General features: G+C 37.1%; 1 pseudogene; it reads left to right on the top strand.

The window, feature by feature from the left end:
• The first annotated feature begins 37172 nt into the window (after positions 1 to 37172).
• LOC127694470 (nuclear distribution protein nudE homolog 1-like) lies at positions 37173 to 42433 on the top strand (annotated as a pseudogene).
• The last annotated feature ends 29656 nt before the right edge of the window (positions 42434 to 72089 follow it).

Here is a 72089-nt window from a genome sequence, read left to right as displayed (position 1 = left end):
TTTATATACTTATGCTTTTATTAATTGCACATTTGTAGGAACTTAATGAATTTCAAATAATCATTATCTTATAGGCATAATTTTCACTTTGAAGAATACACAACAGTTTTAAGAAATTTGGGAATGTATAATAAAAAACAGCTTGCACATGAATTTACCTAAATTCTTACCTATCACCATGTATTCTAGCTTTAAAGCTCTCAAACTCAGTTTTCTTACGAGAGAAAATAAGAGACAATATGACTTTTTAAGACAGCCCTATAACTTGACCATATTTGGAATAATCATTGCGAATTGTAAAAGGTTGCAGTTGAAGGCTTCCTGAGAGGGAAGTACATGTACATAAAGAATGACCAGAATCAGGACACAGTTACTCGGGTTTTTCTTTATTTGCTCTTTGTCTGATAAACTACCTGCCACTTAATATTCTTCAATCCATGCTATTAAGGGCCAGTCATGCCGCCTCTACTATCAAGATGCACATCATCAGCACATGACAGTTCCACAATTTGTATGCAGGTTAGGTCTCTGGTATGCTCTCTTATGCAACTATGTCATGGCTTGATTTCAATGGTTTTGAGCAACCTCAAGCAAGCTTCTTTTCAAGAATTTTCATGAGCACTTTACATATAGAAAGTTAATGTTTTTGTGCTAGTTTGCTTTCTGTTGCTGTACCTCTAACTAAAAAAACAACCCAGGAAAGAAAGGATTCATTTTGGCCCACAGTTTACAGTCATTTCCAAGGGGAGCCAGGACAGGAATTTGACAGCAAAAACAGAAGCAAACTGTGAAGAAAAATGGTTTATTGGCTTAGGCAGCTAGCTTTCTTACATTGTTTATCTACCTGTCTAGGGATGGTAGTATCTGCAGTGGGTTGTACCCCCTACATCAATTAGAAATTAAAGAAAATGTTTCACAGACACACAGACATAGACACAGACCACTATAATATAGGCAATTCTGCAGTTGAAGTCCTCTTTTCTTATATGCATCTAGGTTTATGTCAAAGTGCTGATTGCAGCTGACTATAACAGTTCTCGTAAACGATACTCTGATTTCTCATTTTTTTTAAGGAACACTGTCTTGGTACTTTTTATTTTAATGTTACAAAAATATAGATTACTCAGTTGTCCCATGTCACATGATGGCAGGTGTAAATTAATGCTGTATTTTAAGGAACAAATGGTGGACACCAGAAGCTACTGGGACTGAACTCCTTTAGTAAGAGTTAAAGTGAAAACGGGGAGGAAAAGATTGAGAACATGAGGCGATTATAACATAATATGCTGTTTCCCTTTTCAGCTCAGTTCCTATTAAACCTCGATTCAGAATTATTTTTTTTTGTTTTTTTTTTTTTTCTGGTTTCTATATTAGCCACTGCATTTGTTTCATAAAACTTCATAAACTTTCCCCTACTTAACCAGTTTTGAAGTTTGAAATCTTCTTTGATTTCCGATCCTCACAACTCCTCTCAGAATAGCTAGATGGGATATAAAAAATAGTATTTATTAGAGAGGAAAGAAGCTCATTTAGAAGCCAATGATAAGAATTCTAATTACTTTTCCTGAAGATGTAATTATACAGAGATAACTTCCAATTACAGAAATGGTGGAGAGATGAGAGGGGGGAAAAACATAATTCAATACACCCAACAATTATTTCCTCAATGATTACAGATCCACAGGTCCTTCGAGAATGCAAGAATCTGAACTTGCTTGAATTCCTATTTAACACTCTAAGGAGTTCAAACTTCTCATTCTCTATACGACTTCCTTCTATGACAGGGCAACATTTAACTCGTCAACATACCTCTCCTAGCCATACAAATTATGTGTTCCAGTCACCATATACTTTACTACAAAGAAAAAAATATACAAAATTTAATTTGTTCCTTGGCCATGTAAGTGACTTCTTACCATCTTACTGTGTTATCCAATACAATGCTAGGTAGACTACTCTCCACACCTTCAGAATCATGCTTGAAATGAACAGAGACAAGTGTGTTATAAAGCTTTTCGGGTTTTTTTTTTTTTTTTAATATTCTATGACTTATAGAACTCACTCATCATTTTGTGTTTTATTGAGTAGACTAAAATTTGCACATTGAAGTGTGTCTTGATAGGCAATTTCAAATTAAATGACTAAAACATATTTCTAACATTTTGTTACATAAAGTACAGTCTAGTTATTGGCAGATGTTTAATTTTCAAATCAATAAGGTGCTTTCTCAGGCTTTTAAGTAAAATGACTAGCTATTAAGCTTGTGAAATTCATATTATTTTTTTTAAATAGTATGCTTACCAAGAGGCTTATTTATTGTTTTCCTCACCAACCATTTCAAATGATTTCTTAATTGAAGGCATTTAGTTAAATAACCTGGATCTAAGTATGCAGGTTGAGGTCAACAAAAGAATGTAGGTTGAGTACTGACCTCAGCCTACAGCAGGTGAGAAACCATTTCATTCATAAGAAACAACACAGATTGATTGCCACTGTCATCAGTCAAAGCCATTAATCTACCACCAAATTAAATTACAGACACCAAAATGATGTCTGTAATTTTTAGAAATCAGTTTCGGCCCAAAAAATGACAGCATCCATCTTTACATGAATTTCTTCTCTTCTGAAAGCGATAAGTTTGCCATTCTTAGGCTTTAGAGACAGAGAGAATCACTAGTAGAATCAGGAGTCAGAGATATTTGTAAATATGACAATGGATAAAACAAGGAGAAAATTCCTTTGTGAAGTTGTGACATTTGAAATGACAACACCTGTAGCAAAAATTGTTTTCATTAAAGGACAGTGGGATATTGAGGCATTGAATGCCAGTTAAACGTCCCCAATTCAGCTTTTAACATGGCTCCCTGTAGCATACAGTTAGGGTACAAATGAGAATGTGCCTTGCGTATTAAGGAGCTTGCCTTTATGAAGTGACTTAGGGATGGCTTTTGCAATCATTTCCTTATGGACACGTATAGGCAGAACAGGTTGAAAAATTCCTATGTATATATCACCTATGTATATATAACTTCAAAAATCTATAAATTTTCTAGACTACTGCTTATGACATCTGTCACCTCAATCCAGCTCTTCCCCACCATGCATTTCTGCAGACATATCACATATGCATGTATGAGCAATTTCTCTCTCCCTTCTTCAAGCAAATACCACTTATAATTCTACTCCTTGTGTCACATCTGAGATTTAAATATCAAATCAAAATGCATTGTAATATTCTCAAAATATTAGAATTAGACAGTACCAAGTCAGTTTTGAACTGTCTGTCAATTGTTCTCATATACCATTTCCCATGAGTCTGTCTAGATATGTTTTGTTATTGTTCTAATAAAATAGCAGTACTGATTTTATGGTATACTATCTAAGATGTCCAAAATAACTTCATTGCAACCATTCTCAAACCATATAAATACAGTAATATTCTAATGAATATTATAGTCATAAAGCCTTGGCCCTATGATTGTAGTAGTAATTCTTCCAGTGGAAAATCAATAAGATAGAAACAAGCACAAATCACTGTGTGTCCTAAAACATGTGATGTGGAAAGATATTTCTTGAGATCTGAATATAGGAAATTTTTTGAAGTTATAAAGAAGACACATTGACTTGAGATTTTTGAACTTCCTAGTAACTTAGGCCAAGTTTGCATTTGACCTTTTGGGAAATGACACTTAGATCTTCTGCACACAAATTGTTAGGATCAAGTGAAAATATGCTAGGGCTCACTCAGCATACAATGTAAGCAGTCCATAATGTTGACTCAATATGTTCTGTCTAAACTTTCCCTTAGCCTGTAGTGCCTCAGCTTCAAATTCCTTTCAGTCCCCAGACAGGCAAATGCATGTGGCTTCTCAGAACATGTGGTATTCTCTCTTTGGGGACAATTATTTATTATTTACTTTTCCACTGAAACCCTTAACAAGTTTTTCTTGATCATCACTCTGAAATTATGATCTTGCTTAGTCCAAACAGATGACTGCGAAGGGGATTCTATAGAACTACAACATCTGTCTATCTAATTGCTTGCTCACATTTAGGTTTATCTTGCTAACCCTTGTCTTAGATAAATTAACTATCCTTTTTACTCTATCATCTGACACAGGCTAAGGCCAAATCAACATCATCCTGTAAGTTTATCTATACCCAACAATGACTCTTTTTCTTCTGTTTGATAATTCCATTAGATACAAGCAATTATTTCTTTTTTCATAGGGAGTGAGAAATCACTAGGTTCTTTCTCTTCTGGGAACCAACTTCAAGTAGATGGGAACCATGGTTGTTCAAAAAAGCCTTTATCCCAATCCCTAGAAAATGCACATACACACACACACACACACACACACACACACACACACACACACACACGTTAGTTTGCAAGGCAAGGAGAAGGAGAAGCTGATTTATTAAAAGTGTTTCTACTGTGATCTGGCTGACTACAGTGTAACTGTATAGATCCCCAAAATACCAAAAAACAGCAGGAAGAAACAGCAGGAAGGGTACGAAGGAGGTGGTGAAGTCAATGAACATTGGTGGACATTTTCCACAAAGTAGAGAAAGCAAGGAAATGAGTCTACTCCTACAGTCTCCAGAAAGAAGTCATCCTATAGACACATTAACCTTAGCCCTCTGGTACTCACTTGAGAATTGCCATTTCCAAAACTGCAGTTCTAATGTCCTGTGGCTTTGTGCCTTTAAGTCACTGTAATGATAGTAATCTCTCACAGCAACAAAAATACACTAGCTCAGATCCTAGTTATATATACATGACCCTCTTTCTGCAGTTTTCCTTTTCACATAGTCTTACAAGGTTTAGGTCAGATGTCCAGATTTTTTCTAGTTTCATCCTTTTGTCTGCAAAACTCATGATGTCCTCATTCTTAATGCATATCTAGTATACCATTGTGTAAATAAACCACATTTTCTGTAACCATTCATTGTTTGTGGGATATTTGGGTTGTCTCCAGCTTCTAGCTATTACAAATAAGGCCTCTATGAACATAGAGGAGCATGTGCCCCTGTGGTAGGATGGGACATATTTTTGGTATATGCTACAAAGTGGTATAAGTGGAGCTTTCTACAAGGAATATACACAAGCTACTCTGACACATATACTACAGAGGACTGCCTGGTCAGGCTTCAGTGGGAGGAGAGGTGCCTAAGCCTTGAGAGCATTGATGCCTCAGGGAGTGGGGTGGTCTGGTGTGGGAGCCGGGGGGAGGCAGGGTCAAGGAAAAATTTGGTGAGGAACTGTGGGAGGGAGGACTAGGAACCGGGGCAACAGATGGACAGTAAACAAATTATATATATATATATATATATATATACTTTATATCTTGCTCACTGTTTCCTCCTGGTCCGCCCCCTTCTAGAATCCTTCCTCTGCCCCTCCTCCCTTTCTCCTCTGAGTGGGTTGGCTCCCCACTGTGTCTAACACTCTTTCCCTGACACTTCAAGTCTCTGCTAGGCTAGGTACTTCCTCTCCCACTGAAGCCAGACAAGACAGCCCAGCTAGTAGAACTTGTCCTGGCATAGAGGCAACAGCTTTTGTAATTTTGTAACAGCTCCCACCCTTGTTCTGTTTGTTCATGACCCACATGAATGTCAAGCTGCATATCTGCTACATGTGAGTTGGGAGGCCTAGGTCCAGCCTGTGTATGCTCCTTGCTTGGCCATCACCCAGTTTTATTGCCACCTCTTCCTCAGAAGATAAATACCATCCTTCCCGTCCCTGGCACCATCCTGTCCCTTTCTTTTACTTCCTACATTTGAGCCATGAGAAAGTTTCATTAATGTACAAGAGAACTCTTTACTTCTATGTGGACGTCTACGATGATTTCAAACATTATAATTCATACACTTTCTTCTCTTACCAACCATAACCGCAATCCCTACATATTGATACATGCATGCACTTACTATAGGAGACAGGTTATAGGAGTGAGGAAGAAAAGGGGAGGGAGAGGAGGAAGAAGAGGAGGAGGAGGAGGAAGAGAGAGAGAAAGAGAGAGAGAGAAAAGGAGGAGGAAGAAGAGGAGGCAGAGGAGAGGAAAAAGAAAGAAGGAAGAAGGAGGAGGAGGAAGAGGAAGAGGAGGGAGGGAAGGAAGATGACCCTGAGAGGTAGAGGGGAAAGACAGGAGTGGAGGGGAAGGAGAGGAGAGAGGAAGAGAAAAGGGAAGAGAGAGGGGAAGAGAGAGGGGAAGAGTAGAGACAGCAACATTAAACCAGAAGAATTTTCATTGATTATAAAATTATCATTTTATACTTTGATCCTTTCTAGTGATAAATTCTGCATTTCTTGAAGGATACAAATAACACTATCTGGGCAGATGGTGTCCCTTATTGTTCCAGGTGTGGCTGGTTAGTGCACTTATCAGAGGGGCTGCTGGGTCTGGGCCTTTTCTCTTACCATTCCACTCACTTGCACATTGTTGTTGTTTTCTGTCAATGCTTTCTCAGAGAGCCTTCCTCCCTGCTTGTTTGCTTGGCTTCCTGCCTCTCTCCTCCTGCTCTTTGGTCAGAAGGTACTTTTTCAGAAAGGTAGACCCTGCCTTGTTCTCTCTTATTCTCTTCCTCACCCTCCTACTGTTTCCCAGATCCCTCACAAATCCCCTACTTGGTTTCCATTGATTTTAACATAGTGCTTTCCACCCCATGAAGTGCTAGATGGTTTCAATTTATTGCATCTCTCTCTACACAATTCAAACTCAAATAAAAAAATAAAATAAAATAAAAAATCCAGCCAAATAAAACAAGCTTAGGTGTCATCTTATTTTTCCTCAACAAGTTCTAGTCCTAAGTTCCTACAACAGAAACTTATATACATTGATATTCCTACATCTTCATTTAGTGTCCACATGCTAAATTAGTATCCTGTGTGACTGAACTTTCTACATGATACCTAATAGTTGATGAAGCAATTATAAGACAGCAAGACTTGATAGTACATTTAATAATTGATAATGCATAGCTATTTAACAATAGTTGGTAATATATACCTATATATTACCTCAGATACTAAAAGAAGACACAAGTTAAAAATCAAAGAACTGCCAATAATTCAATAACATTTTTGCCTCATTTTTTTGTTCTGAGTTAGTAAAATATTTAAGTAAAATAAACAAAATTATAACTTTTAACTCCTTATTTTCTCTTGAGCCCCTGTAGAAGTCAAAGGGAATAGTCAGGTCCATACATTCTTTGGGCTTACTACTAAGCCACTGATCTTTAATTTAGCACCTGCATATTAAACTGTGTATCTTTCATGTTCAGCCTATTTTTTTTCCGTAAGTAATGGATGAGGTTGAATTGACACCATTTTGTGAGACATACTATTAGAACTCAATATGTACTTTAAATTAATTTCTCACTTAAGCTAAGTTTGATACAGTTTAGCAAGGAGGAATAAAAGAAGTGTATGGCCTCCTTCTCTCTGTATCACATGGGGTTGTAAAGGTAACTGTAATGTCTGTGGTGTTTGAGTTTAGTACCTGGAATTCAGAGTGCTTATTTGAGACTGTTGGGCACTGTCTTAGGTTTTCCTATCTAGACCCCTCCCCCATTTTTTTTTTTTAAAGAACATGGTTTATTGATGACAGATTCCAGTGCTAAAATGCATCAAAACAAAACAACCCCCCCAAAACCGCATCATCATCATCAACAACAATAACAAACCCCACAACTTGTTATCAAAATCTTCTAACACAACCTCAGATGTCATCTTCAATCCTTGCTTCTATATGTCAGTTCATTCCTAAGCAATGTTTATCAGTTGATATTCCTCAACTGGCAATTAGCTCTCCTGAGAGAAAGTTCCCAGCATCCCAAGGCCTTCCTGTACCCAACCCTCACCTCAAAAACAACTTGCTTTTCCCAGTATACTCACAGTCTTAGCTTATCAAATAGTTTTTGTTCCCCACACCAGTCCTCTTACTTCAGAGGGGAAAAAGGAACATTCTTCCAAATCAAAGGACTTGAGCAAACTTACCTCCTAGTGGCCCAGCCTTGCTCTACCTGTGACCAGATCCTTACCGGGAAGCCGAGAAAGCCAATTTTATTCCAAGTGCTTCAAATGCACTTTATTTATAACACCTGGATGTCCTAGTCAATTATCAATTAGCTCCACCGTGAAAGCTGTACCCACCACAACCTTTTCTAACTTTCCATGCCGTGTTGCGATGAATGAAAAGTATATATATATATTTTCCAGCTGAGGGGAGAGAAACGGAAGGCTAACAAAGAACGGAAGAAAGTAGAATTGTGCGGGATGATTCCACTTTCCTGGGGGGCCGTAGAGAAAGGCACCTCTGAAGCTGCTTTTCTATCTATCCCTACCCTGTGGTTGGCAAGAGGAACTCATGCAGCCCACAGCTTCATTTCCACCTGATGGTGCTGAGGATTTTTATGGGGAAAAAAAAAGACATAATACGCATTCTTATTTAAAGAATGTTTAAAGGCATGAAGTCTAATCTCTGAATTAACTTCAAAGAAACCAAATCCTGATGCAGATAAGAGCTGCTTAGCTTCGGCAGTATGATGGGCCTTTGAAGGCATGTGCTATGCCTACCTCTTCCTGTCTGGGAAACTGAAAATGGGGCAGATCTGGATGCTTTTTTTTTTTTAAACCTGAACCTCATGTAAGAACTAGAAGGGTGGTTGCGGCGGCATGCGTGGGGATAATAAACTATTGCTTGTGGCTGGTATAAAGGGTGTTAACTGAGAGAAAAGAGCAACCAGGACAGCACAGCCCCAGTCCTTCCTGTCCCCATTCCTCTCATCTCAACCCCTCTTCTCCTCTTTCGTTCTTCAAATAAAAATCCAGCCTTTCTGTCATTCGGATAAATAACCTTTGTTGGCTTATTTATTGATATTATTAGAGAACAAATCTACCTCCACTCTCCTTGTGATACTTAAAAACAAACAAACAAGCAAACAGACAAAACTTGATCCTTTTTTAAAAAATAAAAACATTTTATGCATTTTTCAGTCCCTATCACTGAGATTATAAAGGCTTCTGCAAACAAGATTTGAAAGCTTTATATTGTAGTCTGGAGGCCACACACAATCCGTTGATTAAGCTACTTTGTGTAATAAAGTTATTTCTGTCAAAATATTACCTTCAATGCAGCTGGGATTTAAGTATTTTTTTTTTCTTCCTTCCAAGTAAGTGAATCAAATGGGAGAAGAATGCTTGTGTTTTTGTCCTTTAATTAAAAACATAATCAGAAACACAACTGCAGACTATCACCTATGAATTAAAATGCTAATTTCTTTCAAAAGAAGAATTTATTTGATGTTCCCCTTTGAAATATAAGAAATATACAACAAAGAAAGGAGGAGAGCGTGCCATAGGAAGTCAAACACACATTTGCAAAGCTAATTGAGCAAATTCAACACCATTTGACATTTTGCTAAGAGGAAGGCAGTCTTGCAGCTGCATAAAAGAACAGTGCAAATAAAGATGGAGAAAATACACAGTCTAAATTGATCTGCTGAACTCCAAAGCTCTATGATAGCCTTGAAGAAAGTGTGAAATTGAACTATAAGCCACAGAACAACAGCTAGGTCTCGCTACCTCCCCGCCCCCTGCCCCCCAAGCACACAGCTGTAGGTGTTAATACCCCTCTTCCTCTTGATTTGCTTTTCTTTTGTTAGAAATTAGCCCATATTTGAACAATGAGAGTCCTAAATCACAAACCTTCCTCAGGGTTAACAAATGAAACCTAGGCATGATTCAAGTGGGCTTTTCCATGAGAAATGATATAAAGATAAGATAGGATGAACAAGAGTATGAAGACTCAAAATGGAAATTATGTTTCTAATTTATAAGAAGTCAGTCACTGTTCTAATCTGCTAGATATTCCTTGTGTACAAATCCAAAATGTTCACTGATGGTTCACTTGTTTAAAAAAAAAAAATCGTATTTTGAATCTTCTAATAATCACCTTGTTCCTCTGCAATTCTCTGCCACCATCTTTCCAAACAACACATTACCGAAATGAAAACGCTGTAATTAACATCTGAGTTCAGGTTGGCACAGACTTCTCAGTGCTTCAGGGTTGCCAGAACCACATGGAAAAACAAAATAAAGAACTTCTTACATTCTCTGCTTGGGATGCCAAACAGCTGCCAGGAGAGTGAGCCAATCACATCTTCCCTCTGCAGAGATCCCCACCGGACCTCATCAAATGCCAGCAAATATTGAATCCATAACTGATGGGAACCTGGCTTCAGGTGAATCTGTTAACCTCCAAAGGTACTTGTAAGGGCTTTTCAATTTAACCTGCATGTCCTGTAGCTCCTTTCCTGTACCACTGGAAAAATAATGGCTCTTTCCTTTAAAAATGTGGCCTTGGGCATGGGCAGATGCCTGGTGTGCTTATAAAGTTACCTGTCTGCTTTGATATTGGCCTCTCCTTTAATTGCAATGGTGTTGTGCAGAGGAAAGGCCACAGCAGGCGTCTTCCTTTCACTAGCCTGATGAGTACTTTGGGGTCTGTCTTAATAGAGTCCTGTAGGAATATTTTCACCACTGTTCAGAGGAATCAGAGATATCTTGTTAAATTAGTTTCACTCTACAGTGAGGATTTGTTGAGGAGGAGAGAGAGCTAGAGAGATCTGCTGGCAAAGGATGGTTTGTAGATTTGACTCCAGCCCGGGTGGCCTGTGTGCTTTCCTTTGTCATCAGCCCTTCTAAGAGAGTTTATCCACCACCTCATGACAGGGGTGGAATACATGAAGATGCCTTTTCATGTGTAGTGTGCTCCCTGTGTGTGACTGTAGCAGCTCTGCTCTGACATGCCGGTGTCACAGTATATGAAATGCAGAGATGTAGGTTGACTTAGCTTCAGACATACAAGGTGTAGGTACCTGAGGCCTGAGGCTGCAAAGCTTGTGACTCCATACAAAGCAATGTATAGGTCTGTTGCCAGGGCAACGGCTGCCATTTACCCAGAATTCCATAGCCCACCTTTACCTGTAATTAAGTCACCCCCGGTATATAACTGAGCAGCGCTCCTTTCCTCTCTCTCTTTCTTTCTCTTCCCCCTTTCCTTCCCGCTGGCTACCCCTTCCCCTTCTTAAATAAAGCCCACGTGGAGCTATCTGGTCTAGCGTGTCTCATTGTGGTTCACGGTTCCACCGCGGCCCGCAGCCTGGTGCCTGGGGTGCGCACATGTGGGCCACACAGGGAGCAGACAGGACATTCCGGCGAGCACAGAAATCAACGCGGAAACCAACACAAGGGAGGTTGCTTACAGAAAACAATATGAAACAAGTACACAGGTTAAGGTCCTCCAAAAAAAAAAAGTAAATTATCTCAGTAATGGCTGTGAGGCTCTGTAATTATTTGTCCTTTCCATAGGACCATCATGATTCTGTCACTGACTGTTGATTAGTATTAAAATAACAATTATAAATATGTAAGATTATAAAACAAGCCACCCTTCCTTTTCTGAAATCTCTTTGGTAGCTTTTGATTTTTTTTTCCTGGTTAGAATCAGGCTAAGGAGTTCTTTAGGGAACCCAGTTCCTTGTTGAATTTCCAGTTTCTTCCACTGCAAATCCCACTGGCCCAGAAGAAGTGATTTCATGATTTATTAGCATTCAAACAAACTCCGTATAGATCTTCTCATTCCCAGTTTCATCCTTAATATTCTATACCCACTCCAAGTTTGTACATGCCTGGGTTTTGAACTGAATACAGATCTGTATGTGAGATTCCAAAGCCCAACAGGTTTAATCTAAAACTCCTTTTTATTTTTACATGGTTCGCACTGCATTTTGCCCAGCCGAGTTGATAAATTATTAAGCAAATACAACATTAAGAGGGAAATGGTGGGGAATCAAGAGTATACAAAAATTAAAGTTAAAGTCCTTATGCATTATGAAATGGAATCATTCACTAAAATAATCTTGACTCCAGGAGACGGTTTAGGTAGCACATACTGTATATCACACTGAGTGCTGAGAATGAATTAACGTTCCTAAACGATACATTAAATGTTCACTCCCTATTCCCAGAACATGGAGCAATGATATTGGTGGACTTTTCAGTGTTACTCAAGAAATCAAGCAAGAGAGTCAAGATTGAAGCCATATTCTACACTGCATCACATTTTCTTTCTACTCTAGTTTAGTTATATCTTAGTACTTAAGTTAAAAAACAAACAATAACAACAACAAAACAAAACCAAGTTTTGGAAGTATACTCATTGAGGCTTTCAGTGTGGCAGATGACTTAATTGTATTTCCCAACTATACTGGAATTTCTCCTTTCCCCAAGTGCTTAGACAATTAGCTTTTCTGTCTTCTCAAAGGACACACAGATGTTTAGAGCAAACATTTATACTAAATTACTTGCATTATTTAAGTAAAATCACAGCTTCATTCCTGGTCAATGCAGTCTATCTTCCTAATAAATATACCTTGTGATTAATTCATTTATGCTTTCTAATACAGTATTTCTCTACAGAGTATTTTATATTTTCTCCTGGCCATTATGCTTTATCATCTCCAGATTTGGAGGTGGGCTTATTTTTAAATTTAAAGAAAGGTTGCATTAAAAATGTTTTAAAAAAGATTTTTCCATCAATTATCTTCTTTGTGATTTTTTTTTACTCCTGCATCTGTTTTTACTTGAAGGTGGAGCTTGTCTACTTAATGATATGTTTACAAAGAATAATTTCTTAAACCAATGGTTTTCTAAGGATTTCTTCTTTCTACAGTCAGGATCATCTGGCTGATCTATGAGATTATAACATTTTTGAAATGGTCCAGCAAATATGGAGGTAGACAGGTAAAAATTTATGTTATATAAAATGTATAGTCTGTCATTATTTAATTCAAAGAGGCAAGTCATATATTCTTTTAAATTTCAAGCATAATATTATACCCCTTGTATATAATATAAATAATTATATATCACATATAATATACATATATATGTATATATACAGGATGCATATATATATTCAAATTATAGATATATGCAATTCATCTCTTCTACAATTGCCAAATAATCTGAATAATCTTGTGTGTTCTTTATTGGATGTTTATTATTATCAATATCAAATCTGCTTTACAATCATAATTTAGACATGAGTTTAATATTTCAATTACTAATGGTAGCAAGAAAGCTTCCTAGGGATATTATAGAGTTTTGTTATAAAATATATATCACAACACTGATTATTCTGCAAATTATTGAAAAAATGGGCAGTGGTAATGGACTTTTGGTACCTTTTGATAATAGACTATGGTATTTACCTTTTAAACAATGGATTACGGTGCATTTTATGTATTGGAATATGGTGGAACTATTAAAATTATGTGATAGAAGACTGAAACTCTGTGTTTGAATACCAGTAATGCAGTGGTAGAAATCAGAATGAACATTTTCTGTTAGTTCACGTATAAATAAAAAGAAAAGATACAAATTGTCTTTAAAAGTCACATTTAGTTTTATAGATCTTGAAATGTTGCAATTTTAGTTTGTCGGAATCTTGTAAGCTGACCAACATTTTTTGAAAAATGTTATTATCAATTCTTTGAGAATTCCATACACAGTATGTTGATCATATTCATGATCTTCCCCAACTGCTCCTCTTACAACTACCCACCTTCTCCTAACAACCCAACTCTACTTTCAATCTGTCTCTTTCTGACTTTTAAAAATCATCCAGTTGTGTTAGCCAATTACTCAGGTACAGGGCACCTTGGAGACTGTTCAATAAATATGGCAGAAGTCTCACATCAAAGCAAACTGACTCTCTTTCTCCCTTAATGAGCTCTACATTATTTGTGTTTTAAGGGCTTATTCTTCAGTGTGGTGTTTCCTTTTCGTTGTCCTGGTTCCTTCTATGTTGGAACAGTTTTCAGATTCTTAGCTGATATCATTGTTTATGTCAGCAGAAATTACTCCTGGTATAACTACATATATTTTCCTTTTAATCACACCAAGCCATGACAGTGAGCACCTATAGAGAATATCTTGTGTGCTATATGGATATGTATCACCTGTCAATTTAAAAACCTATAACCTATAGGAAAGGGCAGACTAGAAGGTGGGACATCCGGTAGGCGGAAAGAATTCTGGGATAGAGCCAGGCAAAGGTGGAATGGCTGGGGACGATGTGAGAAGGAAAGTACCTGAGTAGAGGTAACCAGTCACGTGGCAGAATGTAGGTTAGTGTAAACGGATTATTTTAAATTATTAGCTTAATATATTTGTAAATATATTTTGAGTCTGAATAAATATTCTGAGATCTTGGCACTGGTAGGAAAAGTATGCACTTTTACAGCTCATTGTAAAGTTTCTCTGGTCAGTGCAGAGAACAAGAAGAACATACAGTATTAAGATAAGGGTTGCATACCAACGTGGGAGAAAGATGTATCAAGGAAAGAAAGCATCCCCAAGGAATTTCCCACTGGAGCCAAGTCTCACCCTTATGTATTTTGATGGTATCTAAATCTATCTGTTCTCAAATCATCTGTAGCTGTGCTAAATTATCCTACCCTATATTCCACTCTTGTACATATGATCTTGGGTTTAAGTATTTGACTTTTGAACATTCTAATCAATTTTGGTACAGGTTAACTGTGCTTGGCAATTACTTGTTAAGGCCAGGTATTCCAAACATTTTCCAACTTTGTAGATAAGCACAACTAAGAAAATAATTGATATGTTTTTACATTAATGCTTCTTTATATCTTCTAGGCAAGAAAAGCAGACAATGTAAACAATCTATTGATGTTCTTTTGATTTAGCATTCTGGAATACTGTGCTACAATATTTTGGTTTATTTATATTCATAGTCATTTTCTAATAAACACTTTCCACTAATGGTCATGGGTTTAAAAGGCTTTTTGTTAATATGGTAAGGCTGTGAGTGACTGAGTATCATATCTTTTGAAAATCTCAGCTTTTAATGTGACCATTACCCATAGAAGAAATCAATGATTTCATCAGCTTAATGGGGCTATTGCTCCTGTGTTCAATTTATTATATGGAGGCATGAGTGTGCCATTGCAGATGGCTTTGAAGATTTCAAACAGATTCAATTTTAGTTTCTGATTCAAAATTCAGAGGATGTTCTTGAAGGGCTACAGTAGTTGATAGAAATTATACATCAAAATAGGGTACCAAAAAAATAAAATAAAAAATAGAGGATAAGAGTGAAACCTAGCCTGGAAATGGAAATCAAGGGCATTAGAAAGCAAAGTCCTTATGCCTAGCCTTCTATTTAGTTTTGTGCACTATCGCTATTGTAAAATTTCAGATTTCAGTGCTGTCACCCTGTTCAACACAAGTACTGACAAACTTGAAATGATCTCCCTGATTGCTAAGGAGTCAGAATTGGCCATACCTGTCCCAGTTTCCTCTGAGTTCTCTCTGCAGAGATGGTGATGCTTAGAACATACATCTTGGTTTGTTTGTTTTCTCAGCTATTGGGGATCTAGGTAGGACAGACTCTCTGGCTTTATTAAGATGGGAACAGAGATCTTTTTTAACCCATGAAGGGCTGGGATAGGTGGTCTTTCTCAAAGTATTATCATGAAAGTCATGTGACTTTAAACAGCTGCCATATTCATCAGTTTAGTCTTTAAGTCTTACCAGTCATAATGTTCTAGACCTAGGAAAAAAGTGGATCGGATAATAGAGGGAGAGGTTTCTGTTTTTTTTTTTTTCACAGAATCAATGAAAGCCAACCCAAGTACCCCACAGGTAACAGGCCTCCTTCCTCCTTCCCCATCTCTCTTTGTTTATTTGAATGCTTAGATATATGTGGTGCAGATGTGGGTCTAGACACATTCAGAACTCAGAAGTCAAGCTCTGGGAAGTGTCACTATAAGATGCTATCCACCTGACTGTCCTTTGTTAGCATTTCTTTAGACTGAGTCTTTTCTTGGCTTGGATACAGCTGAGTAGATTGGGATCATTATGTAGCAAGACTTAGCTTGTTGTCTGTCTCTTCCTCCCCATCTCAGAGTTCACAGAAGCATATTACTTCATTTGACTTACCATATTTTTATGTTGTTTCTGGGAATCAAAATCAGCTTGTCATACTTGTGTCGCAAGCTTTTCGACTTAGCTATATCCAGACTGAGTTTGCTAATGTTCTAGTGTTTCTCTTAGGTCAGTTTGATGGCCTCACTTATATACAAAGAAATAGCTCATGATTACTTCTAAAAAGGCAACTTTTAACACACACACACACATGCACACACACATGCACACACACATACTCACACCCACACAATCATGTGAGTGTACACACACACAATTAATAGCCATACACATATTTTTAAGAAGGGTACTGGCTAGAACTATTTTCTGATATTGTTCTGACTGTCACATGCCAGAGCATGCACACATATTCAAGCAAAATCACAAACAAATAAATGTAAACAAAATATACTGAGCATCTGTTATATATCTTTAGAAGGGACTTAAACTAGTTTTATAAAGGATGTGATGACTGTAGTGTTTCTTCCAGTTGTGATAATGCACAATCCCTCTGTACCTTCACCCAGGGATTTGGACCTAGGCAAAGGCATAGAGATTGGGTCATTGGTGGGACCATTACTTTCTCATGCTTAACTAAAACCCATTTTAGAGACTTGTATTACTGTGTATGTATAATGTAATAAGAATGTCCTACATATTTAAATGGTGGTTTCAAGTAGAAAAAAATGTGACTGGAGGCTGTTTACAGTCATTTATTCTATCTCTTAGAAATTTTATATCTTTTATATTTCCTGAAATGAAAAAAGGAAAGAGACAGACTAGTGAGAAAACACCTTATATTATTGGGCTTCTGGTAAAGCAGTCTCAGGATCCCATAAAGACTTTGACTTCCTCAAGCCAATTGAAATTAAGTTTTGATTCTTTCATGTTAGAACCTCAAATAAACAATAGGAATGCATACCTAAATTGATGGCTTATAATGCTAATAAAAAGTGTATTGATAAAAATAAAGATGGGAAAATGGAACAGAAAATAATGACCCCCAAACTGAGTTTAGAAGTGTGGCGTATTCTCCTTGGGATTTTTAAGTCAAAGCACGAGTATACACACATTCTCCCAGACAAATAAACAGCCATTGTATGGCCGTCCTGCTGAACAAATTATTTAGCTAAGTTTTATAATATGTGCTTGCTTTCTTTCTTTCTTTCTTTCTTTCTTTCTTTCTTTCTTTCTTTCTTTTTTTTTTTTTTTTTTTTTGGTTTTTTGGATTTGTTTTTTTCAAGACAGGGTTTCTCTGTATAGCCCTGGTTGTCCTGGAACTCACTCTGTAGACCAGGCTGACCTCGAACTCAGAAATCCACCTGCCTCTGCCTCCCAGAGTGCTGGGATTACAGGCATGCGCCACCACCGCCCAACTATTAAGTCAGGTCTCACTTTGGGTGCCAGGCAGTCTCTGCCACTGCGTTCTTCCTACTTCAGACTCCTGGATGCAGAAATGGAAGAGCATGCCATTATGATTGGTTCTCATTAAACCATTTATCATGAAAAAGTTATTATATTTATTACAGTAGTCACCAAACATACTATATATCTGCCCCCAGCCAAATGCTTTTAATCCTTTCTCTTAATCACTCTTCAGTACAAGAGGGATTTACTACTTCTTAGTTTCTATTGTACAGGTGAGTCTAGGGTGTTTGAGTGACAAAATGAACTCGTCTTTATTTGGTTGTGATGGGTAGAGGGTGCAGCAGAAAATGTAGACAAGAATATTGCCTTCGGCAGGTCATGGATAGACGTTGGAGATATGTTAGGGATTGCATAAGTATCTGGAAAAATATGAGATTTTAAAAAGAAGAGTGACTCTGTCAGTCTTGAAAGTTTAACTCACTGAGATGTATTATAAGCTTGCATTGAATTTGTGTTAAGAATGAGCAAAATAACTATATAGATTTGAGTAAAAATCTTCAGGACTTACACTCTAATACTGATAGATGAGTGGATTAATTTTGTGTTCGCTCATCTCTAACAGAGGCATGGAGTTTGTCTCAAGCTCCTTTCCAAAGACTCTGTCATGTTTCCAAATGACACACAGCATTTTAATGACACTTGGATCTGTAGAAACTCTGGAGAGATTACTTATTTGCTTGTATACATTAACTGCTTTTAACGTCTAGAACTGGGAATGAATTAGGTAGAGAAGGATTCCTGTGGAAGTCGACTGCTTTGCGGAGGCTATCCTACTGAAGGGTAGAGGGCTGACATGGTGGCTTAGCAGCTGGTTCAAACATTTAGAGTCCCTGGATGTTTAGGCTCTGATCTCAGCAGGGCTTACTCAACCATTCATCCTTCCAAGGTAGAGAAATTGAAAGTTTCACAATTTAGAAAGTATGTGTCTTTCAGATAATGCCTTGAAAAAAAAAGTAAATTCTATGTGAACATTAAAGAGTGAATAGCAGTATTGAGGAACAGGGACCACCTCTGTGTCCTTGGCCTAAATTCCCTCCTTCCCTAATGTGGTACTGCAGACTCTTCAGTTGCTAATACTTAACTGAGGCAAAGTACATGCCATTTGTCTGGTCTCCGGCATCCTTCAGAGTGAAATGAGTTTTATTAGCAAACCTATTTTGACTTACTGAGTCCCTCCAAAAGTCAACTCCAGCTTCCCTGTGCCTTTTTAATGATGTCCCCATCACAGGGACTCTAGCCCTCTCAGACTGGAACAAACACGCTCTGTAGGTGAAAGGTAGCTTGATCTCTACCACGGGAGGTCTGCTGTCACACTCTGATACCAGGGGAAATGCCACCTCTGTAGCTTCCCTGCCCTGACGATAACCCAGCTATGGTACTGAGAGAAGCAGAAAAGGATAATGTGAGGGAGTGAAGAGCACAGGACCTGGGCGATCTCTTACTGCTGTCCCTTTTATTTTATTCTATTATAGGATTCCAGTCTCTGCAATAAGTCAGGATTTGCTCAGAAATGCAAAACTGCTCTCATGACCACTTATTCTACTACAATCAAAAAATTTCTCACACACTGATTATTTTAACAATGTTATATATTCTTGTTTTTAGAACTATAGGTAGTTTATTCTGGTGTGACGTTTCTATGTGTATTTTCTTGCTTCATGTTCACTGCATTCTATCCCCCATCACCTAGGGATGTGTTCCTTTCTATTTGTTAAACAAACCCATTGCCAGACCATGGAACTGAAAACATGAGAACCAGCCTTCTGACTTTTGAATTCCAAGATTAGAAGTTCACATGTAAGGCAATAAAGAAGCACTAGTTTTCAGAGTACATCCTCTAACCTCTGTATACCTAATAAACTTTGTGCACTGTATAAAATGGAGCAGTGACTCAAGCTATATTGATGATCATGAAGCACTGAAACCAGGAGTTAACCAACAAACTTTGAAAGATGGAGAATCAACACTCAAAAGTATATGGCAGTGGAGGGTCACCTAGTGGCTTCATTAGCTCTTCTCTCTAATGAAAATATGTTATCTATGTCTTAAAAAGATCAAGATTGGTTAACTGGACGAATATAAGAATTTTAACGGAGGGCATAGCCCTCAGGGATGCCTAAGAAAGTTATAATTCATTCAAGGTTTTCTGAGACAAAACTTACTTGGTGCATTACTCCTTAGAAACCAGAGAGTCATCCCTAGTAGACTACCTTTCTTACTTGTTCTTTTCCCCTGGGAAGTAGAGGAATGAACTCAATTAAATTTCATCTAATAAGGGAGCACAAAATAAAAGGTATATTTCTAAAATGCGTTATGCCTTCTTACAAATGCCTAAATATTTAGGAAGCATATGCTTTTTAACTCTGTCCAAACCAAGCAGACACTAGTGATCTGTATATTTAAAACAGTAAGTCAGCAATGCTGGTTGTGGAAGCTTGGGGATCTGAGTTCAGATCTATGCAGCCCCTGTAAAAGCTGGGTATAGGGCATTCATCTGTAATCCTAGCAGTGGACAGGAAGAGATGGGATAATACTTCAGACTACCTGGCAAGCTATTCTTACAAATTCTTGGGCTGTGTGATCCCTGAGAGACCTTGTCTCAAAAATCTAGTGTGGATTACCATAGAGCAATGAAAATATAGACCTGTTGGACAGCCCCACCCTATACCAACAATACTCTGTGTGAAAACAACTGCTGTTTCATAGTACAGACAAATGCTACCCTCTCTGAAGGTAGGTACCTGTCATGCTACTAACTTTGGTATACACAGGTCAAAGCATGGCCTCTCCCCTCCCTTTGTTTCTACATACTCTCTATAAAGAGACATGTCTAAAAAGTTAAAGATAACCATCCTATAAAACAGAATTTTGGTTGTGCTAGTGAAAGAAAATGTTTTGAAAATGATTCTTAGTATGATAGTCAAGGAGGAGAAAGACCTTTAATGTAGATGGAGGTGAGGACTGTAGAGGTTGAAGTTTCAGGGTCTTGAGTGAGTCCCACCAGAATCTACATCTTGATCTTCCTATTAACTCATAATTGCATCAATTTGTATTCAATTACTTGAATACAAATTGCCTCAGTTACCTTATTTCTAAAGGAAGAGTGAGAAGACTTTTGCTCCCCTAGTTCTGAGTGAATTTGTGGATGGAGTTTGTAGCATATAAAGTGTCTAATATATGTTAATTATCACTCCTTTTTAAAAAGCATTTGAGTAAAAAAAAAAAGAGGCCTACCAGACTTTGTAAGTAAAAATTAGTGTGGTAATTTATTACTGGTATTCAATAAAATATTTGTTGACAGAATATGCTCAGAAGCTGAAGTAATAAAGAGAGTATAAGATTCCCTGAGGATATAGCTCAAAGAGTGAATAAAGTCTCAGATTTATATTCCTTTCATGCTATTAGACATCTGCCAATTTCCAGGTAATGTACTAAGAAATTTCATGTATGCAATTCCATTTAGATTTCTTGACAATGAGCTGTTGTGAGCCTGTAAAATTGTTGCCCATTTATAGAGGAAAACAATCGTATACAGGGCAGTGAACTGATTGCTGTCAAGTCCCATATTTGTAAAAAGGATTGGCTATAGGCTCCTTGAATCACAGTGTAGAACTTTCTGACATAAATACTCCTCATTCAGAAAACAAATGCATTGCAAAAACAAAACTTAAAAAAAAAATAAAAGATTTAAGAGATGGAGTGAGTCATTTTAGAGGAAAAAAAATCTCTATCTACCAATATATAGACACTAAACTGTAAATGAGTTAACATAGAAGTGACAAGGAGCAAAGAGGGTGTCCAGGCAGGACACAGATAACACCCATGAGCAATATGGCAAGAGTAAGGAGAATCAGATGAAGGATGGCATCTTCAGAATGGTGCTCTTAGAGTGGCGAGGATAATGATAATTACCAGTGGACTCATAGAGGGTTATTGGAATCAAGAACAGGTCTACCCGAGTCATTCAAGAAAAGGTGTGTGTGCATGGGTGTGTATATGTTTGTATGTGTGTTATGTGCGTGTTAATGTGTATGAAGTTGGTTACAAACATTCAGAGCTAGAAGCAGACCATGAATACCATTTTTACTGTTCTCCTCTGTATCATTCATGACAGAGGCTCTCGCTGAATCTCTCCTGCTAGGCTGGCAAGTCACTGAGTTCTGAGGATTATTCTTTCACTGCCCCATATTTGAGCTACCGTATCCAGCTTCCATCTGAACACCAAGGATTAATCTCAGGTCCTCATAACTAGCATGCCAAGCACTCTATGCACTAAGCCGTATCCCTGGCCCAAGATATATTTTCTATAATAAACTCTTAAGCTTGCAGGGTAAAATTCAGTGTTTCTCATCACTTCTATTTGCAGTTTACATTTTCTCACATGCTATTATTTCACTCTTGTTGCGAGGTTTTGATACCACTTCTAGGAATTTGTCTGTTGTCATTGGACTCTGACAAGGAAGTAGGATCATATAAGAATATTAGAAACAGTGACTACGAGGTTTTGTTTACTACTTTCCTTAATTACTATCTTGTCAATCACATTTACTACCTCACTTGTTTAGTTTGTCTTTGATCTAAGATCTGACCTTTTTATATATATATATATAATTAGAATGATATAAAAGGAGGCTGGAGAGAAATAAACCTGTGTCAGCTTCAGTATGGGCTGGAGTCATGTGATAATTTTGTCTAATTGTTTTTTTCTTTTTCTTTTCTTTTTTTTTATTCAATATATTTTTTATTTACATTTCAAATGATTTCCTCTTTTCTGCCCCCCCCCCACTCCCCGAAAGTCCCATAAGCCCCCTTCCCTCCCCCTGTTGTCCCACTCACCCCTTCCCACTTCCCAGTTCTGGTTTTGCCCTATACTGCTACACTGAGTCTTTCCAGAACAGGGGGCCACTCCTCCATTCTTCTTGTACCTCATTTGATGTGTGGAGTATGTTTTGGGTATTCCAGTTTTCTAGGTTAATATCCACTTATTAGTGAGTGCATACTATGACTGATCTTTTGAGACTGGGTTACCTCACTTAGTATGATGTTCTCCAGCTCCATCCATTTGCCTAAGAATTTGTGTATATATACCACATTTTTTGCATCCATTCTTCTGTTGAGGGATACCTGGGTTCTTTCCAGCTTCTGGCTAGTATAAATAGGGCTGTTATGAACATAGTGGAGCATGTATCCATATTACATGCTGGGGAATCCTCTGGGCATAATTCTCACTCCCTCTCTTGAGACCCTGAGCTGGCTTGGTCACTCTTTCACATGCATCTTTGCTATTACATGGTACCAACTCATACTTCTTCTAAAAATATTTCTTGTGTTTATTTCTAAGAGTGTGAACAATTTTCCTGTGTGTATAAGTGTGAACCATGTGTGTGTCTGGCAACCACAGATGTCAGGGTTGCATATTGGATGCCCTGGATTTAGAATTATGGATGTTATAAACCACCATGTGGGCACTGAGACCTGAACGTGGATCGTGTACAAGAGCAACAAATACTAATATTCTCTGTATTCTCTGTTCTCTGTCTCCAGACCCTGCATCCCAAGCTTCTTACTATATATTTTATTTCAGGAGATTCTATTGCTAGCCATTGGCAGAATCAACTAAACAACAATTTCTCTAGACAATTACATTTGTATCTGAAAATCCAAAAAAAAAAAAAAAAGTCTGCTTAGAATATAAGACCAGCATCTCAAGAAGATTCCCAGAGAAGCCAGTGTATCTGAGGCAGTTCATTACACTTCTGAAACATTTCACTTGTTTAGAAAAAAGAAACTAAGCTCAGAACATTAGGTCTGTCACTTGTACAGAGACTGAATCATCTATAATGTAGTGATTTAATCCATGTGAGTCCTCAACAACAAAAACAAGAAGAGAAAATGAGCATTTAGTGCAGAAGTAAAATGAACATTACTTCTTTCTAATTATTCCTTAGAGGCCATAAAATCTCATTTAAACAAAAGCCAAATACTGTTCTATTTTTAAAATACAGTTACAAAGGAGTTTGAGAGGCCTGTGCATCATTCTAGAATTGGGGATGGAGAACTTGTAGTTCTTAGTCTGTGACATAAAAGGCTAAAAGTAACACGCAGTTTAACTTTACAAATGTGTCCCTGCTAGGACAGTTACACAGACTATTCCCTCTTTTCTATATATTTGTGGTGACCAGTTTATATAGGTGAAATCAAATACTCATCCAATTAATAATTTGTAACAATTGTTTACCTTTGAGATATATATGATTAGAAACATTAACTTTATCTCAAAAAAGAGATAGCAGGAGTCCTGGCTCTCAGTAACAGATTTTATGTAGGCCACATATCTACTTACTCATCCCTGCGGTGCATTTGTATCCCATTGCTAGAGGCATCCTTAAAGCCCTGGTTGCTGGCCTATTTCCCCTGCTCCCCTATCAATATCTGAATACCAGCATCATTTGCTTTTGAAGGAGATACAAAGTATTCACTGCTTGCAAAACCAAGATCATTTCATAAACTATATGGGCTTTATGGATCTCTTGTCCATGTTTGTGTTTGTGTGTGTGTGAGAGAGAAGTCTAATTAATTAAAAACAAAAAAACAAAACCAAGCAGCCAAGATGCATCTATTCATTTAGTTTTCCCGCGTTGTATGTTTTGTTCGATGGGCAACTGTAAATAAGCAGCCTGTCATTTAAAGCAATTTCAGGTGAGAGTAATTTAATTTCAGCCTCGCACAAAGTAAAGGTTCTTCAGACTTAAGCAGTTCTTCAGTCAGTAACTGCAGTTCGTTTGCTGGGAGACTTTGAAATATAGCAGAAAACAGGCTGGCTGGCAGGTTGGTTTGTGCTGCAAGATACCCTGACAACCTGTCAAAGTCCCACTTTTCTCACATTCTACCAACTTCTCTTCTCTAAAGAAAGCATGAAATGTCAAAATGACAGGTGCCGCAGCGCAGCAGCATCCAGCTTCTGGGCCCATTACCTCAGGAAGGGAAGACTTGAAAAGTTGTGCAGGTGACATATGCTGAAGACTGATAGGATTTGCCAGGTAAAGGGCTGGCTTGATGGTGCTGATGTTAACCCTTTAGGATTGACTAATTTGAGCTACAACCTTTGGGAGGACAATCTAGACATAGTTAGAGAAGAAAACCATACAGATCTAGGGCAATAATCTTCAACCTGTGATGAGGCATCCATCTTTTTCATAATTGGGGATTTTCAGCTATTAATTTATTCCATGAAACCAACACAGCGTAGTTAAAGGATATCTGAAGTTATAAGTTTGATATTTTTAGCAGAAAGACGAGTCATAAAGCTAGGAAGGAGATTAAACATGGTGAACAAGTAAAACTACATATATTTCAGTTTTGGCTTTGTGTGTGTACCGTTTTAGAGAGTTAAGTGTATATTAATTGGAGAAAGTTCATTTAAATTAGGACTGAACTGTGAAATTCAGCTTGAAAATTGCCAATCTATTAAGTTCATATCCTATCTTAAATAGATAAGTGTAACTTTTGGTGTTTAGTTATTTCTTGAAACTTAGAGCCCACTAAGATATTGATGTTTTTCTAAGTGTGAATAGCTTTAAACTGAATGCCACGTTGCCACTTTACACTAAACAAGCTTATATGAGTATAATAGAAATAGTTTAGTATCAGCAATGTGAAGCACAGATAGTCAAGGCATCTACCCGAACCTGGAGGAAAGGTCTGAAGGATTTAAAGAATAGGAAGCTTGATTCTCAAGCTATAGAGCTCTATACAGTTAACTGCTATGGATTCAATGTTGTTTGTCCTCCTGACAGTTCATGCACCTGAAGACAGGCCCAAGAAGGTAGGGTCTGTCAGGTGCTCTAAAATCATTTGGGTGTGCTAGGTTGGGAGAAAGACCTTAGGGTATTTGGGGTATACCCTCAAAAGGAAATACTGGTCTCTTCCACTGAATTATCATTGGTGTGTCTTCTTATAAAACATTGAACATGACCATGAATCTTACTCTGACTTCTTAATTTAATATACCCTGCTTCAAAGATAGCCATTTCAGACAACAGTGAGAGGAGAGGCCATTGGACCTGTAAAGGGCTGATGCCCCAGAGTAGGGGAATGCCAGTCAGGAAAGTGTGGGAAGGGTGGACAAGGAAAGGGGGAATGGGATAGGGGATTTTTGGAGGGGTAACGAGGAAAGGGGATACCATTTGAAATGTAAATAAAGCAAATATCTACTTAAAAAAGATATCCTGCTTCTTTACAAATCTGCTCCACCATATGTCCTAGAACTGCCCCTCACCAGAGATGAAAACAAATAATCTAAAAGTGGCAAGTAAACCTCTTCCCTTAATATTACTCTACCAGACATATTTCAGTTCAGTAAGAAAAATAGACTATAGCACTAGTAAAATATTATTGTCCTTTTAGGATAAAACACTAACAGGCAAGGAAGGAAGGAAGGAAGGAAGGAAGGAAGGAAGGAAGGAAGGAAGGAAGGAAGGAAGGAAGGAAGGAAAAAGGAAGAGAGGAAGGAACAGCTCTACATTTATAACTTCTGGGTAGAAAACAAAATTTAATGGTCGGAGTCAGCAGATGTACTCCTGTCTGTTCTCTGTGAAATAACATCATGTAGCAAGCTGGGAGTTCATACACTGCAGGTGTACTGCAAATAACTCTGCGTTTGGACCTGGTTGTCAATTCATATTGTCCACAAGGTATCTATCCACTTACAAAATGGAAACTCTTGATGTGTCTGGCTCATAGCATCCTGGGGAAACAAATGTGATTCTGTGTGTATCCAGCCGCTATTACATAATTATATCACTATAAACCCAGTTATAGAAGACTCTTTTCTTTGTTTTCACATGGAAATATAAAATGATAAGGTACTAAATTAGAATTATGAGTCAGACAAGGAGATTTTGTAGCCAGAAGAGAGTTAGGACTATATTACTTCAGGAACAGGGGCTTCAATTAGCCAGTCTGTTTAATATTTACACAATGGAATACTACTCAGCAATTAGAAACAATGAATTAACAAAATTTTTTAGGCAAATGGTTTGATCTGGAAAATATCATCCTAAGTGAGGTAACCCAGTCACAAAAGAATACACATGGAATGAAATCTCTGATAAGTGGATATTAATTAGCCCAGAAGCCCTGAATACCCAAGGCACAAATTGCTTCACAAATGACTCCCATGAAGAAGTATGGAGAAGGTCCTGATCCTGGAAAGGATTGATCTAGCATTGGAGGGGAATATAAGGACAGAGAAAAAAAGGAGGGAGGTGATTGGAGAATGGATGGAGAGAAGAAGGTTTATGGGACATATGGGGGGGGGGTCCGGGAAAGGGGAAATCATTTGGAATGTAAACAAAGAATATAGAAAATAAAAAAAATATATAAAAAAGATTAATCAAAAAATATGTGACTTACAATCTTTACAGTACTGTAGCTAAATATGCTTACAAAGGCAGAGAGATACTAAACTGTGTCACTAAGTGTCTGGTGAAGATTTAGAATAGCAATGGCTGGTATTACCAAACATTTTATCAATCCCCTGGCAAAGTACTAGAGTTAAAAATTATATACATTCTTTAACTTATCTCATGTGTATCCATAAGAATCAGTACCATCATTCTCCCTACTTGAGAGAAATAAACTGTTTTCTGCAGATGTTTAGTTTAAAAACTCCATGCTGAATATGAAGGTGGAATACCAAACCACTGGGTTGTGCTGCAGCTTACAAATCAGAGAAGAAACAGAATAGAGTAAGATGTTTCTGGTGGGTCCTCTTACTCTGGTGGAAAACTGCCATAATCTTGTGTCAGGGATCATCTTTGTGGAAATAATTTACCTAGAACTCTTATCTGTACTGACATTAGTCTTAAGTCTCCTTCAAGTGGATCCTAATAACTCCAGTAAGGTTCACATTATGGTAGCAGTTGCTACTCTCCGTAAGGCTTTATAACTGTCAAGATGAAAGGAGGAAGTCTAAGTAACATCCTATACAGGAGGCCTTTCTGCTCTTCTCTTCATTGAGGTTTATCTGCATCTTTGGAATAGAATGCTCAGGAGACAGCCTCGCCTCACCCAGCATGCTTGTCGCATGTTGTAGTAAAAAGTAGCTGAAGTGGGGTGTTGGGGGGTATGTCTCGGAACAGTGTGTGTGGAGAGAAAGAGAGATACAGAAGCAAATATTGACCACTCAGAGCATTCCTAGTTAAGTAGGAGGGTCCAGAAAGGGACCTCTGACACAATTACTTGCCATGTTCATTAGAAATATTATAATAAACGATTGACATTAGAAATATTCATTAGAAATATTATAATTTTTCTAATGTTCATTTCTAGATATTATAATATCTCTAGTTCATTAGAAATATTATAATAAAAATTGTCATTTTTTTTGCCAATTCTGAAAATTATTTTCTTTCCACTGTTGAAGGGGAGCTGCAAGGGTAGAGGGAGGGACCACAGAAAAAATGGTGACTGAAAATCTGGAAACTAAAGATATCACGATAATTTTCTTTGGTCTTCTCTCAAAGTCACACTAATTTCATTGAAAGATGAAGGAGAGTTGACTTCAATAATAAGCAAATTACAATAATAAATGTTTGTAAAGATTCAAGGGTGAACTTTTGCAGGAACATTCAAGACTTTCTGGGCTATTTATTACAAATGATCCATGGTGTGTGTGAGTGCATATGTGTGTGTGTGGTGTGTATATGTGTTACTATAAATTGAAAATTGAAATCTGTTTGATACTGTCAGTTACTTGATGTAACTGTAACCGTAAACTTCTGCAGTCTTACCTGGGCTAGCACATATGCCTGTCAGTTCCTGTTTGGAATATGTGTTTTCCTTCTGGTGACATCATATCTTGAAATGTGTTATCAAGCATAATGTCAAGGACAATATTTTAAAAACAATTATGATATCACGAGTATCGTAGCACATAGCTTTTACCTCAAAAGTCTAGAGGCAGAGGCAAGAAGATTTCTACGAGTTAGAGGCCAGCTTGATTTACATAGTGAATTTTAGCTAGCTAGGGCTGGATACTCACACCAGTCTTTCTTTTTTTTTTTCTTTTGTTTTTAAACAAGATTCTTTTTATTAAATATAGTCTTTATTTACATTTCAAATGTTGTCCCCTTTCCTGGTTTCTCCCTCCGAAAACCTCCTAACTCATTCCCCCAACCACTGCTCACCAATCCGCCCACTTCTGCTTCCCTGCCCTGGCATTCCCCTATACTGGGGCATGGAGCCTTCTCAGGACCAAGGGCCTCTCCTTTCATGTCCAACAAGGCCATCTTCTGCTGCATATGCAGTTGGAGTCATGGGTCCTTCCATGTGTATTTATTGGTTGGGATTTAGTCCCTGGAAGCTCTAGGGGTACTGAGTAGTTCATATTGCTGTTCCTCCTATGGCGCTGCACACCCCTTCAGCTCCTTGGGTCCTTTCTCTAGCACACCAGCCTTTAAAAAGCAAACAAAGAAAGAAGAAAAAAATCTGGGTGGAGGTTGAAGGGATGGCCCAGCACAGGCTACTCTGAGATAATCCAGTTTTGAGTCTCAGTACCCACATATTGGCTGACAACTATCGGTAACTCCTGTCTCAAAAGCTCCAAGATAAACTCTTTTGTCCTCTGCAGGTCCCAGGCATCATGTGTTGCTCAGATATACATTCAAGCCAAACAAGAAGCATTCACATGAAATAAAAATAAAGGAAGAAAAATTAAAAATGCTTTACAGGTTATCATAGTTCAATGGGTAGCGATGAAAGAAGTTGTTACACCATGGTAGAGTGAAAATCGGGATACTGATCCTCTTAAACATTTGCTACTAATCTGGCATTTAAATTGCTGCTGTAGATGCTTTTGGTGAAGTACGTCAAACAGTTTCTACTGTGTGAAATATGTAGTTTCATCTGTGGTGTACAATACTTCAAGAGAAAAATTCTTCATAAATACAAATCACAATCATCGTTATTATCATCAACATTGGCTTGTGATTATGTTTGCTTTCCTTTTGCCTGTACTACTAAAATGCACTCCAGGTTTTTGATTTAAAATAAATAAATAAAACAAAACCAAAACATTAAGTCATCAGAGGACACAAGCCTTAAATCATGGTTTCTGTGGATTGTGACTGTCAGGTTTAAAATGAAGGTTACAGAAACATGTGTATCCGTGGGTGCTTTTTAGTTCTATTAAGCAAATGTCTCTAAACTCAGACTTTGAAGGCTTCCATCTCATTACGTATGGACATTAGCTCACAGCTTCAGTTAGAAGGATCATTAATGGAAACAGTATCAAAGCCCCTCCTTACTAAATATTAGTTATATTAATATTAAGTTAATGCAAAGGATTTCATCCTGGGGCCTCCTACAGATTCATCAGAAGCTCCAGACAGACTATTTATGCTTCTACTTGATTAAAAATAAATTCTTCCTAGAGGGTATCCTTCTGCCCACACAGATCAATTGCCACAGATCACTTTTTGTTTCTATTAAGATTTTATAGATTCACTGTAATTATGTGTCTATAGATATAGAAAGACAAGTCCTGGCTGAAAAATTAGAATCCTGGTAGTTCCTTACTTTTATGCAGGCACTCTAACTGTAACTTAATAGGCAACTTTCTTAGATCTTTAGGGAAATCAGAGAACTCTCTAAAAACTCCATGTTGAGGGTTAGTTTCAAAGTTACTACATGTTTTGTCCCAATGAAAAAGTCAGTTAAATTAAAAAATAAAATGCTGTGTTGAGAAACCCTACCTCTTCTATCATTTAGACTTCTCACACCTTAAAGGAGGGCTAGAATTTTAAGTAATGTGTTATAGTATCTAACTCTCTCAGTACTAATTATCTTTCTTCTAAGTTGTATAAAAGGCTATTTTTATTAATTATTAAGAAGTAGACAATACATGAATAGAGTCTGTCTCAGTTCTAAGAAAATTTACAAAAATCCCAACATTGAAGAAAAATACACAGTACAAAAAGATTTTTCACATGAAGTTTCTGTATCCTGTCCCTTCATTCAGCTGAGAAGGCAGGAAATCACCCAAAAAGCTCATTGTTTGATGGACACAATGCCAATTAACTAAGTTGACATAATGCAGTGAACAAGTTTGACTTATTTTTTTTAATGAATTGACTCTCTCAGCTTTTTTTTTTCAGTGTCATATAGATGCAGTAGCAGATAACAGTATCTGTACTGAGCAGAGCAGTTAAGCGACACAACTTTAAAACATTACTATTATAGAGGTCACACTTAATAAGTCAATGTGTTTGAGATGCTTGCCGATGTATGGATTAAAGATTGCCTGCCTTTTGGACTCTCTCTACTAGTAATTATATATTGTAAACCCAAACATAGCACTAAGGGTTTGTCTGGGTTAGCTGTCAATACTGTGCATCCCCAGGTAGCCCCAAACCTGCCCTCTAGTCAACACTGAGTTTCTTCAACAGAAAACATCTGTTTTGTTACAGTAATAGATCAAACAGAGTCTCAGCCTTAATTACAGGTGCTTGGCAGGTTTAGTTTAAAATATCAATACAATAGTTATAGTAAGCATAGCCAAAGCCATTCATTATTTAGACCTAAGACAATCTTCTTTTTTTTTTAATTGTTTTTACCCCAGGAAAGCCCAATTATTTGCACAGATTAAAAAGTTCAATAAAATAAAAACAGCAGCAAAAATCAGCTGTTATTGCTCGGATACAAATTCAATGCTGAACTAGAACCCTTGGCTAATAGTTAATAGTTCAGAAGTGCTCATTAAATGTAACTTTCAGTCTTTCACAGAATCCTAATTCATGGTGTTGAACCTGTAAAAAGATAGTGAGAGAGCATCCTTTCTTATGCTCAAGGGGCATGACATCATCACTATTAATAATAACAGTTACTTTGTATCCAAAGGCCAAATCTACAACTTTCCCATGTCAATCAATATATTTTAATATTTCTTTTATAGTAAATGCTAATGTGAAAATATGCAAATGTTTATTTGAATGAAACACGACAATGAATTCTAGTTATCTGTCTCACCATGATAAAGCATGATAGGAATTTTAGCTCCTTATTTAAATATAGGACTTTATTGGTAACAAAAGTAAATATACAGCTTTTTCCTTCATGTTTTTCAGGGACGCTAAACTCTATGCTTGAAATTATTTTAAGATACAAAGAATTTAAGTAGATTTTTTTCTCCTTCTCATATTGTAGCTCTGTGTTGTCCTCCTCAAGATGAATCATGGGAACTGTATTCAAAGAATGTTTTTCCATCATGATCAATGTTGATCAATCAAGTCTGTCTGGTTTTTTATTAAGTTTCTCAGTAAATCATGGCTTCCCTAATAAAAATATTAGATGTAAACTTCAGAAAACAAATGGACATATAACCTGCAGTCAGTCCTCAAGAAAGAAAGCATTCTGATGAAAAGAAAAACAAAGAGTCAGTTGAATTAATGTTCCTCTGCCCTGATGCCTCTTCCATGTATACCAACACAGGATGTTGCCATTTTGGAATATTATGGGATTATACTGAGTAAGATAATCTAGTGTTCCAGTCTCACAGAATGAACTGGGCAGCAGGTTTTGTTCTCTGAATCAATGAAAAATAGTCTTGTTTCTCAGACAGAAAACTAGCACCTCCCTTATGGAGAACACAGATTGGAGGCAGATCTTCACCTTGGAGGAATTACCAAATTTGACAAAAAGAAGCTGTTGAACCCAGGGTGTTTAAAATAAATCATTAAGGTATTTTTGAAGATAAATCATGTGATCATTTCTATGTTAGCAGGGTTTACAATATAATAGAAAATTTTTGTTATATAGTGACATACATGAGATAGGGTTAGGGTTAGTGTCTTAAGAACATAGTGATTTCAAGTAGCCCATAAATGTTCATTCAACTTAGTAAGTAGGGCATGTCCGCAAACCCTTGTCTTCAGTGTTTTCTGGTTTAATTATAAGGAAGCACTCTTTCTAATGCTGTGAGGTTACTAAGTCATTCTTACCTGCATGTCAAAAATGTTTCTATCTGGCAGCAGATTTGTAAATAATGAGACTACCTTGTGGATGTTTCTTCTAGCATGAAACATGGAGAGTAACATTTGGGAGGCATTGTTCCCAAGCTTCTCACCTAGATCTTCTGAATGTAAAGACATAGAGGTAGGTAGAATAACTGATGCTTCTCATTTGGCTCATTTTATGTGACTTCAGATGATGTGTTTAAAGAACCTAAAAGGAATCAGAGTACAAAATCTACACTCCAGATTTCAATCGAAATGCATCTTATTTTTCTTCTGCTTTGTTTGCATTCCTCAGTAATCTGTATGTCTCTGTGTTAGCAAACATCAGACACTTTGCAATCACATGGTTTATTTCTCTGAAATGGACATTTCCACGAGCTTCTGAAAGGATTTATTTCTGTATAGAAATAAATACAGATGTTCTATGGAGTCAACCCGTTCTTCAAATAATATAAAAAGTACAATTGACTAAAAAACTTGCTGTTTCTGTTCATGGATGCTTCTTTAGGAGTTGTTATGTGTTAAGATACAGGCTTCAGTGTGGGTAGATTAGCAGTCCCTGAAAAGTACAGCCAGAGTTCTGGAATGCCTACTCCTTCTTCATTTCTGGTTTCTTTCATAATGTACTTATAGCTACAAGAACGAAGACAACAAGAATCTGCTGATGATGACACGAAAGGTAGTCATGGTTCTCATCACAAAAGTAAGTATACAGGAAATAAGAATGAAGATGTTAATGCATTACATGGATAATGGATCCTTGTAAAGTGAAATAGGTAGTGCTTTTGTGTAGAAATATTATTCAGATATCTGATAAAATGGAAAGACGTCATTACTTGAAACATAGTAGTCTACAAAATGGAAGATTAGGTTTTTCTGAAAATAACAAAAGCAGTAAAAAAGCAGACTCTGGGTGGGGAGGATCAGTAGATTTAACATGTCTGTGTATTAAATCTAATTATATGTATATATGTAAATATATACATATGTATATATACATACATATATATGTGATATATATATTCATATATATATATATATATATATATATATATATATATATATATATTCACAGAGGATTTAATGAATGAAGGGAAATCTAAACTGACATAGCAATTCTTGATTGAAGTGGACCATGTGGTCAGCAGAGAAGAATGGGATAATATTTGGGGAGTATTCAAGAGAGGAGCCCAGAGAAACCTAACATCCTCAGGGAGAGGATCTGTGACAGTTTAAATGATGGCCAGGCTTGTGGTGCATCAGTTTGTCGCAAGAGGTGCCATAGGATGGCTCTGGAAGGCTGTCTTCTTCTGCACTTTGGGTTGTAATGGCTATGTCTCACCATCACAAACTGAGACTCTGCTTTGTGCTTATCCTGCTTGCTAGCCACAGGAGAGTCTCAAAGTTATCCTTTGGTCAGACATTTGGGAGTATTTCGGTGGATTAAAGAATGCATTTAAGTTTCCTTTTGAACTTAGTTCAGGAGAGTCTGTGTGGACGTTTGTGCACAGGCACGCTCGGGCAAGATGTTTAACATGTGAGTCGAGTCTTCATTTGCTCACTGATGTTATAAAAGAGCTGCTCGGGATGATTTCTCATGCCCGTCTCATCACACACACACACACACACACACACACACACACACACATTTTCAGGAGATCTGTCATTGTATTCTGGCCTCCAAAGCACAAGGCACACATAAGGTACATAGACATACATGCAGGCAAAATACTTCTACAGATGAAATAGTAATAATAAACAAATAAAAATACCTATCAGGTCACATATGTTTCTGCGTATACTGCTAATGGTTCAACAGGCGCCGTTTGAAAGATCAGTTTTCACTGCCTTGTGCCAGAGAATGGGAGAAAAGCTTTTAATCAAACTTAGAACCTCTCCTGACATGTATACATACATACATACATACATACATACATATACACACACACATACACACACACACACACACACACACACACGTGTTCTGTAGTAGAGAAGAGAAACATTTTCAAAAAAAAAACTCAAATGGTAAAAGAATTAAACAATTTTTTTTGCGGGGAGGGTGTGGGGGTTTCGAGACAGGGTATCTCTGTGTAGCCCTGGCTGTCTTGGAACTTTACTCTGTATACCAGGCTGGCCTCGAACTCAGAAATCCCCCTAACTCTGCCTTCCAAATGCTGGGATTAAAGGTGCGCACCACCACTGCCAGGCATAACAATTTGGTTTAGCATGAAAAACTGGTTCAAGAAAGAGCCCGTGATAACAGGGAATAAGGAATGATCAACTTCTCAGTGAGAAAATATCTATGCTCAGGACCCCCTATCCACTGGTATTATACACCACAATCTAAAGGTTATTCAAATGTAATATCCTATGTAAATAAAGGTTAAGGATGTATTTAACCAAGATTAAATGCAGTGAGCAAACTTATTGAAAGAGGAGGAGGTAATGGGTAAATTTTTTCTTAGCAGGCTAATGTTCTGTTTTTCAACGTAGAAAATCAGCTTTTCATATCTCTAATGAAATTCTTACTTGATTCTACTTTTCTAAATGTAATAGAACTGAGGAAAATCTTCCACATCTTTCCCTACTACTGCTGTTCAGACAAAGCATATACAAGCATAGATTCATTTGTATCTCAGAAGAAATATCTCATAAACAGAGGTTGACAGTCACACTTTCTCCTGTCTTGTAAAAGCTATGGCAGTTTGATTTCTATTTTACCATAAACTCTTCATTCTATTTGGAAAGTATCCGCAAACTAATGAAAACAAGCACTTGGAATGTGTCACTGCTGAGTCCAGGACAGGTGCTTCCAGATTCTGGGTCAAAAATTTTTGTTTCCGTTTTTCTTCTCTGTCTCTCTGTCTCTCTGTCTCTCTGTCTCTCTGTCTCTCCCTCCCTCCCTCCATCCATCCATCCCTCCCCCCTCTCTCTCTTTCTTTCTTCTTCTTTTTTTAATTTATCCAGCACAAACTGAACAAGAACTAGGGAAACAAGTTTTTAGAAGACCCAACACAACAGAGTCTCACTTGTGGAATCAGTGAGCATGTGTCCCATGGAATATGTTATCTCCAATTGTGTTCCTGGTTATGGGATTTGTTGTCCTCTTCCCCCATTCTGCATTTGATTTGCAATTCTGGGGACATAGCAACAAGCTTCCCCAGAGGACTGAGACATGGTCAGTGAATTTTATCTGTCTCTCTTTGTGATCTGTGAGCTAAACTGTTGCAGCTCCACCTAGTGGACAAGTCACATCCAGGAGGACAGGAGAAAAAAATTAAAAAAAAAAAAGCCTGGTCTAAGGAGGCTGGGACTGCAGACTCCAAGGTAGGGTACTTGACTGAGAGACATAAGCTGTCAAAAGTTTTGCTGACAACCTGGCTGAAAACTTAAGGTGGTTATAGTGAAATCAAAGAATAATTATTAGAGAGAGAGAGGAAAAAAAACATCAACTTTCTCATTACTTCAAGGGCCTCTAGAGATTTTTATAGCTTTCTGGAGGATGTTGTTAGGTATGAAGAAAGACAAGTGAGAGAGTGAAATTAATAGAATTCACAAGTATAAACATGTTTTTGGAACTCTCTAAAACTGCGTACACAGACATGCATGTTCAGTATTCTGTGGCCACTTCCTCCCACAAGATATTTAAGGCACATTGCCAATGACTGGCTTCAGCCCACAGACACTTTGTAATCAGACCTAAGGCACTGTGTTTGTCACGGGCAACTCTGTGCTCAGTATGTCAGAATCTCCCAGTTCTTTCATATTTACTCTCTGTCTGTTGCTCTCTCTCTAAAAGCCGTGACCAGAAGCCAAAGGATCGAATTAATATTATATGGGTTTTTGAAAGGAGAAGCAGCACTTGTATTAGAAACATGATACCCAGACCATACAAACTACATGTCTGTACATGTGGGTGGGATAGAGAAAAAGAAAGTCTGTCCAGATCGTTGTCAGCCTGTTTCTCTCCTCTGTCTTTCCTCTACTTTTCTACTCGCTTTTTCTTCCTGTTTGCCAGTACAGAGGAGCCAACTGGCTTCTCCTGCATGAATTCCTCTTTATGCAAACATCTCTTGAGACATCCTGCTCCTCACTAAATACAACTGTTTTTCCAAGGAGAACTGACACAACGGCCTGCAGATTTTTCTCTTATTCAAATCAAGTAAAGTTTTTTTTTTCATTTTATCAACATTCATATAGGGTATTCAGAGAGCTTCTGCATTGATAGGAATTTTAAGAATGCCCTTGACATCAGCGGTTTCCATATTTGAGACACACGGCTGCCTTTGAAGGAAGTGCCTAATGCTCTGAAGCTGAGTTAGCATAAACATTGTGCGGTCCCAGGTAAACGACACCTGGAATGCAGCATACATTCAATGAACACTTCCTGAATTGAATTGGAAAGGCAATTTGTGGGGGTAATAGACAGCGTTTGCACGGCTTCTCAGACAGATGTTTGAGTAAATTAGGGAAAACCCAGAAAAACCATGTCCTAAGACAATAATGCTCAAGACTAGCATGTACAAGTGCAATATAGACGAGTTGGTTTATTTATTTATTTATTTTTGATCAAGTAGGACTTCTATCTGTGCAAGCAAGGCTGATCGGCAAGAAAAACCTGCTCGCCTGTGCCTCAGTGGGATCTTTGCCACCCGGGGGTGCAGGGTATCGTGTCGCAGGAAGAGTGAGCTCTTGCCCATTTTACCATGGAGAACTTGGGAAAGACATTTGGATCAGAGAAGAAAGAAACAAACTATTGGAGAGACCTGGCTGTGACCTACAAGCATAGGAGGAACTCTGAGAATTCCAGGAAGGAAGCCGGGAATACGAAGCTTAATTGGAGATTCATCTGCAACAAACTGAAACGAGGAACCGGGACCTATTGTTAGAGAACAACCACCCTTGAATGGAGCTGCAGTCTGTGAAGGAGAAGTTTGAAATGCTGCGGCATCAGTGCGTTACCAGCAGATCTCGGCCTTGGAGGATGACCTGGCTTGGAAAAAAGTCATTAAGGATCATTTACAGAAATACATTAGGGAACTAGAACAAGCCAATGACAACCTGGAAAGAGCCACAATCGTGTCTCTGGAACCCTGAGCAGCATTTGAATCAAGCCATTGAAAGACATGCCTTCCTAGAGAGCTAGCTGGATGAGAAGGAGAATCTTCTAGGATCTGTGCAGAGGCTGAAGGATGAAGCCCGAAATGGACAGCAGGAATTGGCTGTGCAGCAGAAGCAAGACAAATCCCCTACACCCATGCCAGGTTCAGGGAAAGCCAAAAGGACAGACTTGGCTGTGCAGGCCACGGGCTCTGTACCATCTACTCCAGTAGATCACCAAGGACCTAGCTCTGGTTTGAACACGTTAGGAATGTTCAGACGTGGTCTGGACAGCTCCAGTAATGGGATCCCACTCACACCTGCCACCCGGGTATCAGCCTCTAAACATGGTTCGGGGCCTGCTTCGGAAAGTTGGGGCCCTGGAGTCCAAACTAGCATCATGCAGGAACTTCATGTATGATAAGGCCCCAAGTCAGACAAGAGGGCCAGCCTCAGGGCAAGGAACCAGAAACAGAGATGGTGTTGACAGAAGGCCAGGCATCAGCAATGTGTGCTATAAAGGGTCAGGAAAATGCTTTGAGTTTGGGAAGCCAGCCTCAGAGCCAGCATCACCAGCGCGACCATCCAGATACCCAGGGTGGTCACGCTTTTGCTTTAGGACCAGTGGGAACTGTGCCCTCACCTGTCTTCCCTGCTTTGTAGTTGGCTTTAGTTTTTTATTTTCAAGGTAGAAATAAGAGCCAGCATCACCAGCAATCACTTTGTGCTGTGCAGCCTAAACTGGCTAAGGCTGTTGGCGGTGGACTTGGCATCATCCCTAGAGTGTAGCACAGTCCCCTAGCAGAGTGTGTCATTGAAATGATCTCTGCCACAACCAGGAAGCTCTAACGTATGATGTCATTGGCTAGCTAGAGTTTTAATGGCCTCTAGAAGTGTTTTGAATATGTATAATCTTCAGAGCAGGATTAAAGCCCAGCTTAGGAGCTCTCTGCAGCATAATTCCAGCTGAAGTTGTCTTCTGAAACATTGTCCTGGTACTTTTACAGCTTGATTCAATTGTATCTAGGACTGGGAGATTACACAGGCAAAGGCTTTAATTAAACGATGGTCATGTACCTTTGACACGTCAACACTGTTTCCTTTTAGGTCAGTGGGAGGCTATCCTCTATAGGGAAACCCTGACTGCTGTCTTTCTTGAGTCCCCTGCCCTGATGTTCAGGTGGCATGTGCATCAGGACCCTGGACAGCTTGTGTTGCACTGGCCTTTGTTACACCATCCCTAAGAAAGGAACTTCATCCAGCCAGCAGGGCTTCCTCCAGACACCATAGAGCAACCAGGGTGACTGAAGCATGAGATGGAGATCCCTGCCAGACACTCCCTCGGAATGTGGAAAGATCAGCACAGGCCCTGTAATGCCAGCTCTCTCGTCGTCACTCATCTTTTGGGTGTGGTGCTGCCTCAGACGTCAGTCCACAATGAGAAAATCACACTGATACCAGAGCACGGCCCCTTTTACTGGCTACTAACTTATTTTCTAGTTGATGGGCAAAACCAGCCTAAGTCAGACCTAGAACTTTCTGTGTGGTACTAACATTCACAAGGTAGTTTTAAGCTGCTGGGCTGTTTGTTCTCCTTAGACATAATAACCTGGGAAAAGATGGACTTTTATTTTTTTATAAGAAATAAAATCGAAAGAAAAAAAAAGACTTCTATCAAATGATTCACTTAAAAAAAAGGATAGGGAAGTAATGAAAACAGAGGTAGTTGACCAAGGCTTATAATTACACCACTGATTATAAAGTACTCTGAGGAACTTCTTTTCAAAATAAAACCACTCGTGTAAACTAAATTTAAGACAAGGGTATTGGCAAAGATGAGCAAAATGTTGCCTTAGAGAGCAAGAGAACCAGTCTGCAGACAGCCTGTATGCTGCCATCAAGAGCATGATTAAGGGTAAAGGGAAATACAGAACAAATTATTCAAACACAGCACAAAGAAACTATGGAGCCCTATCAGTGGTTGTTATTGGACACAAATAAATATTCAATGAGCTTTTGATAAAAAAAATAATAAGTAGGATACTGATAATATATCTGAAACTAGCAGAAGCAAGTTAGTTTTGGCAAGGACATGTCACAGGCTGTGAGTTTTAAAACCAGAAGAATTATTCTGATCAGCATAGATCAAAGTATTTAGTGAGGCAGGAAAGCATGTTGATTATAAAAATAAGTTATTTAAGCGGATGCTAATCAAGGCCATTTGTCATATTATGCTGGAGTTGATTAGTTTTAGGTATTGTGAACCAAATAGTATAGGCAACAGAGGGAGAAAATTTAAGTCTGTTAGGCAGAACAAAACACTTCCCAAAAGTTGCCCACTTTATAATATTCAGGATCTGTGGACATGCTAAATATATTATATATGACTGCAGATAAATGTATATCTGCTAGCTAGAGTGGTACTTAGCACATACAAATCCTAAGACTGATTCCCAGTACCACATACACCACGTGTGGCAACAGCTGCTTCAAATCACAGCAGCTGATCTGGTAACTCAACAGGTCAAGGTTATCCTCAGCTACATAATGAGTTAGAGGGCAGTCTGGGCTATGTGAAACCCTATGTCATAAACAGCAAACAAATCCAAAGGAAGAAACAGTCTCAGGGTTCCATGCTCTTATAGGTTCAACAGATTATTCTGTTCAGTTCAAATGACAAGATAATCAATTTATCCCTCTCACATGGTTAATGCACGTATCATATGCCAGGTCACAAGGAGCCCTGCATGCAGCACAGGATAAACTGTTATTTATATTATACATAGCTAACAAATTATCATAGATATGCATAGACAAAAATTCATGGGTGCAATTATATTGGTATTGGCTAAGCTTCAATCTGAATGAGTGTCCAATATTGTGTGTCTTATACATACATATGAGGAGCTTATTAAAATAGTCTTGATCTTTATGATCTTTATTCCTGGAGTGAGAGCATACGAAGTATTTTTAATTCTAACAAATGTTTAGTTGGTTCTATGGTTACAGGAATTGTACCTTGAAAACTCATGGCATAACTTATGACAGTTCTAATATTTTTGTACTGCATCACCTTCTATTGTACCCTCAAATACCCACTTTTAGGTAAAGGTCCTATTGTAGAGATCTCAATGGTCAGCCATAGTATAACCACAGGTAAGAGATGAAGATAAATCTCTGTATTCTTTAATAAGTACATGATTTCTAGGCTTTCACCAGCTGTGCTCAATGCCAAAGAGGCAATCATGAAAATACTAGATTCCACATGCTAAATCTATGACAAGAAGAAATGCCATCAGCCTAAATATTCAAGGAGGTCCCTCCCAATCATTCAAAAGGCATCTAATTTTTTTTTTAAATCAAGTTTTCTTTTGTGGAGAAAGTGTATTTTTTCTGTGAGGGTAAGTTAGCTTCTTCTGATTAAGTTAGTATTTATCGAAGTGGATATTAATAGAATTTTATAACATCCATCAATCAGGATTTAAATTATGTTTCTGCAATTGTACAGAAAGTAAGTTATTTTAGAATGTTCTTTTAACCCTAGCTCAGGGCTTCTTATAAGAAAACACACACACACACAAACACACAAGCATGTTCACACAAAAGTTTATTTAAATGTGTTGTATTTCCACTTATTTTTATCTATTAACATTTTCCTTTTTCTCTTCCCTTTGAAAAATTATGGTCTAGTCTGCACAGTGGAGAATGATAAGCTCTGTGGAAAGAGCATACACACTGAACTGTCATAAAATGATCCCAAGAAACTATTGGTTCGAATGTATGTCAGTGATACAGATTCTTACAGTATCTTTGTGTTACTATGCCCAAGTTTCCATAGTAAAACAACATCAACTGCCTGACTCAGACAACACGGGTTGGATTGTCGGATTTCTTATAGATATGCAATCGAAAATTAGGGTGTCAGCCTTGTCACATTCAAGGAAAATCGTGTTTTGGGTTAAACAGTCACTTGTAATTTTATATGAGCGATGGTAGAGATGTTGGGGAGGTAAGGAAGGTAGGAGGGAGAGGCATGGATAGCTACGAAAAAAGAGACAAAGGCAGAGACAGGTGATAGGTGGATAGGAAAGGAAGAAAGGAAGGAAAGATGGAAAGAAGGAAGGAAGAAAGAAGGCCTACTTGTGCTCAATTTATCTAGATGTCATCACCAAAAATAAATAAATAAATAAATAAATAAAATTTAAAATCTAAAGAGCCATGTGATCTGAGGAAATCACAGTTAAAATGAGGAAAAGTTCTATTCCATTACTGTCAACATGAAAATTTTCTAGTAATAGACATGAAGAGGTTCCTGATTGGTGGCAGATGTTTCTCACACCTAAGTTAAGCCCCATAAATGTATAATATATGAATGAAAGAAAAAATACTGGATAAAAGAATTACTACAATGCTTACTTAAGTATTTAAAAAAGGAACATTTGACGTTTGAGGGATGGGGAAACTTACATGAAGTTTACATCGACCAGAATCTGTATTTCTTTGGAGCCAATATTCAACAGACAGCACACACACACACACACACACACACACACACACACATACTTCTGTGACATATAACCCCTATAGTATACAGTCAAAATAAAGCTCTAAGTTCTAGCATGAAATGCTAACAATTTTTAGAGAAGTTTATTTCTCCCAATCTGCTGTGTTCCTATTCAAACTCCTCTCAAAATGAAAACAAACAACTTCAAAGTTATTTCCCAAGGAAGACTCTCTCAGCAGCTCTATGGAGGTGCAGAGTCAAGACCAATCCAAATCCCTTTGTGTAGTGTTTCTTTCTGCACAGGGTATGGTTTCACTTTCTCTGTTCCTTAATGTCAGGTCTCCTTTCTACTCTAGATTGTAATTGGCTTGAGGGCAGAGGCTATACTTTCCCTTTGTGGTGTAGAAGTAATCTCAAAGAGCCTGCAGTATTGTGAGCACTCAATAGAATTCTGTTGATGACTGTGATGTTTCTGAAAATGTCTAAGAAAAAAAGGCAGATAGCTTGGCCTTCTATGACCCTCACTTACTTATACTCAAGTACCTTTCTTTCCTCCCATAAACAATAATATACCCAGGCAGCATCTAGGTAGGGTAGTGGCTTGGAAGAGCAATTCATTTCTCCAGTGCCCTTTTGTGACTCTGTCAATGCCTTCGGAATCTACATGAGGATTTGGTTTAAACATACAAGCTGTGCAGTGTCTCAGCTCCATAAGCACAAGACCTGATCCTACTCCCTCCTCCTCAATCTACACATTCTTAATGCCTAAACTGTGCCCTTGAGACTTTTCTGTTAGTTAAGAGATGTACAACATAGGGGTAAAAATCAATCTTAATTAAGGCGAACTTTGGAATTATGATCGAAGGAAGGTACATTAGCCCAGTGCTTCCACACCCCATACACTGTTGTTATTGATGTTTGGACAGATGGGGAAAGAGAAACAGGAGTCAATATTTCGATTTACTGTGTTCTCTAAGGATCTGAATTTTTAACACCTCCATAATGAGTGCTGGTGGTGTTTAATAAATACACAGCTTCCCCTTGGAGTGGCTGTGTGTGGAAGACACCAATGAAGTCACCAGTTTCTTGGTAGTGGGAGGAAGTAGACTGGACTGAGAGGAATGGAGTTGTAAGTTTGAGGTTTGATGAAAATTTGAATATGGCAACCAGAGACATATTTTCTGTTTTGTGTAGATCATCCTTTAGTTGGTCCAACGGAAAGTAAAATTTGAAAACTGTGTAACACAATGGTATAAGTGACATGAAATAGTCAACACGTTTTAACATCTGATGTTTCTTTTAACCAAGGTGAGATGTGTTGATTACTATTTATTTCAACATAGAATATAATGTAGCACACATCCTGGCATTGAGATGTTAAAAATGCAGGAGTGCCTGTACTTAAATTGAGTAGAGAGCTGATGAATCACTGGACCCTCTCTCCTTATCTAGGACTACTGCTGCCTATCATCTCATTTCAGCAAGAATTCTACCACAGAGCAATAATGTTAATTGAATTACCATAATCAACTGACCGAAGACAACCAATCAGATTCTTTCCCTGGGATAGGTGATGTGTTAATAAGAAGCCTGTCAGCTTTTTGAAAAAGTTCTGCATGTCACAGGCATTTAATTATGTGGAAAAGCCCATCCGTTCTTCATTTTTATAAGACAGGGAAAGGCCAGTCTGAAAAGAGAAGGAATTTGTGTATTTAGAAAAGATAAAGCATTCCAGTGTTAAATGAATAAGAAAACTAAACAAACTGCAACCAAATAGTTAGCCCATCACTTCACTTTCACAAAGTAGCCTTTCTAGGATAATTTATTTTGTTTATGCTAGTATGAGTGAGAAATTAACGGTGCTTGCATATTTATTAGTCCATTGCCTCCTTTATTAAAAATGTACTAATCTTTCAACAATGTTCCAGGTACTCTAGAACATAGAAACAAGACACACACTTTCTGTCTTATGTAGGTTGTTGAATAGTTTGTCAAAGAGAAAGATAAATTTACAAACTATATAGTACATTATTGCCATATAGTATATATATATTAATATATATATATATGCAAGTATATGTAGTATAGCTATATAGTACATAGTGACATGAAATTATCAACATGAGCTTGAAAAATGGATAGAGCAACAATTTGCAAAGATATAGAGAAAAGTTGTTAATGAGTCAAACTGTATCTAGCAAACAGATATTCCCCAGGTGGCTAAGCAGGTCAGTAGCAATCTCTGGAAGGAACACGATATAACAATAAAAATGTCTAAGCTGGCAGTAAGTATTCACCTTAGATCTTGATGACTTAGAACCCACAATATTTCAGTCAATGTAAAGAAAAAAAGTCTGCTATTATCCAGTTCTATCAGAAGCCTTGGATGAATTTCCACTGAAAAAATATGAACTTATTAGCAGAACTGTATTCACCATGAACGCCATGCCCTCCCTGGGAGTGTTTCCAGAAATTTTAGATCAGCAAATGAGGCTTAAGGATAAGGGTGGACTCAGAAGTCACCAAAGAGCCAGATGATTCCAAGGACCTTCCACAGTTTGCTTAAACACCTGTGGTTTGCATAATTGGCTGTGAATTTAGTACATGTAAGTTTGGCAAGGGGATGCCCTCTACTCTTGGCTTAAGGTCAGCTTAAGAATTCCCATTTATCTTTGCTTTGCACTAAAACCTCAATGGGTCTCTGGAAAAGATAAGAATCTTGCAAGTAGGGAGTAATCTTGTCTAGAGATTGAATCCATCAGTCCATGACACATTCCCAGGTTTCCCTCAGAACGCTGATAATTCTAAGAGTCATCACTCTTTCAAGAGGAAGTCAATTGAGAAAAAGCTCCAGATTACCAAGATAATTGACTTTTAGAAAATATTTTTTACAGACTCTAAGGAAGACAAATCTGCCTTTGAACTTTCCTAAGTCTCAGTCATTTTTATGAGTATATTGTATACATTTTCTATCTTCTTAATTAAAAAAAATTCTGAGGAATTATTATTAACCCTTTTTAGAGATGAGGGAGACAATAGTTAATTATCTTAAATAACCATACTAAATTCGCATTTCCAGTAAGTGTTAAGAACTATGTAGAAGCTCTAATTTTTATAATCTGAGGTGTGTGTGTGTGTTTTTTTACCCCTGTCCTCAGGATGACCTTGAACTCCTGATCTTCATGCCTTTATCTTCATGTGCTGGGATTAAATTACTGCATTATCATTCTGAGCACAATTTAAAATCTGCAAATTCATTATTTCTTTTTATTTCCCTGAGTGAAAAACTACCCTCCAGGTTCTATTTAATGAGTTGTAGCTACTAAAGTCTGTTTCAGCTGTTTCAGTTCTACTAGCTCATTTAATTATTACAAGTATACAGTGATGCTAAGACTATCACTATCTGTACAGATGGTTACCAAACAAACCCTGAAGACTTATCAGTAATAATTAGCACTTACAGGCAAAATAGTGCCTTGCCAGCAAAACTGTCCTTATCCTAATTCCTAGTGTGAATGAACATGCTAGATGTCATAGCAAATAAAAAGTAGGAGGGCCAATAGAATCTGCCATTACTCAGAGGAAAAATAAAGTGACTAGATCATTCTGATTTATCCAGACAGGACCAGTGTCATCAGAGGATGCCTTTAAAAAAGACATAGAGATTTACAGTGAAGAGGTGAGCAGTATGGGTATATAGGACTTAGATTGCTAGATATAACTTAGGAAACAAGAAGTGGCGTGGAAAGAAGGTAAGGCAGTCTCTAGAAGTTGAAAGGGGCAGGGACTAATTCCACCCAGAATGCCAGAAAAATAAAGTACCCTTCTCAGTCCTTGAGTTTATCCCAAAAGATCAAAAACAGCATGGTAAGATAATACAAATATATTATGTTAAGCAAGAGGAGAGGCCTTTGATCCTGTGAAGGTTCATTGCCCCAGTGTAGGGGAATGCCAGGACATAGAAGCTGGAATGTGAAAAAAAAAAAAAAAAAAAAAAAAAAAAAAAAAAAAAGAAGCTGGAATGTGTGGGTTGGTGAACAGGGGGAGGGGGAATGGGATATGGGGTTTCTGGAGGGAAAATGAAGAAAGGGGATAACATTTAAAATATAAATAAAGAAAATATATGATTTTAAAAAAACAAGAAAAGAAAAGAATTTGCAGCCAAGAAAAAAAAATCACGTTTCTAATTCTGAAATATTCTCTCAACACAAACCACCTTTTACATATCTTAATTTTATCATGTTCTAAGAGACACATTTGATATATAATTAAATATTTCAAGAGCAATAAGTAATTCTCTACTTTAATAAAACTATAGAAAAATTTGTGCTATTCAGTAATACAATAAAAGTAAAAAGAATATATATATATATATATATATATATATATATATATATATATATATATATCCCCTGTCTTCTCCACTCCACATTCCTCCTCTCCTCCCCTCTCTTCTCCTCCCCTCTCCTCTCCTCTTTCATCTCTCTGTTATTTCTTCTCCTCCCCATTCCCCATTCCACTCTGCTCTCTTATATACTCTTCCTCTGCCACAAGACACAAGCAAACTCACAGGCACAATTTAGAGTCCTACAGGGCTCAGATATATCCAGGTGGTATTGGCGGAGAGTGTGGACCCAATCACTGCTACGTTATTTCTTTCCTTGGTTTCCCATTGCTTGGTTAGATATATGGTGTCAATTGTAAAAGAGAATGACAAAGTGCCTATACTGCCCTTATGTTTCTAAAAAAGTATAGAAAAGTGAAAATTTGGGGAAATATCAATTGAAAGGGAGATTCCAGAGATTAGAAAAGCGTGAACAAAAAAACCTAATAGCACATCATAAATGTGCTATTTATGCCATATATATAATGGCATATATATTTATATATTTATGCCGTATATATAATGGCATTTTGTCCTTTTCCCAAATGCTAAAATTTTACTTGAAAATATGTCTTATTCCAATGTTGTTTAGAAGAAGGGATAAGAAGACATAAATGCAGTCTGTGATCAAAACTTGAATTGTCTCCCAAAGGCCAAATAAATTCCCAGGATTCTAGCATATGCTATCCATGACCTACCTGAAAACATTTGGGATCTGCATAAAACTATTCATTTTATACCCTCAGAGTAATTTTTGAGATACTATGTAATTTACTGAAGGCAAAATAACTTTCATATTTTTGATTATTAAGCTTTTTACTTATTTTTTAAAAGTAGTAAGTTGCTCTAAGGAAACATTCTCTTACAACACCAGAGTGATGGCTCTTGTTGGACTTGGGAATGAAAGAAAACTACTTCCACCAAGATGCTACATCTATCAGAAATTGGAAAAAGCTACAATTTAGAAACCAGTGTGTACCTATGCTATTGACTTATTACCTCATCTATCATATACCCATGCATCAAACCATTCATCCACACATCTACCCACAGGCAAAGCACAGAGACTTCTACATGCATCTACCAAATGCATAATTTTTCAGTTGTGACAGGTACAAGTCATTTCATTTTAACATATACTGTGCATGACACTGGTTGGAATGTGTAAAAAAAAAACAATTCTGACAATTCCTTAAATGATAAGAAGAAAGTATATCATTAAATGCACGGTTTAGTACACGTAAAAAAAAAAAAAAGAGTAAGGAATCTTCCAGTCACTTAGAATTAGAGAAACAATGTCCTTTATAGTGAATGTTTGATAGCAGTTTACATCAGATCAGAATGGAAATGAGTGCTTTACAGGAGAGAAATGTTGACTTTCTGTCGAGAATAAGGATAGGATTTGGCATCAACTTCTGGTTCTGTTTCAGAAAAAATTGACCATGCTCTCTCCTGTTCCTCCCTCTGAGTACTTTGGCTTGAAATCTCAAAAAGAAAGTACTGCAGAATGATTTGGACAAAAACACAAAAACAAAAACAGAACTCAAAGTATCATTGAATAGATATAGTGATTATACTTTTCCTTTCTAATCCTCTGTAAGTCAACAGGACTTGTCTGTGGTGGATAGAGGTGGAAAATTCCAGGAAGTGCAGAAATCTGCGCCTGTCCCCCCACACCCCTGTCTCCTCTATCCACTCCACTTTCCTCCTTTCCTTTCCTCTCCTCCCCTCTTCTCTCCTCTCCTCCTCTCCTCTCCTCTCCTCTCCTCTCCTCTCCTCTCCTCTCCTCTTGTCTCTTCTCTTCCCCTCTCCTCTCCTCTTTTCTTTCATCTCTCTGTTATTTCCTTCTCCTCCCCATTCCCCATTCCACTCTGCTCTCTTATATACTCTTCCTCTGCCACAAGACACAAGCAAACTCATAGGCACAATTTAAAGTCCTACAGGGCTCAGATATATCCAGGTGGTATTGGCTGAGGGTGTGGACCCAACCACTGCTACGTTATTTCTTTCCTTGGTTTCCCATTGCTTGGTTAGGTATATGGTGTCAATTGTAAAAGATAATGACAAAGTGCCTAAAATGCCCTTATGTTTCTAAAAAAGTATAGAAAAGTGAAAATTTGGGGAAATATCAATTGAAAGGGAGATTCCAGAGATTAAAAAAGCATGAACAACAAAAAAAAAAACCTAATAGCACATCATAAAATGCTTATTTCAAACTGCACATACTGGGATTTGTACTGCCCAGAAGAGAAAGGGTCTACGTACAGTCATATGTATACCCACTCCTGTGTTTACCATTCGCCAAAATACAGAGTAAAATGTGGCTAAGATATTTAAAAAAAATGATCTGGTATCACAATCAATCTGCAGACAGCAGTCTAGAACGTGGTCTCTAATCCTAACTAGAAGACTCTCTTAAATAACAAAAGCATAAATATCACTAAATAGATTGAAGCAAGCCCCACATTCTTGTTGTATAAAATTGACATTTTCCAGAATTAGGATAATCCTTATTCAGCTTATAAACAAAAAGAATATTGTAAGTTCTCAGGGTGAAAGGGTACTTGTGTCATAAGTCTAACAGTTGCCATTATACAAAAGCATAGCAAGAAATTGGAGACCATTGCTGAGTAAAATAGAGATGAAAATGAAACAAATAGTTTAGAATTGACATGTCAGTTGCAAATGGGAGTCAAGTGGATTGAAACCACAAAATAGATGCAAAAGAGTGAACATGAAAATTTATTGATAAGAATAATGAATCCCAACAACAACAACAACAACAACAACAAAAACAAAAACAACTATTTGAAATAAAGCTGAACTCAGTGATATGGAAAGCTAATAAAAATCTCTAATATTTCTATAATTGAAGTCTAGAAAGTGGCCAGAAACCACAACCATATTAATAATAACTACAGAATTTTGAGGCTTAGCAAAAATGAAGTGCAATAAAGTAAAATTAATTCATTGAAGATAGAGAAGAGGAGAAAAAAGACATACATACATACATACATACATACATACAGATAGACAGACAGGCAGATAGACAGTGGAGAGATGGAGGGAAGGATATATATCATATATTAATAGTAACAAGTGATGAGTTTCACAATGCATTCTATGTCTACTAGTTTTGTTCTCTCAACACACTACCCTATCTTTTCCCCTCCCTTACTGTTGATCATTTGGCTTCAAAATAATAACCACTTTCAGATTCTATGCAATATATATCTATACATATATAGATAATATGATATATACATACTATTTTATATATATATGTCATATATAATATCATCTTTATATTTTTATATTCAATTGTATGTATTCATGTGCTGACACACACATATTAAGTACAGATACCTTCAGAGGCCAGAAGATGGTGTTCAGTAACCCCAAACAAGTGTTATAGGCAGCTATCAACTACCCAACATGGGTGCTGGGAACTAAACTTAGGTCCTCAGGAAGGACAGCAAGCACTCAAAACAACTGGGTCAGCTCTCCAACTCCTGGAATACAATCTCATAGAGATACAGGAAGAACTTTCTTTCAAACCCAACAACTAAGGAATGAAGGTAAAGTCAAAGCATTTTAAGGTAAAAGGAAATCAGAGCATGCATTGCTGAAGATGTATTTTCAGACAAAATGGAAATAACATCAGATTTGAATAATATTAACACAGGAAAATAAATGCCAATTTTGAAACAACTTATACTATTCCTCTCCATTTGATTGCATATGATAATGCTCTATAGTCAAAATTTAACATTTTCCTGTGTGATTACCAATGCATGTGTATGTAATATGTAATTCAATGATGATATAAACAAGGAAGGTTGAAGGGCTTCACTTTTTAGTAAGATTTCTACAGTTCATTTATGTACTGATTTTAAGATGCAGAAATGCAAAATGTCAACATTATAATCTTAGGAGCAGCAGTCACAACAAAAAATTCTATACATATCACACAAAGATAAATAATATTACATAAAAATAGAAGAATGTGGGTTAGAGATATATCTCTGTGGGATGCTTAACAAGCATGTACAAGGACATGGATTTAGTGTCAAGGACTATGAAAACAAAATGAAATGATGTAATTATGAAATAACTTAAGATAAGGCAAGAAACAGATATTACACTAAGTCCTCCAATAAGCAACATAAAAAGCGTTAGCCAAATAATATGGTGGCACCACTAAGCTTAAGTTAAACAGCAACTTCATTGATCAACCTCAAATATATTCACTGGACAGTGTTACCAAGGAGTAAAGATAGTCCTTTAGACTAAATTCACCATACAAATAAAACAAAATCCATAAATCCAAGAAGATAGGATAAAGTGAAACAATAGAAAACAATATACCATATACTAAATAATAAAATGTAGGGAAGGAGTTGGCATGATAGTTTAGCAGAAAATGCTACTTGGGACCATGTCTGACAATCAAAATCTTCTATCAGGACCTACACTGTAGAAGGAGAGTACTGACTGGTCCCAATTGACCAGTAGCCCACATGAGTATGCCAAATCACATGACTTGATACCACATTCCACACATCAACAAACAAATGAATAGAAAAGCAATACAATCACTTTAATTTGGTCCATGAGACTAGATATAATAAATTTAATAATCATAGTAATAATGATAATAATAGTAATAGTAGTATTAGGAGTAACAGTAGCAATAAATGATCAAATGTCATGCAATCTTACATGTGTATGCATATTATAAGAACTCATAAAATATACAAAGGAAAATTAGAAAGGCAGAAAGGCTCCAGCTGGGGACAAACCTCTGCCACAGTGTGCCAGCCATATCCAGGGGGTAAAGGGAGATAGCTAACCACTCAGGAGTGCAGAGAAGCCTAAGAGCAAAGTTAGGACCAACCCTGCTACTCAGAGGAACCTGCCTGAAACCCTGAGGACAGGAGAGCCCAGGAGCAGCATGGAACAAGAGTCTTCCAATTTCTGTCTGCACCCACAACTGATCCTGGGCCACAGAGCCACATACACAAATACCATCACAAGAGAGCTGGTCTCCCAGGAGGGCCTACATACTTCTCTTCAAATCCCTGGCCCAAGAGGGATCTTCCAGGACCTGATCAGGACACAGGTACCAAGGATCAGCTGGGGACAGGTTCCTCCTGGTTTCTGTCTGCATGCCTGAGCTGACCATTCATCACAGCTCTCCATACCTAAATTCCTCCCAAAGAGAATGGGTCTCCTATGAGAACAGATACACAGGCTTGGAGGACAGATAAGCCACAGTCAGAGACAGCAAGATCAGTGAACACTAGAGATAACCAGATTGCAAAAAGCAAACACAGAACATTACCAACAGAAACCAAGGCAACATGGCACCCTTGGTTCAACATCTGAACCCAGTTCTCCCACAACAGCATGCCCTGGATACCCCAATACACTGGAAAGATAAGATCTGGATTTAAAATCACATATACTGATACTGATAAAGGACTTCAAGAAGGACATAGATAACTCCCTTAAAGAAATAAAGGAGAATATGGCTCAATAGGTAGAAGTCCTTAAAGAGGAAACACAAAAATCCCTTAAAGAATTACAGGAAAACACAAACAATCAAGTGAAGGAGCTGGACAAAACCATCCAGGATCTGAAAGTAGAAATAGAAACAATGAAGAAATCACAAAGGGAGAACACTCTGGAGATAGAAAACCTTGGAAAGAAATCAGAAGTTGTAGTTGCAAGCAGCAATAACAGAATACAAGAGATAGAAGAAAGAATCTCAGGTGCTGATGATACCATAGAAAACATTGACTTAAGAGTCAAAGAAAATGCAAAATGCAAAAAGCTTGTAACCCAAAACATCCAGGAAATCCAGGACACAAGAAGTCAAACCTAAGGATTATTGATATAGAAGAGAGTGAAGATTTACAACTTAAAGGACCAGTAAATATCTTCAACAAAATTATAAAAGAAAACTTCCCTAACCTAAATATAGAGATGCCCATGAACATACAAGAAGCCTACAGAACTCCAAATAGTCTGGAACAAAACATAAATTCTTCATGACACACAAAAATCAAAACACCAAATGCACTAAACAAAGAAAGAATATTAAAAGCATTAAAGAGAAAATGTCAAGTAACATATAAAGGCAGACCTATCAGAATTATACCAGACTTCTAACCAGAGACCATGAAAGCTAAAAGATTCTGTGCTGATCTCATACAGACCCTAAGAGAACACAAATGACAGCCCTGATACAGCAAAACTCTCAATCACCATAGATGGAGAAACCAAGATATGCCATGATAAAACAAAATTTGCACAATATCTTTCCAGAAATCTAGCCTTACAAAGGATAATAGATGGAAAATGGCAACACAAAGAGGGAAACTACAACCTAGAAGAAGCAAGAAAGTAATCTTCTTTCAACAAACCCAAAAGAAGATAACCACACAAAATTAACAATAACATAAAAAATAACAGGAAGCAACAATCACTATTCTTTAATATCTCTTAATATCAATGGACTCAATTCCCCAATAAAAAGACATAGACTAATAGAGTGCACATGTAAACATGACCCAGCATTTTGCTGCATACAGGAAACACACCTCAGTGTAAATGACAAACTACCTCACAGTAAAAGGCTGGAAAACAAATTTCCAAGCAAATGGTCCCAGGAAACAAGATGGAATAGCCATTCTAATATCAGATAAAATCAAGTTCCAAAAATCATCAAAAAAAGACACAGAAGTGCATTTCATACTCATCAAAGGAAAAATCTTCCAAGAAGAACTCTCAATTCTGAACATCTATGCCCCAAATGCAAGGGTACCCACATTGAAAAAGAAACTTTACTAAAGCACAAGGCACATATTGCACCTCACACAATAATTGAGTGGGACTTCAACACTCCACTCTCATCAATGGACAGATCAGAGAAACACAAACTAAACAGAGTGAAACTGACAGAAGTTATGGACCAAATGGACTTAATAAATCTCTATAGAACATTTCATCTTAAATCAAAAGAATATACCTTCTTCTCAGCACCTCATGATACCTTCTACAAAATTGACCATATAATTGGTCACAAAACAGACCTCAACAGATATAAGATTGAATAATCCCATGTCTCCTATCAAATCACTACGGATTAAGGCTGGTCTTCAATAGCAACAAAAACAACAGAAAACCCACATATACATGGAAGCTGAACAACACTCTATTCAATAATATCTTGGTCAAGGAAGAAATAAGGAAAGAAATCAAAGACTTTTTAGAATTTAATGAAAATAAATGCACAACATTATGGGACACAATGAAAGCAATGCTAAGAGGAAAACTCATAGCTCTGAGTGCCTCCAAAAAGAAACTGGAGAGAGCATATACTAGCACCTTAACAGCACACCTGAAAGCTCTAGAACAAAAAGAAGCTCATACACACAAGAGGTGTAGATGGCAGGAAATCATCAAACTCAGGGCTGAAATTAACCAAGTAAAAACAAAAATAACTATACAAAGAATCAACAAAACCAAGAGCTGGGTTTTTTTGAGAAAAATCAGTAAGATAGATAAATTCTTTTTTTTTTGATTGAACTTTTTTTTATTCGATATATTTCTTATTTACATTTCAAATGATTTCCCTTTTTCTAGCCCCCCACTCCCAGAAAGTCCCATAAGCCCCCTTCTGTCCCCCTGTCCTCCCACCCACCCCTTCCCACTTCCCTGTTCTGGTTTTGCCGAATACTGCTTCATTGAGTCTTTCCAGAACAAGGGGCCACTCCTCCTTTCTTCTTGTACCTCATTTGATGTATGGATTATGGAACCAGATGGCAGAGAGGGCAATTAGCAAAATCAGAAATGAAGAGTGAGATATAAGAACAGAAACTGAGGAAATTAAAAAAAAATCATCAAATCCTACTACAAAAGCCCATACTCGACACAACTGGGAAATCTGGATGAAATGGAAAATTTTCTAGAGAAATATCGAATTCCAACGTTAAATCAGAATCATATAGTCTCATACATACATCTCAACAGTCCCTTAATCCCTTATGAAATAGAAGCAGTCATTGAAAGGCTCCCAACCAAAAAAAAAAAAAAAAAAAAAAAAAAAAAAAAAAAAAAAAAAGGACATAACCAGATGGTTTTAATGCAGAATTCTATCAGACCTTCAAAGAAGACTTAATATCAATGCTCTTCAAACTGTTACACAAAAGAGAAATAGAAGAAACACTTCCCAATTCATTCTATGAAGCCACAATTACACTGATACCAAAACCACACAGAGATCCAAGAAAGAAGTAGAATTTCAGACCAATTTTCCTTTTGAATATCATTGCAAAAATACCCAACAAAATTCTTGCCAAGTGAATCCAAGAACATGTCAAAATGTTCATTCACTACAATCAAATAGGCTTCATTCCAGGGATGCAGGGATGGTTAAATATAAGGAAATCTATCGATGTAATCCACTACATAAAAGAAACCTCAAAGAAAAAACTACATGGTCATTTTATTAGATGCTGAAAATGCATTTGACAAAATTAAACATCCTTTCATGTTAAAAGTCTTGGAAAGAGCAGGAATTCAAGGCCCATACATAAACATAGTAAAAGCAATATACAGCAAACCAATAGCCAACATCAAACTAAATGGAGAGAAATTTGAAACAATCCCACTAAAATCAGGGACTAGACAAGGCTGCCCTCTGTCTCCATATATATTCAATATAGTGCTTGAAGTTCTAGATAGAGCAATTAGACAACAAAAGAAGGTCAAAAGGATACAGATTGGAAAGGAAAAATTCAAATTATCACTATTTGCAAATTATATGATAGTATACTTAAGCGACCCAAAAAACTCCCACCAGAAAACTCCTACAGCTATTAAACTACTTCAGCAAACTGGCCAGATATAAAATTAACTCAAACAAATTAGTCACCTTCCTATACTCAAAGAATAACAGGCTGAGAAAGATAATAGGAAAATGACACCCTAATGTTTCACACAATAGTCACAAACAATATAAAGTATCTGGATGTGACTCTAACCAAACAAGTGAAAGATCTGTATGGCAAGAACTTCAATTCTCTGAAGAAACTGAAGAAGACCTCAGAAGATGGAAAGATTTCCCATGCTCACGGATTGTCAGGATTAATATAGTAAAAATGGCCATCGTGCCAAAAGCAATCTACAGATTTAATGCAATCCCCATCAAAATTGCAACTCAATTCTTCATAGAATTAGAAAGAGCAAGTATCAAATTCATCTGGAATAACATGAAACCCAGTATAGCTAAACCTATTCTGAACAATAAAAGAACTTCTGGGGGAATCAGTATCCTGGTCATCAAGCAGTATTACAGAGCAATAGTGATAAAAACGGCATGGTATTGGTACAGTGACAGGCAGGTAGATTAATGTAATAGAATTAAAGACCCAGAAATGAACCCATACACCTATGGTCACTTGATGTTTGACAAAAGTGCTAAAACTATCCAGTGGACAAAAAGATAGCCTTTTCAACAAATGGTGCTGATTCAACTGGTGATTAGCATGCAGAAGAATGCAAACTGATCTATTCTTATCTCTTTGTACAAACCTCAAGTTCAAGTACACATTGAAACTAATAAAAAAAAAAAAGTGGAGAAGAGATGAGCACATGGGCACAGGGGAAAAGTTCCTGAACAGAACACTAAAGCTTATGCTGTAAGAACAAGAATTGACAAATGGGACCTCATAAAATTATAAAGTTTCTGTAAGGCAAAGAACAATGTCAAGAGGACAAAACAGCAACCAACAAATTGGGAAATGATCTTTACCAACCCTACATCCACCAGAGGGCTAAGATCCAATATATACAAAGAACTGAAAAGTTAGACAGAGAAACAAATAACCCAATTTTAAAAAGGGGGTACAGAGCTAAACAAAGAATTTTCACCTGAGGAATATCGAATGGCTGAGAAGCATCTAAAGAAATGTTCAACATCCCTAGTCAGCATGGAAATGCAAATCAAAACAACCCTGAGATTTCACCCCACACCAGTCATAACGGCCAAGTACAAAAATTCAGGGACAGCAGGTGCTGTCAAGGATGAGGAGAAAGAGGAACACTCCTCCACTGCTGGTGGGATTGCAAGCTGGTACACCCACTCTGGAAATCAATTTGGTGGTTCCTCAGAAAATTGGGCATACTACTACAAGAGGACACTGCTATAACACTCCTGGTCATATACCCAGAGGATTCTCCAGCATTTAATAAGGACACATGCTCCAATATGTTCATAGCAGCCTTATTTATAATAGTGTAAAGCTGGAAAGTACCCAGATTTCCCTCAGCAGAGGAATGAATCCAGAAAATTTGGTACATTTACCCAATGGAATACTACTTAGCTATTAAAAACAATGAATTCATGAAATTTTTAGGCAAATGGATGGAACTAGAAAATATCATCCTTAGTGAGGTAACCCAGTCACAAAAGAACACACATGGTATGCACTGATAAGTGGATATTAGCCCAAAAGCTTGGAATATCTAAGATACAATTCACAGATTCCTTCTTTAAAGTGTGAACAAAATACCCACAGGAGGAGATACAAAGTATGTATGGAACAGAGACTGAGGGAATGACCATCCAGAGACTGCCCCACCTAGGGATCCATGCCATACATAGTTACAAAACCCAGACACTATTGTGGATGCCAAAAAGTGCTTGCTGACAGGAGCCAGATATAACCGTCACCTGGGAGGATCTGCCAGTGCTTGAGATATACAAATGTGGACACTCTCAGCCAACCATTGAACTGAGCAAAGGGTCCCTAATGGAGGAACTAGAGAAAGGACCCATTTATTTGGAGGGATTTGCAGCACCATAGGAGGAACAACAATATGAGCCGTCCAGTAACCCCAGAGCTCCCAGGGATTAAACCACGGACCAAAGACTAAACTTGGAGGGACCCATGGCTCCAGATGCATATGAAGCAGAGGATGGCCTTGTTGGATATCAAAGGGAGGAGAGGTCCTTGGTATTGAGAAGGTTAGATGCCCAGTATAGGGGAATGTTAGGACATCCCAGTATAGGGAAGTGGTAGTGGTAGATTGGTGAGCAGGGGAAGGGGAGATGGATTAGGGGATTTCCATCAAAGGGGAGGGGGAACCAAGAAAGAGGACAACATTTGAAATATAAATGAAGAATATATCTAATAAAATAAGAAAGAAAAAGAAAAAATAGTATAAATGCCCATAAAATCAAACACCCAATTTTGTCTGGAGACCATGGCACCTATGTGCTGTAACTGTATTATATTTAGGTAGAAAATTAACAGTGTATATAGAAGTGATCAAAACTACCAAATGGTGAATTGTAATTAAAATCTGTAGACTACATCATTTGAAAAAATAGAGGAGAAAACATACATTGTTTTCAAGTATTCGTGGATCACATCAAGAAAGAACATATTCTGGGCATAAACAATAAAAATGACATTTAAAAAAAAGTAAAGTTACTTGAAGTATAGGCTTTGACATTTAGGAAATTAAGCCTGGAAAATCAATAACAAAATGATCACCTCAAAAGATCAGAACATTGGAAAATTAGACACTCCAAATTAGTCATGGGCCAAAGGAAAGGTGTCAGGAAGGTTAAAAACTACTTTGAGCTGAATGAAAATAAAAACTGCAACAAATTAAAAATATTGAGATGAAATCCACAGCAGTACTTGTAAGAAATACATGACATTTAAGCATTTATTTTAGAAAAGATAAAAATTGTATGTCCATTGTATAGTTTCTTTTATTAAGGAATCTAGTATCAAAAGCCCAAACAAAACACCAACAAAACAAAACAAAAATTACACTGACCATACACTGCTCATAAAGATATAAACTTATTAAAACATTAAAATACTTAACACACTTCAGCCTAACCCAAAACAAAATGTAATGTGAGAGGAGATTGAAATTGTTTGTTCAATGAAGACAAACATATGCTGTTACATCCATGGACAATGGAAACGAAAAAGGAAAGAGGACAATGAAGTTGCAAAAACCAGTTACTCCCAATTCAGCATTACTAACAAACTTTGATAGTTTAGTGTCTGCAAGAGACTTGGAACCACAGTTGAAAACTACCAGTCAATGGGATTTGCCAATCTCCATGATGTCACTGGGAAGTTCTACTGAGCTAGGGGTTCTCAACATTCTTTCTGTGGTGACCTTTATTACAATTCTTCATGTAATGGTGAATCCCCTCCTAATCATAAAATTATTTTGTTGCTATATCATTGCTATAATTTTGATAGTTATGAATTGTAATGTAAATATCTGCTTTTTTTCCTGACAATCTTAGGGAACCCCTGTGATAGATGTTTCAAACCACAAAGGGATCAGGACATACAAGTTAAGAATCACTGTACGGAAACCTTTATAGAATAAATAACAATTGTCTATAATACTTTCCATTAATAGAAATGGTGGAAGGAATCTACGTTAATAGTCAATGTACTACTTTCTAGAACTGTGTTAGTGACCTCAGTTCTTGTGTGGATTTGTTTACATTTGTTTTGCCAGAGGCCCTTGGTTTGCAAGGTCTTTATAGACTCATATGTCTTATGTTCATAGGCTTCATATCCTTTTTGAATAATTGATATTAGTCATGGATATGAAGGGAAATTTGCCACTGAGGTATACTAAGATGTCAACTGTAAAACTTAGTGTTATTTTTTTCTTGAATACGGAAGGCAAGATAAGACTAGTCACCTTTTATTTTATGACCATATTGGCATCCACATGAGATGCCTTGAAATTGTCAGCCAACTTTGGATTATGCAAATTGATCTTTTAAAACCCTGGGTTTACAGATTGAAGATGTCAGAACATTAATGTTCATGGAAATCTGAAGAAGTAATTGGGATATGCAATTGCCCTATCCTGAAAAGTGAAACTGGGTGTTTTATTACATGATATGTGAATGCTCCTCCACTTAGCACCATGTTACTCAATGTTTCCCACTTTATTTGGAGAAGAATTTGTCCCAAATGTCATGAGAATTTATCAAATAGTTTGAACATTTGTTATGAGAAACTGAAAACTTAATATTTTTCTTTGGGTTAACATTTATATGATTCCTTGGGATTAGAAGCATAACTCAGCAGTTAAGAACACTTGTTCTTGCAACGGACCTAGGGTTTTATTCTTTGCACCACATGGTGACTCACAACCACCTGTAACTCCAGTTCCAGGCAATCTGATGCACTCTTCTGATTTGTGTACATCATATGTGTGAGGTATATAGATATATAAGCAAGCACGAATCCATATATAGGAAATAAATTTTTCTTAAAAATAAATGGTAAATGAATCTATTATCATTCCTGAGTTAAAAGATGAAAGGTAATAGAAAAAAATTTAAAATAGCATATGTTGGGTACGCCATAAAAATATTGGTGAAATTAAAAATTATACTTCATGACATAGGAAAAAGTAATTTCTTATAGGAATCGGGGCATGTGAACTCTTTTTCTCATTGTAACACTAATAGTGAACATTCGTAAATGATACACTTGTTTTCCTGTCTCATTTATCATTTCAGTCAATTGAGGATTACAAGATGTACATTATAAGTGATTTCTGTTCATTCTGATTTTTCTTTAATTAAGAAGTCCAAATGATGGCTGAAATATGTTGACATTACAGTTCCATGCTTTCTTCCATGTGTTTAAGGAAAAGACAGAAATACGGATAACAATAATGTGGTTATGAGAATATCCTTAGCAAAAAATTGGAGAAACATGAACACTCATATTTAGTTTCAATTCTAGGTCATTTCAGATTTCATAATGTATTCAAATAATGGCAGATGTGCAGGGCATATATTGAGATGGGGACTTTGCAAATTGTGACTTCCACAAACTTGGCAACCAAAATTTGACATTTGATATGACATTCATTTTTTTTTATGTTGGAATATAGTCTCAAGATTGTAAGTGCCTTCAAGAGTCTACACTTTTCAGTTATGAAGTCAGTTTATGAAAAATGAAGTGTTGAGAAGAAATTATTAGTAACCATAGCTCTTGATCTGACACATGACTGTAGCCATTTGCTCTTAATTGACAGTGAAATGAGAGGTAGCTGAGGCATCTGTCTAAATATTAAGTTCTGCAATAGAATGGGACCAATTCCGCATACATTTAAGTATCATACATTTTCCAAGCACTAACTGTGTGAGCCAAGTTCCTCAACGTTATTAGAATGCATTAACAACAAAAATGTCCAAGCTCTGTGAAGAAAAAGGTTTATATTGTTTGTAAAAGACAAAAGAAGAAAGGAATCTATATAGGTATATCAACTAATGTAAGTTGTTGCATTAAGAAAGGGTGATTGGGGAAAATTATGTTGATAAAGAAGACAGGATATAGTTTACTGAGAAGATAGTATTTAATTAGTCACATTAATGAAGTAGAATTACCTAAACAGACAGCTAAATGAAGGGTGTTTCAAGCAGAAAGAACTGTTGGTACAGAGCTACTCTGCAGAAAAATAAATAATTTATTTGTGTATTTGAAAGGGTAAGGTTCAACAAATATAGACTAATCAAACAGGTTGTAGGTGTTTGATTAGTCACATAGTGGTGACTAGTGGTAAACTTTGTAAACACTTGGAGTTCCTTGCAACTATCAGAGCATTTACCCAAGAGAAACATGAAGCTTTAGGGGAGTGATAACACATATTATGCATTTGGAGAGAATGACTGTCTACTTTAGCAGAGAAGAAAGGAAGGAAGGAAAGAAGGAAGGAAGGAAGGAAGGAAGGAAGGAAGGAAGGAAGGAAGGAAGGAAGGAAGGACGGAAGGAAGGAAGGAAGGAAGGAAGGAAGGAAGACAGGAGGGTGAACAGTCAATAACTCCAAAATGGAATAACAGACATGCATGTGCACATATGGACATGTACACACATGGCTATCCATTATGCTATAATTTGTAATCAGAAACTCTTTGAAATACTACAGTTATAAATGCATAGGATGACCCGTAAATGCAGGAGCATGTATGTGTGTGTGTGTGTGTGTGTGTGTGTGTGTGTGTAGTTTTTAAAACTATAGAACTTAATAACAGTTTGATATGGAATATATTACATAAGAAAATTTATGTGGTGATAAAGGTACAAAATGATAATACATGCCTTTTACATTCCCTGTAGGAAGTAAGTATAGATATCCTTATCATTATAAACCACAGTACATGGGAATGGAGAAACAAATTATTCCAAAAACTAAAATGAAACACAACCCAGTGAGATTAGTCAAATACAAGGGCTAGGGAATATGGAGGAAAAGATAAAGCAGGAAAAAATATTTATGTCTAATATTTTGCATAGATGTTTCTTCTTTTTGAAAACAATGTTGATATTCTGCATCATAAAATATTTGTCTCCTTCCCATAAGAGTGCAAGGTGGGGAATAATCTAACACTGAAAGAATATTTTAAAGGAAATGAAGCAAATTTTATTAGAACAAATATCGTATCTCATGTATATAGAAAGGAAGGATGGAAGAAAGGAGGGAAAGAAAAGGGAAGGAGGGAGGACAGAAGGAATGAACAGAAGAACAAAAGAAAAATGGGCATGACAGGGCTGTTGCACTGGCAAATTTACAGCATCTGTGGTTGTTTGCACAAGACCTGTGCAAAATGAAGGCCATCAACATTCCATCCAGCTTGGGTAACAAAAGACTCAAGAGGACATTTTTGAGCCTGTCCTCTACCTGAGGAATTTGGGGCAGGTGATGCATGTTGCAAGTGGAGAGTCAATTTCCATCCTTGTTGTGGCCCATGGAAGACTGGATACTACAGTGGCTGTCAGAACACCTATGTACATACAGACAGTAGTAATTGGAATCGTGGTTTATTTATTTGTTTACATTTAAAATTAAAATCTCTCTATGCAGCCCCTACTCTGAGCCTGGACTAGAATTGGAGTAGACTAGAACTCAGAACTTGCCTTTCCTCCTATGTGCAAGATATAGAAGAATGTGCTATCATCCCATCACTTAGTATGTAATTAACAAGGAAGAATTCAAGGAGAAAGGAGGCAGAGAAGACTGGATTATGATGTGGATTACAGCCCAGGAAAATTGGAAGAAATACAGTGAAGGTTAGGTATGATCTAAATACATTGCATTCAAATGTGAAGTCACTTAAGAATAAACAAATACATTTGTGGTGTAAAATTAATTCTCAATGCAAAAGTTTTGACAAATGAGATTGGGAGGCAGATACATAACGGAGGCCCCTTCTTTATGAATGAATTAAGTCAGTTTACAAAAAGCTTCATAGAAAAAGGATGCCTTCCTCCATCAACCATGTGGTGTGACAGCAGTATTCCCTGTTGGAGGACATAAAATCAAAGGCACTTTCTTGGAAGAAGAAACAATATGGAGATACACATCTTGAAGGTTCATTGAACTTGGACATCTCAGTGTCTGAATAGTGAGAAATAAATATCTATTATTTGTGAATCATTCAGTCATGATGTTTAATTTTAGTAGCAGTCAAGCTGACAGCCATTCTCAAAAAAATAAAATGGAGAAAATGGAAAACTTAAGGACAAACATATCTGTCAAAATTTACTTGCACATTGGAGCATAGAGAGATGATTTTAACTTGTATTGTTAGGTGGAATTAATGATAAAGATACAGAACAAAGCATCAAGTGTGTGTGTGTGTGTGTGTGTGTGTGTGTGTGTGCGTGTGTGTGTGTGTATGTGTGTTTGTGTGTTTTTAAGAGAGAGAGAGAGAGACAGACAGACAGAGGGAGAGAGGGAGAGAGAGAGAGGAGAGGGAGGGGGAGGGAGGGAGGAAGGGAGGGAGGGGGAGAGAGAGAGAGAGAGAGAGAGAGAGAGAGAACATGTGTGTTACAGACATATTTGTATTTTTGAGATGTGTAAACACACATGATGTAAGGAAGTAAGTGAAATTTAATTGTACTGTGACTGACGGTCATTGAGCAGGCATGGAAAGAGGATATAGGCTATGCAGGTGGAGAGATGGGATTACATGTGAACACTTTTCACTAATAGGGAATTCTCAAGGCCTATAAATTTAGAAGCCTGGGAGTCTTCACCTACGACTGTGATCAACTAATTCACTAGGTGTCAAATACATAAAGGCAAAACTGAAATGATCCCTGCCCTAAAGGATTATGTCTGATAAGGTAAATCACCAAGAGAAAAGCCATTGTTAAATGTAATAAATGCTACATCATGCGTTTGGAAATGGTTGATGAGAGAAGAGTGACCCAAAGGAAAGTCTGAGACGATGGAGGGTAAGTTAAGTTGGAACAAGGCAGCTCCTTGGAGGTGTTGTCAGTCTTGGCCAGGAGACAGAGAGGGTGTGGTGGGGTATGAAATGCAGATCAGTTTGCAGGAACAAAACTGTGTGTGTGCTTTGAACTCAGCATAAGATCCACCAGGAGAAGAACAAACATCAGGTAACAGGTGTGTTCTTCTACCTGGTTAGTTTGGTTATCATTCCAGGGTGGAGGTTGGATGTTTAAGAAGTCGTATGTATGCATGGAGGGTCCCATGGCTCCAGCTTTATATGTAGCAGAAGATGGCCTTTCAGACATCAATGGGAGGAGAGGCCATTGGTCCTGTGAAGGATCGATGCCCCAGTATAGGGGAATGCCAGGTCAGGAAAGTGGGAGCGGGGTTGGTAAGCAAGGGGGGAAAAGATAGGGGGTTTTCAGAGGGGTAAAGAGAAAAGGGGATACCATTTGAAATGTTAATAAAGCAAATATCTATCTAATAAAACAAAAATAAATATAAAAGATGCAGTAAGTATGCCATATAGCCATCCTGTGTCTATTGTCCATAACACGGTCAAAGTATGTTAATAGGGAATTTTTGTTTTTGTTTTGTTTTTTCACTGAGTAGTGTGAGAGTAGATCATTAAATCAGCCTCCTGCTGCAGAATGGCCATGTTTTTAAGGGTCACAATCCAATTACTGACCAAAAAGCCCTTATAGAGAATAAATAGCCTCTTATAGGTTTGCTATGTACATTGGTACAAACTGAATTGGGGAGGGGACTAAGATTAAACATGAATCTTGGATATGGTATGTATGAGAGTTGAGGCTCTCATTTGTTTGAATCATAAAATAGAGGTAACAATAAACAGTTCATAAGAACATAAGAATAGGGATTTTTGTTGTTTTGGTAGCTCTGTTTTTTTTTTAATCAGTCATTTATGAGGTGAGAATTGAGTGTGATGAAATAGATTCAAACATTGATTAATCACACATGTATACATGCCTACCATGTGCAAGGTATACACAGACATCAAACTGAAAGAAGTGAACACAGCATAGTGAGTCTTTTCTTACAGAATATGGGCATGGTTAAAAAATTGCAAACAAATTTCACAAAGTAAATAATATCTAAAAGAGACACTATTTTGATCAGAGAAAGAACTAAGGCTAATGAAGGGTTAATATAAAGCAATGGTAAAGAGACAATTACAGGGTAGAGTCTTCTGAGATGTGTATGAAGTTAATGGACATACAAGGGGAGAGCAATGAAGGAGGGAACTGAGAAGCTATGCACACATCATCAGAGAAAGATTATCTACACAAGATCTCAATAGCTCAGCACAGAGTATCCAGGGGATAGTTATACTTGTGCAGCTGAATACTATGAACATTAAGGGAGGTAAGCCTGGGAATAAATGAGACATCATGGTGTTTGGCTGCTCCAAAGCACAAAGGACAGAAAGGCTCTGTCGCTGGTTGGAGACAAGAAGAAAGACCAATTGCTGTAGCCTTCATCTAATGAGGATAAATATCCAGGACATTGTTGAAGAGAGAAAGGATGACAGCAGTAATTCTCAAAGGATCTGGAGATGTTCCAATAGAAGAGTTGATTCAGATGAAGACTGTCAGGAAAGTTACATTAAAGAACAATGTCCTTAACGACACCGGGTTTATATCAATCATGGGCATGGTGACCACTTCATTTATCATACAAGGGATATTTTCTAGAGTGAATGGAGGGATTATTGCATGTGTAAAGGAACAGCAGGCATAAGCTATACCTATTATTAAATATAGAATGCTTTTTCTCCCAATCACAGGTGGAATGAGCATGCTTGTGAGATGTTAAAGCAGAAACTTATTTACTTCTGAATATAATAAATTAATAAGTAGGATATAAGTAAATGTTATTTCTTATAAAAACTCATTTTAATATGTATAATCAGAAAATTCTAGCTGATCTCTCGCAAAGAGATTCTAAGTATAGTAAAGACACTCAAAGACATTTAGGCAGACAGAATATAATTTCAGTATTTACAAACATTTATAATGGCCTGCTGATATAACCTGAACAAAGAAGAAACTGGGAACTTTAGATAAATTTCCAGTGACTTAGATCAAAACATAAAATTAAGGATATATGAACATCTGAGACACATAATGTTTCAGTGGAAAATCAGGCACATCTGTGTGAGTTGCAGATTCATATTGGCATTTACTAAGGGAAACAGAATGCAGTTCCTTATCAATTTACAATAATTGATAGAGTATGCACCTTTTCCCTTTTGTTTTAAAAGAATAAAGTAGATGTGCATACTGTTTTGACTTTATTATTTTTCTTTTCATCTCATCTTTCAAATAAATAAAGAAAGCAATGTCGATGATAGCTTGTGACCTCCCTTGCCATTGCTGATGCTGACACAGGGGACAAAGCAGGATTAATGAGAAAACGTTTGCAGCCACCAGGACCCACAAGCCATTCCGTGATATGTTAGGCTCCACATTGCATTTGGGGCCATTTAACTGGTCAGAGAATGAAGTTGAGTCGATCTGTTACTAAAAATTCCTCAATTAACTCTTCACCTTTTAGGCAGGGCTTTTGTCACTGGCTATCCTGGATCTTATTCTGTCAGTCAGCACATTAGCTTTTCTATCACACCACTTAGAATGGGAGTTGATTGGGACAAAAGGGGAAAAAAAACAGAAAGGCATACAACCCCCAATTTTGAAAGAAGGTGAAAAAGGATTGTGATCTATCTTCCTCTGTCACAATATCTGCAGAAGTTCAAAAGAACTTCATTTGTCCTCTCCCTCTCTGTAAACCAGCAGCATCATTTCTCAGGTTCAGAGCCCACCTAAATTTACTTTCTCTATTCAGATCCCAGCACTCATATGGAAATGTGAGGATTCGTTCTGATTATTTCTTGTCCCTTAGTGAGGTTTTGTTTTGCATTAGAGTTGAAATTCTTTAGTTCAAGGGTTGATGATTTGTTATGCTTCCGTATGCCTAGGAAATATTCCCCCAAATCTTTGTGTCCAGTAGAAATATGATTTCTTAAAATTAAATGGCTTCACATGACCCAAGATTAAGGAGATTTATATCCAGTATCCATAACAGCCCAACTTAAGAGATTTTTCTAACATACTTTCCTCTTAAATGATTATGCAAAAATACAACTTACTTCTTGGTATTACAAAGTTTTCCCAACATAGGTTGTAGAAGAATGGAAGAGTATATAATCCCCATCTGATAGATAATACCATAAAGTAGTGTTTATGAAAAACACATTTTAAAGCCTAAAATGACACCCTAATGATTAACAAATGTCTAGCATCCAACTTCTGCCATAAGCAATTACTTTGAATGATGTCCAATAATTCCTCAGCCCTGTGTGTACATCGGTAAATATTTGCTTTGCTCCTAATAGAAAATCAGAACACAACTAATATTTGGCATAACATGTCAAACTATGGCGTTAGTGGTTTCTGTCCTCACAAACTTACAGTTTGGATATTGGGTAAAAAAACCCCACAATGATGACTGGGCTCTTGAATGGATTGGACACAATAAATGGGCCACCACTACTTTCAACTTAGTATATACATGATAAACCAATAAAAGTGATGGTAATAATAACAAAGATAAAATTATGAAGTTTAAGGGAAAAGAAGATGTGATTGGCTGTGGCTTTAATTTTAACTATAGAAATGACAAGCAAAGGAAAATACAGTTTGAAAGTGTCATGCATGAGGATGATAGACATGTATTCCATGCATCTGAATAGCATCTTTTTAATTAATAAAAATGAAAACGGGAAAATGTGTCCATAAAATGGAAGGTTCCTTCATTATTTGTGTGTTGTGTGTGTATGTGTTCCCATGCTACAAATTACCTGACTAGAGTAATTTAAGGAAGAGGGGATTTATTTAGCACATAGGTCAAGGTTCAGTGCATCATGATGGGAAAGTCCAAGAGTCAGGGACTTGAATCACCTGATCATGTTGCAGTTATTGTCAAGAAGCAGAAGCAAATTATATGCATGTTTTCCTTTCTTTTCTCCATTTTTCCAGTCCAGTCCCTCTGAGGACTGAATGGTCCTGCCCACTTTTAGATGTAACTTCTAACACTGGTCAGTGCAATCAACATAATTCCCGTAGGCAAGATGCAGGTCAATTATAGATTCTGTGAAATTCACAATTAACAATATCACAGGAGGACAAAAATATTGGTAGGGATTCTGATTGGATTCAAGGCAAAAGGAAGAGTAGTTTCTAGAGTCAGACTGAGAATAGATAAAGTAAAAATTTAGAGAGTGCTTTTACTGAGTGAAATGATACACTCTGTAATCCCATGTGTTCTGGTGGCTGACACAGGGAGAGTGAATTAAAAATCAGAAGAATATAAAGAGATGATGTCTAAAAAGGGCATTAAATAAAAATTGTATGTGAACTTTAGTCATTGGTCATTTTCTGATGACTTGTATGGTAGCCATTTCATCAACCCGAGGCAAAGTGATAATGATAAATCTGCAAGAAAATTTGATATCAGAATGATACATCTGACCTTTGCCTTCACTGGTGATATTAAGTATATATGATAGGCTTGGCTTCTTTATTGAAAAAAAGAAAATGGTGTCGCTTTATTTGGAGGTGTTCTTGATTCTAAATATTGAATGAACTGGGTGTCTGAAGGGTTAAAATATCTCCCTACGCACCTGAATGATTAACTCACTGGGGAATAGATGACACCATATGCCGATTTGGGAAATTTATAATGCAGGTAATTACTCTCATTACATTGTCACATGTGAGTTATTTCTCAGCAACACATCCAATATTAGGTCTCTCACAATAGAGTAGTAGGTAAAGAATAAAGACCAGGTGTGCATTTGATACCAAAGTTAAGAGAAGGGGGGGGGGAAACAATGTGTGATATCAAATATCAGGGAACCAGTTACAGGAAAGGAGTCCACATTTTAATAATGACTGAAAGCAATCATTTTAGTTTAGGAACAAAGCTAAAACATTATAATATACCTCTCTCCATTCCATCCCCTGCAATTTCACAGTTTAGTCTGTTTCTGAATGTCATGATATTTAAAGTTAATTTTATAAATTTTCATGACACAAATGAAGGAAGGCAGATTATCCAGATAGAGTGTTTTCCTATGTCACCTTTTCAAATTTGAGTCCGTGTGTATTAGAGAAAATCTGTTGTAGACATAGGTTGTTAGTGGGACTCATGGGGCCTTTTCTATGGTATTGAATCCCTGCAAACAGATTGTGGCTGCTCTGACAGTAATTTAGCAGATGGGATTAATTAACTGGGTGACAATTCTGCAGACCTACCTAAATTAATATTTTTCTGCAAACAATGTATTCTGATTATAATAAAACTAAATGATATTGATAAAAATAGACTCTGGTGCTGGTAATTTTTTAAACTGATTGGTAGATAGTTTCTTCCTATTTGAAAGCTGGCTTAGATTAACATTTGTATGTTAATATTCTAATCACTTTCTGTCCTATGGAAGGGAAATATATGTTGTCTATGATACTGGAGTTTGTCCAGAGCTCAGGACCACCTTCCTTCGCAGGAGTAAATGTAGGAAAATTACTCAAAATAGTTTTTCCCAAATATATTCCATTTATATAGGATCTTAGGGAAAAACAACAAAAACAAACAACAACAACAAAACCAGAAAGACAGAAAAGAACCAAAGTATAATTTCAGGTTTATGGCTTCACAGATTGATAGAGATGGCACAACCTGTACTTTAAAATGTATCCCCACATATATTGTCTTTCTCTCTTTGCTCCCTCCTTCTCCCTCTTTCCCAATATAAGTAGCTGAATTTCCACATTAGAATCTTTAGAGTAATATCAAGTAAAATCACATTTTAGTCAGGATTTCATGGACTTGTATAACAACTTGGTTAATGAGAAGAATTGTCAGAAATTTTAGTTTAGAATGTTATTAAATCAATTAATCAGAGAAAAAAATGTACAGAAGGATTGCCCTAGCTGGGACAACCTTTAGAGTTATCTAGCATACTACTAGAGAGATCATCTATAGAGTGCGAGACTATTATCTGAGAAATTTGATATCATGTAAATCGCAACAAAGATATCAGAGCCCTCTGCACTGCTCTACAGGAGTGCCATAGTATGATGGAAATACTGTGTTTCCAACCCACACAAAGATTGTACCCTGTGAGGTATGTGGCACATCAGTGGTGTATTAGGGATTCTGTTTTACATGAGTGGCCAAGGTATAAAGAAAACTTGTTGCTACTTTTGTTTATTTTCTCCTTCTAGTTCTTCTCTTCTTCCCCCTGACCCTAGGGTCACACTATGTAGACCAGGGTTGCCTTGAATTGAGAAAGATCTACCTGCCTCTTCCTTCCAAGTGCTAAAATTGGCATGAGCCAAATTGGAATTAAAAAGGCATGAGCCACCATGACAAATATGTCACACATTTTTAAGGTTTAGGTATCTTTGCTTGGCTCCTTTGCATTCATATTTTCCTTAGGTTTTTATATCTTATTCTATTATAGATTGTTTGATGGTGTGTCTCCCAATATACTGACACAGTCACAAATTTTGTCAATTTTAATTTTATGTAGCTTTGTGAGTATGTTCTAATTTTGACTCTGTGTGTGTTTGGTATGTGTCATGTCCCTTTATGTACTAAATGCACTTGCTAATATGCTATGAGTATGTGTGTATGTTTGCAATTGTGCATGTGTGAGCACATACTGATTGAGATCAGACATCTATGTCAGATGTCTTTTATTGATCAAAGAAACTCATTTCTTTGAATAATGCAAAGAAATTTTTGATGAATTATGGAAAAACTGTTGCTGAAAAATACTATTTTTTCAATTCTTCCTCCCCTTTTCCTTCATTTCATTTGTTTTGAAGGTATTGCTGTTTTGTTGTGCTTCTATCCATTTGGAAGTAGTCTATTAATAAGGAGTCCAACAGTAAGAAGAAAATAAATTGCTTTAAGGGAAGCACTGTACAGTTTTTATTGGGTTCCATTTTGTAGGTTCTCTGGTCACCGCTTTGTGACTAGTTCATTTCTGTCATCTTTCTGTGCTGACATCACATATGCCTAATATAATTTCAAGTGGGTAATGACTTTTTGAGTTACTGTACTAAATATAATGTTTTGTTGTTTAATAAAAATATGGAGCACTTTAATTTAAAAATTGTGTTACACAGAAATATATTAAAATAATATATGGCTTTTGATAATGAAAATTACTCAGTTGCAAGCCTGGTTGCCCACCCTGATTATCATCTTCACATCTTCCGATTTATCAAATAAAACTTCAGCCAACTTTGAAATATTAAAAACCTGAAAATTCATTAGCACATATTAGTTGAACTGACAAAGTATTAAACATAACATTAAAAAAAAATACAACTGTTCCTTTTCACATAGTTTTAAAGAAAGAGGATTTTAGCAAGCAAATTCATCATATGTCCAGTTTGAAAATGACAAACAAAAAAATAAATATTTCTGCACAGGAATCCCCATCATTGTTAGTCTTTGCAACACAAATAACTTTCATTAATACACCACGGAAGTAAACACATGAGCAAGTTATAGAATTAAGGTATGCTCTTCACTGAAGTTGTCGGAGCAATATTGACATTTTTTAACTCACTGTATTTGTTTTAATCTTGCACTCTCTATGGAAAAAGCTATGTTCATAACAATGTGGCCTTCATAGGCTTATTTTATTCAGTTGGCTATAATACATCATATCAACCTTAACACTCAGAAATGGTGACTGAAACACTTTCAAAATTGTTCTTGAAGAATAATCTTTTATCTGCCTGGTCTTTCCCCCATTCCTTGTTGATTTCTTGGAAGTGTGTGTGTGTGTGTTTTCTCCTCTTGTCTGGATATGGTTTTCCCCCTTGGATCTCACATCTGGAAAGAGTTATATCCTGCTGCATTGCTTTTGCCAGGAGAAACACACAGGCAAGCATATTCATTGAGATAGAATAATGACAGACCAAGGAATACAGTCCACATGAAAGCAGTTTGGTGAGAAATGGCTCCATTCTATTCAGTTACAGGAGCATGGGTGGGAGGATCCTTTATAGTGTGTAGCATGAGAGGCTCTACAGTGCCTGCATCTTCAAAAAGCTTCAGTCAATACTAGGTGATTACTCACAAACCTACAACCAGACTGTTGTTGTAGAAATTCAACAACAGTCAACATTCTGATCTCTACAACTCTAGTACCTCTGGAGACTACATCTCACTAGACCAGAATCACATGTGACAGCAGAGGCAGAGGAGAATCAGTGGTAGACT

Source organism: Apodemus sylvaticus, chromosome 10, assembly GCF_947179515.1.
Source record: "Apodemus sylvaticus chromosome 10, mApoSyl1.1, whole genome shotgun sequence".
NCBI classification, from domain to species: domain Eukaryota; kingdom Metazoa; phylum Chordata; class Mammalia; order Rodentia; family Muridae; genus Apodemus; species Apodemus sylvaticus.
This window is presented reverse-complemented; position numbering and strand designations above follow the sequence as displayed.